Below are 72,089 nucleotides of genomic sequence, written 5' to 3'. Positions count from 1 at the left end.
CCAAGGTTTGCCAGTTGCGTGATTAATCCATTGAACATATTTAAATGGGACAAAAAATTTGTACCTTCACTCATATGGATGGCATAGAGTTGCTTTCTCAAAAACAACTTGTTTGTTAAAGATTTGGACATGTATAAACTTTCTAGTCTTTTCCAAATACCACATGCACTATTTTCATCCCCGACATTATTGAGTACTTCATCGGACAAGTGCAGTCTGATTGCACTAGCCGCCTTCTTATTCATGCCTGCCCATTCCTCGTCTTTCATGGTTTCCGGCTTTGCCTTTTTTCCATCTAGTGAAATATCTAACCCTTGTTGGATGAGAAGGTCCTTCATCCTTCTTTGCAATATGGAGAAACCGTCATTACCGTTGAATCTTGTTACTTCATACTTTACTCCTGACATTTCTTTTTGTCACAGAGTAAAATTGACTGTAAAATAATATTTCTGTGAATAAGCAGAACCTGTGCTCTGATACCGGTTATTGGGAAAATTAACCCCCACATAAATAATATTCATGGTATATGACAATAATAAATGCGGATTACTAAAATATTGTAACCAACAGTAATAATAAGAGAAACAATGACACCGAATGTCACGACCCAAAATCCCACCACAAGCGTCGTGATGGCACTTAGTCTCTTAAGACTAGGTAAGCCGATTATAATAACAATTAAAGCCTCTTTTTTTAAATAGATAATCGAATTCACGTGTCGAAACCAACAACAGAAATATTCAAACAACCTCCCAAGACTGGTAATACTGAGTCATGAACTCTAACTGAATACATGGAACGATCTCGAGGATCGAATGTACAATACTGTTCGAATAGGAAATTAACAGTACAATAAAAATGGAAAGACTCCAAGGGACTGCGACGACCAAGAAGCTCTATCTTGAATACTTTCGATCACACTTTCACTCTATCCGAGTCCGATATCTCCAATACCTGGTTCTGCACAAAACAATGTGCAGAAGTGTAGTATGAATACACCACAGTCGGTACCCAGTAAGTATCAAGACTAACCTTAGTGGAGTAGTGACGAAGTAAAGTCAAGACACTCGCTAGTCTAATAACCTGTGCAATATAGTATACAAAATATAATAGGAAACAAATAACACTGATGGCAACATTAATCAACCAGTGATATACACAGCATGACAACAAGAACAACATTAATGTTGCTCAACAAATAATGAATATAACTGCAACCAATTATTCAAGTCCTTCAAATATAAATCTTTCACCAATATGCTTTTCAAATAATACTTTCCAATAAATATATCTCTAATATACTCCCTTCAAATAAATATCTTTCAAATATAACTCTTTCAAATAAATCTCTTTCAAATATAATTCCTTCAAATAAATATCTTCAAATATAATTCTTTCAAATAAATCTCTTTCAAATATAATTCCTTCAAATAAATATCTTCAAGTATAATTCTTTCAAATAAATCTCTTTCAAATATAATTCCTTCAAATAAATATCTTCAAATATAATTCTTTCAAATAAATATCATCAAATATAATTTTTTCAAATAAAAGTCACCATGTGACACCTCATTTAACTTTCCTCGTGTGAAAATATATTCAATATATCACATCAAATGGAACGGAAATACATTCGAGCATTTGTCTCATTCTCACCCAATGTATATATGTAGATAAAATCAATTGGCACGACAACACCCTTCGTGCATTTGTCTCTTTCTCACAGTGCATACATATAACAGTACCAAATAGATGGAAGAAATGCCAATAACAATAAAAGAAATAAAGTGGGAAGCACACATGAAGCAACAACGATTACAAATCACATAGAAAATATAGTTGCACAATAACATCTCAAGATAAAGGACTGAATGAATACACAACAAAAAAATATCACAATATAATGTATGTCTCTTATCCTCGCCTGCACGGAAACACCCTTTGTGCCATGAACATATGATGATAATATAAAAATAATGGCACGGCACCACCCTCCGTACTTTTACTCTCAATTGGCATGGCATCACCCTTCGTGCTTTACACTCTCAATGGCACGACATCACCCTCCGTGCTTTACACTCTCAATTGGCACGACATCACCCTTCCTGCTTTACACTCTCAATGGCACGACATCACCCTTCGTGCTTTACACCTCAAATGGCATGGCATCACCCTTCGTGCTTTACACTCTTCCTTACCAAGCACATGTATATCGTTAACAAGCAAAGTAGGAAGCATAAATAACATCAAGGGGAGTGTTTAAACCACAACACAATGCAACAATTCATATCACAATTTGCCACTGACCACAAGCAAATTTCAAATATGTAGAAGAATCAATAAATTTCTCAACAAATAGCCCAAGGCTCCACACAATATATATATATATAATATCTAAAAAATAACCACAAGGATGAGAAAATAACTCATCACGGGACGACGCATTCTTTAATTCAACTTTTTGATAAAAAATATAAACGCCTCAATTTAATCTTATCTAATTAATTGTTTGATGATGAAAAATTCATAATATGATTATTTCCAAGAAATATCAAATCAACAACACACGAAATTCACATAAAAATCTAAGTGACAGTAACACCAAATTATCATATAAATACAAATTCGACAAACGAGGAATGAGGCATGACAAATCAAGGATTTACTAAGTTCCAATGATTTTCCAATTTAATACATAAGGGCGTCTACGAATTTCAACCGATATAATTTGCACATCTAAACCAAGTACGTACTCGTCACCTCGCGTACATGGTTTTCAATTACACAATTTCCACACAAGACTCAATGCCTAAGAGGTAATTCCCCCACTCAAGGTTAGACAAGATACTTACTTCGGCGAAACTAAACCAAGTCTTTAAATGATCTTCGTGAGTGATGCCACCTTCGGACAACTCAAATCTGAAATTCGACCCTTAATAATACTACTATGGTCCACCACACTAAACAAATTTCAATTCACAACAATGCAACACAATTGCACCAATATTAGTAAACAAATTTCTAGATTTTTGGTCATTTAGGCATTTTATCAAACACATAGAGTACATAGCATTTTACTACCTCTAGTAATGGTGTTTCTTCATCCAACAATCCCTCATTCCCACCAACAAGATATAATACAACATCCTTTGTACAATAACTACCTTCTTAGCATCGTTATAATTATCAATGAACTCACATCTACCAAATCTTACTAATTAACTCATTTCCAAATCTCTACAACACCCAATAATCTAGTTTAGTAATTATAGCTTCCAATCACCATCTTATAAGTGCTAGTACTTATTTATTTCTCATATATTCACTAACAATCCAAGCATGTAGGTTTAAGGGTGAAATATTACCCCTTGTAGACCAAATCTTGAAAGTCAACTTTTGGGGTGTTCTTGAGATTTTGAAGAAATCCTATGGAATCCAATACAAAACATTGTTGTAACTAGTGATTGAGAAGTGGAATAATCATAAAAACACACTTAGAAACTCACCTTAAGTGTGTATTGGAAGCCTTGACCGGATGTGTGATGGAGAGACAAGACCTAGTCTTGAAATCCCTTTATTCTTTTCTCTCCCCGCTCATGTATTAATAGGTCCATGTACAATATTTTTTCACTGGTGCTATCCCTGTGCTATAAGGCTTTAGCTTACTGTTTTGCTAAAATCGGATACAATATATTTTTCACTGGTGCTATCCCTGTGCTATAAGGCTTTAGCTCACTGTTTTGCTAAAATCGGATACAGTATTTTTCCACTGGTGCTATCCCTGTGCTATAAGGCTTTAGCTCACTGTTTTGCTAAAATTTTCTGCTTCCCTCCTATGCTATAGTTGCGCTATGGGGAAATAGCTCACTGTATTTTCTTTAGTCTTATTGCTTTTTAATTAACATCCAAGGGTTCCCCTTTACTACAAACTCAAAGATTAATAAAACAATTCTGAATAACTTATCCACTCCAGAAATTCTCATGTGGTGCGGGTCTAAATTAAATTGTATTCCTAAGCTCGAAATTGCTAGAATTAGAATTAGAAATTCACGGGGCCTTACACATTAGCCTACTTCGGCACCACAAATCGAACTCATAAAATTTCAAATCTTCCAACTTCCAAACTCGATCGCACACGCAAGTTATAATACATGTTACGAAGTTACTCGGGACCTTAAGTCACTGAACGGGGCGTTAATTCTTAATACGACAAGTCGGATCCTTACATTCTCCACCTTTTAAACATACGTTCATCCTAGAACGTGCCAAGAATCTTTCTAAGGACATTAAATTATTGAGTGTATTCTTACACACATACTCGTGGGTGATTCTATGTTCTGTAATTTAATATGGGTCCGACAACACCATCTCAGTTGAGATTATTTGCTTTATCCATACTTATAAACTTTAAAACCAATTTCTTACGCTCCAAACATTTTCAAAATGCCTGATTTTCCCATCAACACACGGTATTAGTCGCAACTAGCTATAGCAACTCGTGCCTACGCACACATCAACTTTCTTGATATTGTTAAAGTACTTCAAAAAAAATTCGGGGTGTTACATTCTACCCCACTTAGGATCATTCGCCCTTGAATGAGAAGTAGAGTCCGCCCTCAAACACATAACATAACTTATCTCTTCTTTCGCACATCTCAATCCCCCAAATTTTACTAACTCCCAAAATTTTTTAGAAATTTCAGCAGAGTCTCTCATGTAATTGGGCCTATCCACCTGCCAGAGCAACACCAAAACAACTCCTAATAACACATCCACAACCAAACAAAGCACCACAATATATATATCAATAACACTAATCTCAACATTACAAGCACTGCATTATCATAATGATATTTGGACATGAAACACATCATATGTATGCCCATAACCACATCTTTGGTCTTAATAGTTGTTCATAATCACTTACAACATCGCCAATTAACCTCATGTTTCCAACCCTCCACTTTACTAATAACGAGACACGAGGCATGAATACCTCATAGTTATTTACACAAATTAACGAGTCACATTTTTATGCCACCTGGGCACTCACCTCGTAAGCTAAAAATCCACAATTACAACACGAATTTGGCAAATTATGCATAGAGAAATTCATACAAGAATTTTTAAATAAGCCTAAAAGGTATGACTACCTATAAGTACTATAGTACAAGTTTAATTTCACAAGGGAGAATTTAAACACATTAATTTTCATCACAAGGATCTCGTCCTTATATAACATCCACCGTGGCTCGTAGCCCGGTTTAAACATATCCCATCATATTAAAATGCGAGGATCTCGTCCTCAGTTCTGAATCACAAGTAATATACACATCGTGCCAATCGAAACATTCCATTTTCTTCTTTTAAATAATTTCCGTTAAACAAAATCACAACACATAATGAACCCTCATACCGTTAGGGCATATAATTCACAATTGAAATCAATTATCCGGAAAATACATCAAACTCATCGAAATGATTAACAAAAGTCACTTTTAGCCTCACAACTATTTTTAGTGACCAACACATAATGATAGACATAATTATCTCCATATAATCTCCCAACAAGAGTATTCACATAAGTAGATTTCAGGATTACGAAGCTCACTCATGAGTGGAGCACATTAGGAGGACTTGCCTCAATACTCAGAACCGAATCAAGTTAAGGAAATTGTTACTTTATAATAACTCGAGATCGTACTTCTAATGACACTATCTGGTGTAGCGATCTCAACCATACCATAGTAAATATATCAATGGGTCGGGCCTCCACTTCTTGGGCGCCCTCTACCCGCCTGTCCTCCACCCCTAACTGGTAGTGTGGGTAGAGTAGTAACTATAATGGAGTCCGTGGCCTGAGTGTATTGATGAAATATGCCTCTCCCAAGTCTGGGACAATCTCTCATGATGTGCCTAGTATCACCACACTAATAACAAACCCTCTGCAGGTTCGGCTGCTCATACAGAGTCTATGCCAGATAACTGGAATAACCATTATAGGAACCCTGTGTCGGTGGTGCATTAAAAGAACTTACTGGAGCACTCCGAGTATCCTTAAATTGTTTCTGTGACCCCGTTGATACTGAAATGTAGAATTATTAAAGACGCGGGAATACCGCTAGTCCTAATATCATCCCGTACAAATATCGTCTCTTAATCATATACAAGTTTTGGAGAAGCTTTCAATACCACATATATACATCTCAGGCCAAAACTGATATAATACATGACCCTGCAATCTGATCATTTATAGTGGACTCCCTTCACTTGGCGCGAAGCCATAGGACACAATACGATGTTCCACAATACTAGCCTTCATCGCTCGTATGACACGAATCATAAGACAATTCACGCCCTTTATTTGGCGCATGCCATCCTCGTGACAGTTAAACTCGTTTCCTCCAGTGCCATGGCTGCTAGTATGTAACCTTCGCTAAATAGAAATCCCGTATGAACCATATAATCTCTAATACCACCAACTATCTCCAGATCTACATCCACCTCGTGACCCTACCACGATTATGATGATTAGGAAACTAATTAAACCTTCTTAAGATCGTACTTATCAACCAGGTATCAGAACCTGTTACACCCCAATGTGCACAACTGAATGATCTCTCAATACTTTTGCATCCTTGATCTGGACGACATGTTGTAACAATGGTTGAGCAACCCTAGCTCCCTTATAACCCCCTCTGTAGTATCACGAACCGTCGGTGCATAGTTAATACCGAGTGCGCAATTTCATATACGAGTAGATATAAAAGAACATAAGATATATGCTTCAAGCTGAATAAATGCCGCACGATAAGGAATGAATGAAATGAAATTTACTTTTTCTACTAGCTCTGTAGCCTCTCGAAGATAAGTATAGACGTCTCCGTACCGATCCGCAAGACTCTACTAAACTCGTTCATGACTCGTAGAACCTATGAACCTAGTGCTCTGATACCATCTTGTCACGACCCAAAATCCCACCACAGTCGTCGTGATGACACTTAGTCTCTTAAGACTAGGTAAGCCGATTATAATAACAATTCAAGCCATTTTTTTTTAAATAGATAATCAAATTCACGTGTCGAAACCAACAACGGAAATATTCAGACAACCTCCCAAGACTGGTAATACTGAGTCACGAACTCTAACTGAATACATAGAATTATCTCGAGGACCGAATGTATATTACTGTTTGAAAAGGAAATTAACAGTACAATAAAATGGAAAGACTCCAATAGACTGCGACGACCAAGCAGCTCTACCTTGAATACTTGCGATCACACTTTCACTCTATCCGAGTCCTATATCTCCAATACCTGGTTCTGCATAAAAGAATGTATAGAAGTATAGTATGAGTACACCACAGTCGGTACCCAGTAAGTATCAAGACTAACCTCAGTGGAGTAGTGACGAGGTAAAGTCAAGACACTCACTAGTCTAATAACCTGTGCAATATAGTATACAAAATATAATAGGAAACAAATAACACTGATGGCAACACTAATCAATCAGTGATATACACAGCATGGCAACAAGAACACCATTAATATTGCTCAATAAATAATGAATACAAGCGGAACCAATTAATCAAGTCCTTCAAATATAAATCTTTCACCTATATGCTTTTCAAATAATACTTTCCAATAAATATATCTCGAATATATTCCCTTCAAATAAATATCTTTCAAATATAACTCCTTCAAATAAATCTCTTTCAAATATAATTCCTTCAAATAAATATCTTCGAATATAATTTTTTCAAATAAATCTCTTTCAAATATAATTCCTTCAAATAAATATGTTCAAATATATTTCTTTCAAATAAATCTCTTTCAAATATTATTCCTTCAAATAAATATCTTCAAATATAATTCTTTCAAATAAATCTCTTTCAAATATAAATCCTTCAAATAAATATCTTCAAATATAATTCTTTCAAATAAATCTCTTTCAAATATAATTCCTTCAAATAAATATCTTCAAATATAATTTTTTCAAATAAATCCTTTTCAAATATAGTTCCCTCAAATAAATATCTTCAAATATAATTCTTTCAAATAAAAGTCACCATGTGACACCTCATTTAACTTTCCTGGTGTGAGAAATATATTCAATATATCACATCAAATGGCACGGAAATACCTTCGTGCACTTGTCTCATTCTCACCCAATGTATATATGTAGATCAAATCAATTGGCACGGCAACACCCTTCGTGCATTTGTCTCTTTCTCACCATGCATACATATAACAGTACCAACTAGATGGGAGAAATGCGAATAACAATAAAAGAAATAAAGTAGGAGGCACACATGAAGCAACAACGACTACAAATCACATAGAAAATATGGGTGCACAATAACATCTCAAGATAAAGAACTGAATGAATACAAAACAAAACGATATCACAATATAATGTATGTCTCTTGTCCTCGCCTGCACGGAAACACCCTTCGTACAATGAACATATGATGATAATATAAAAATAATGGCACGGCACCACCCTTCGTCCTTTTACTCTCAATTGGCACGGCATCACCCTTCGTGCTTTACACTCTCAATGACACGGCATCAGCCTTCGTACTTTACACTCTCAATTGGCATGGCATCACCCTTCCTGCTTTACACACTCAATGGCATAGCATCACCCTTCGTGCTTTACACTCTCAAATGGCACGGCATCACCCTTCGTGCTTTACACTCTTCCTTACCAAGCACATGTATATTATTAACAAGCAAGGTAGGAAGCATAAATAACATCAAGGAGAGTGTTTAAACCACAACACAATACAATAATTCATTTCACAATTTGCCACTGACCACAACCAAATTCCAAATATGTAGCAAAATCAATAAAGTTTTCAACAAATAGCCCAAGGCTCCACACAACATATAAAAGATCTAAAAAAACAACCACAAGGATGGGAAAATAACTCATCACATGACAACGCCTTCTTTAATTCAACTTTTTGATAAATATATAAACACCTCAATTTAATTTTATTTAATTAATTGTTTGCTGATGAAAAATCCATAATGTGATTATTTCCAAGAAATATCAAATCAACAACACACGTAATTCACATAAAAATCCAAGCGACAATTACACCAAATTATCATATAAATACAAATTCGACAAACGAGGAATGAGACATGACAAATCAAGGATTTACTAAGTTCCAACGATTTTCTAATTTTATACATAAGGGCGTCTACGAATTTCAACCGATATAATTTGCACATCTAAACCAAGTACGTACTCGTCACCTCGCTTACATGATTTTCAATTACATAATTTTCACACAAGACTCAATGCTTAAGGGGTAATTCCCCTACTCAAGGTTAGGCAAGATACTTACCTCGGCGAAACTAAACCAAGTCTTTAAATGATCTTCGTGAGTGAAGCCACCTTTGGACAGCTCAAATCTGAAGTTCGTCCCTTAATAATACTACGATGGTCCACCATACTAAACAAATTTCAATCTACAACAATGCAACACAATTGCACCAATATTAGTAAACAAATTTCTAGATTTTTGGTCATTTAGGCATTTTATCAAACACCTAGAGTACATCTTCGCTTCTTTCATTAGCTTTCTTGTTTTTGATGTTTCTTTCCTCCCGAGATGCATAGAAGTAGATAAACAGGAATTAGCATTTTACTACCTCTAGTAATGGTGTTACTTCATCCAACAATCCCTCATTCCCACTAACAAGATATAATACAACATCCTTTGTCCAATAACTACCTTCTTAGCATCGTTATAATCATCAATGAACTCACATCTACCAAATCTTACTACTCATTACCAAATCTCTACAACACCCTGAAATCTAGTTTAGTAATTATTGCTTCCAATCACCTTCTTATAATTGCTAGTGCTTATTTCTTGCTCATATATTCACTAAATCCAAGCATGCAGGTTTAAGAGTGAAAGATTACCTCTTGTAGACCAAATCTTGAAAGTCAACTTTTGGGGTGTTCTTGAGATTTTGAAGAAATCCTATGGAATCCAATACAAAACCTTGTTGTAACTAGTGATTGAGAAGTGGAATAATCATAAAAACACACTTAGAAACTCACCTCAAGTGTTTATTGGAAGCCTTGGCCGGATGTGTGATGGAGAGACAAGCCCTAGTCTTGAAATCCTTTTATTCTTCTCTCTCCCCGCTCATGTATTAATAGGTCCAGGTACAGTATTTTTTCACTGGTGCTATCCCTGTGCTATAAGGCTTTAGCTCACTGTTTTGCTAAAATCGGATACAGTATTTTTTTCCACCGGTGCTATCCCTATGCTATAAGGCTTTAGCTCACTGTTTTGCTAAAATCAGATACAATACTTTTCCACTGTTGCTATCCCTGTGCTATAAGGCTTTAGCTCATTGTTTTGCTAAAATTTTCTGCTTCCCTCCTATGCTATAGTTGCGCTATGGGGAGATAGCTCACTGTAGTTTCTTTTGTCTTATTTGTTTTTAAATTAACATCCAACGATTCCCCATTACTACAACACTCAAAGATTAATAAAATAATTATCCCCACGTATCTGAATAACTTATCCACTCCAGAAATTCTCATGTGGTTCGGGTCTAAATTAAATTATATTCTTAAGCTCGAAATTTCTTGAATTAGAATTAGAAATTTACGGGGCCTTATACATTAGCCTACCTCGGCACCACAAATCTAACTCATAAAATTTCAAATCTTCCAACTTCCAAACTTGATCGCGCACGCAAGTCATAAAACATGTTACAAAGTTGCTCGGGACCTTAAGTCACTGAACGGGGTGTTAATTCTTAATACGACAAGTTGGGTCATTACACCGAGATTTTTACCTGAAAAACCCTTATGAATAAAGGAAAAACCACGGCCCGAGAGAAGCAACTGAGTTCGCTATAGCGAGGATTTCACACTTTGTGGTACCAAGTATGTAACGATCCGACTTGTCATTTTGAGAATTAGCGTTCCATTCGGTAGCTTAAGGTCTCGAGCAGTTTTGAAATGTGTATTATGACTTGTGAGGGTGGTCAAGTTTGGTTTTTCGGATGATTCGAGATTTAATTGAAAGAACAATTCTTGTTTTGGAAGCTTAAGTTGAAATAATTGATCGGATGGTGAATTATATCAAAACTACCCCGAAATGGAGTTTTGATTACTCTAATAGCTCTATAGGGTGATATGGGACTTAGGAGCGTGTCCAAAACAATTTTGGAAGTTCGTAGTGGAATTTGGCTTGCAATGGCAAAATTTGAATTTTTGGGAAGTTTGACCGGGGAATTGACTTTATGATATCGGGGTCGGAATCCAGTTCTGAAAATTTTCATAGCTCTGTTATGTCATTTATGATTTGTGTGCAAAATTTGAGGTCAATCGAACGCGATTTGATATATTTTGGCATTTAATGTAGAAGTTAAAATTTCTTAATTTGATTAAGCTTGAATTGTGGTATGATTCGTGGTTCTAACATTGTTTGATTTAATTTGAAGTCTCTACTAAGTTCGTATGATATTTTAGGACTTGTTGGTATGAATTGATGGGTCCCGAGGGGCAGGGATAAATTTTAGGATCATTGGTTGAGAGACTAGTAAAGTTAAGAATTTTGGGGGTTTGACCATGGTCAATATCGGGTCAAGACGACCTCTTTTCAGTACTTTGAGTCCGCGAGCAGGTTCGTAGCATGTTTTATGATTGAAATTCATATATGGTTTGTGTCCAGGAGGTTCCGGATGAGTTTCGGGGTGGTTTCGGATCATTTCGGGGAAGTTTGAGTCTGCTGGTTTCTAGTGAGGTACTGTTCATTTGCAATTGCGAACCATTTATCGCAATTGTGAACCATTTATTAGAATTGCAAAAACACTGTTCATTCGCAATTGTGAAAACACTGTTCATTCGCAATTGCGAACCATTTATCGCAGTAGCGAAAACACCGTTCATAAGAGGTACTGTTCATTCATAAATGCGAACCTGAACAGAATGTTTAAGATCTGAAAATGGGACTTTTCCATTTTTGACGAATTGGAGCACGGGAAGAGGCGATTTTGGGATATTTTCAAGGAAAACTATGGGGTAAGTGTTCTTAACTCAATTTTGGTTAAAATACCTGAATCCATTGCTGTTTTTATCCCGAAATCAGTGAATTGGGTTGAAAATAGTAGAAATTTTATAGACTTTAACTGAGGTTTTGGAGGTCGAGTTGATGTCCGAATTTGGTAAAATTTGTATGGTTGGACTCGTGGTTGGACGAGCGTTCATATTTCATAACTTTTGTCGGGTTTCGAGATGTGGGCCCCACTGTCAATTTTTGGGTGAAATTTCAGATTTTTATGAAAAATTTGTATTTTCATATGGAATAATTCCTATAATTTTTATGGGCTGAAACGAATTAATTCTTACTAGATACGAGGCTTTCGGAGAACAATTCTTGAGGCAAGGGCATAGCGGAGTGAGAATTACATTGTTCGAGGTAAGTGACACTTCTAAACTTGGTTCTGAGGGTATGAATCCCCGAATTTGTGTTATATGAATTTCTTGGAGGTGACGTGCACGATAGTTGACGAGCGTGTGGATGTGCACCATTAAAACTGTGACTTGAATAAATTCTATGAAGTTGTAAAAATTAAAGAATCATGTTATTATCTGAACATTTCCCACGTGCTAGAGAAATTGAGTTGAGGCACTTATTAAAAATTACGTTTAGGCTACATGCCGATATTTTGGGACCCATGGGGTCGTGTTGCTGTTAAATTAATTGTTTTTAAATATACATTTCATACCCAGTCATGCTCATCCATTGTGAGGATATTTATGGGATCGGGCTGCCCGCCTGTAACAGACCTTATTGGCTTTATTATTATATAGATCGGGGCTGCCCGCCTTTAGCAGGCCTTGTTGGCTTTATTATTATATTGACCTGGGCTCCCCGCCTGTAGTAGATGTAACGGCTTGGCCGATCTTTTTGAGAATTCCAACCTCGCTTCCCCATTTACTGGTCAAATTGTACTTTATAGTTGTTGTGTGAATTATTGGGGTAATTGGTTTGGGTCCGGTGAGGTTTTGGAATGAATTGGAACACTTAGTTCCAAGGTTTGAAGCTTAAGTTAAAATAGTTACCGGATGTCAACTTATATGTAAATCACCCCGGAATGGAGTTTTGATGATTCCAATAGCTCCGTATGGTGATTTTGGACTTAGGAGCATGTCCGAAAAATATTTTGGAGGTACGTAGTGGAATTTGGCTTGAAATGCCGAAGGTTAAATTTTTGGGAAGTTTGGCCGGGGGGGTTGACTTTTTGATATCGGGGTCGGAATCCGATTCTGGAAATTTGAATAGGTCTGGAATGTGAAATGTGACTTGTGTGCAAAATATTGAGGTCAATCGGACTTGATTTGATAGGCTTCGGCGTCGTTTGTAGAATTTGGAAATTTTGAAATTTATTAGGCTTGAATCCGCGTGTAGTTCGTATTTTTGAGGCTGTTTGATGTGATTTGAGTCCTGGATTCTGGAAATTTGGTGTATTTGGTTGAGGTCCCGGGGGCCTTGGGTAAATTTTGGATGGCTAACGGATCAAATTCGGACTTAAGGAAATGCTGGAACTGCTGCCTACTGGTGTGATCGCACCTGCAAAGCTTTTGATCGCAGGTGCGAAGCCGCACGTGCGTGAGATCAGTCACAGAAGCGACCAAGAGTGGAACTGGGCAGTGCTCGCAGGTGCAAAAATTTGCTCGCATCTGCGAGGCCGCATGTGCGAAGAGTATTGCGCATTTGCGCGCCCGCAGATGCGAGAATGGCGCCGCAGATGCGAGATTTTGGAAGGCCGGCTATTTTCGCAGGCGCGCATTTTTAAGCGGATGCGCAGGTGCGAGCCCAGGCACCGCAGGTGCGGAAATACCTGGGCAGTGTAAAAAATGAGGGTTCCGAGATTTTTCTTATTTTGGACATTTTGGAGCTTAGTTTGGGCGACTTTGGAGAAGAAGTTTTCCACACAACTTGTGGTAAGTAGTTCTTGACTCCCTTGTGATAATATTCCATGAATCTATCTTCATTTTTAGCAATTGGTTGATGAATTTAAAGAGAAAATTGGGGGTGTTGGCCTAAAGTTCATAATACGAATTCGTAAGTTTTGAACATCGAATTGGAGTCGGAATTGAATGAAATTAGTATGGTTGAACTTGTAATGGGATGGGTTGTCTTATTTTGTGAGTTTCGTCGGATTTTGAGACGTGGGCCCCACGGGTGATTATTGGGTCATAATTTCGGATTTTTGTGGAAAATATTAGTATTTTGATATGGAATTAATTCCTATAAACTTTGTGGGCTGAATCAAATTAATTGTGATTAGATTCGAGCCGTTCAGAAGTTCATACGTGCATAATGGGATTTCTGGAGCATTGTTTGGCTTGCTCGGCATTGGATTTGGCTTGTTCGAGGTAAGTAACTCTTTTAATCTTGGAGCTGAGGGTTTAAACCCCGATTATACGTGTTATGTATTTTGTGTTGAGGTGACGCACATGCTAGGTGATGGACGTGTGGGCGTGCACCGTGTGAACTGTGTAGTTATTTGTACTTGTCTGAAATCTCTACATACTAGAGTTATCAAAATGTAATTCATGATATAAACGATGTTTAGACTACATGTCTATCCTGTTGGGACCCACTGAGGTCATTTCTGCTATTAAGTTATCTGTTTTCATTGCATGTCATACTAAGTCATATGCATTCATATGCATATCATATCTCAGTCTCTGTTGTTATTTATTGATACATTATATCATCATTTTCGGGTTGTTTTTATGACATTGTGACCCCATGAGAGAGAGACTGGAGAGGTTGATGACTGAGTGAGGCCAAGGGCCTGATTGATTCTGATATTGATACTATGGCACGTAAGTTGTCCGTGCGGTTATTAGCGCTTGGGCTGAAGGAGCCCCTCTGAAGTCTGTACATTCCCAGTGCGCATGGTTGATTATATTGAGGGATGGATCTTCCCTGGACATAGATCTTGTCCGAAGCAATTATATACCTGGAGATGGATCTTCTCCATGGGGCCTGATTGGCCTTCCTTGGTACTGAGTGACTGATGGTCAGTGATGTATATATTCCGGGATGGATATTCCCTGGGCCATATACAGTACCGAGTGGTTGAGCATGATGAGTGGAAAGTGTGAGGCAGTGAGATTGAGTACTTTGAGAGTGTGAGTACATGATTCATTTCTGGGATACATTGCATTGACATGCACACATGACATACATGCATTGAGATGTATTTCCCTCATGTTGTACGGTATTACATCACTCATGATTTATCACACATGTTGACAAATGGGCATAATGATGCATTTGTTTTACACTGGTTATCTGGAAATCAAATGAAACATCTTATTTATTATTATTGAAATGATTTTTGGGAAAAAATATTGTTTTCAAACTTATTCATATTTTTCGCAACTTCGGTAAACGATTTGGGTTTCACTGATGTACTTGAAAAGGCAGAACAATTTTCGAAAATCATGATTTTGCTGAGCATCTTATCTCTGAGATTACTTCTTGTATTATTTGCCTTACGTTATTATGAACTGTTGTTGGTATTTGGTGGTGGACCCGACCTTGGTAAAATCTCGTCACTACTTTCAACCTAAGGCTAGGTTTGTTACTTACTCAGTACATGGGGTCGGTTGTACTGATACTACACTTCTGCACATTGCGTGCAGATGTTAGCTGTTGTTGTTGCTGTGCTCGATGGTTGCGGGATTTGAAGATCTACGTGCGTTCATGTTGTAGCTGCCTCATATTCATGGTAGCCTTAGATTTATAAAATCTTTGTTTATGTACTATTCAAACAGACTATGTATTTATTTTATTTCTGCTTTGTAAACTCTATTCTTAGAAGCTCATGATTTGTACTACCAGTTCTTGGGGATTGTATAAGATTAAAAACGTTTATTTACTTAAATTGTTTTAATGATTATTATTGGAATTGGATAGTTGGTAATTGGCTTACCGAACGGGTTGGGTTAGGTGCCATTACGACTAGTTGGATTTTGGGTCATGACAAGGTGGTGTCAGAGCTCTAGGTTTATAGGTTCTACAAGTCATGAGAAAGTGTCTAATAGAGTCTTGCGGATCGGTATGATGACGTCCACACTTATCTTCGAGAGGCTACAGGGCATTTAGGATATATACTTCTCCTCTTTCTTTCCTTGTCATGAGAGATTAATTGAGCTTGAGACATAACTCTTTGAATTTCTTCCACGTATTCGTATGCGCACATGAGCGCTCGGTATCAGCTGTGCATCGTCGGCTTGTGATTCTATGAACGAGATTCGAGATGTGTATTTTGTGTTTTGGTGATGGGCTAGTCTGGAGGACTTGAGGCCATGGTTAGACCGTAGCTTGAGCTCGGTAGCTTCAGTTGTAACTTGTACAATTGGACTCATATATCCGGTAATGACCCTACAGTGGAATTTGTGGCTCGATGAGCAGTGGAATGGCTTTGTGATGAGTATGATGTGACCAAGGTATGTGTTAAGAATATTTGAACATAATGAGAAGTGTTTCCTTGAAATGTAAAGGAAAGACCATTGGGTGCTTGATTTTTTATTTGATGTGATGTAAAGTCTCGAGTATGAATGCTTTGAAGGATCTTTCACGTGTTTAAATTTTGGGACAAATTAAACTCTCGTGCCTGGTTGATGAGTTTGGACTCAGATAGACTAAGTGATTGCATAGTAATTATGATTGCAAAAGGGTATAACAAGATACCAGTTTGAGCCTAAGCATGAGGGTTATCCCCTACGGAGTAATCTACGTATGTGTATTCCTTATGACGTGAGTAGAGAGTTTCTTTTCTGCCTACGGGATGTATATGTGGAGATTTGAATTTGAATCTAGCTGAGAAGGTTGACTTGATTGTCAAGAAAATAAATGCGAGCTTAGCGGATGATTGGGGTATTTTTATGGTTGGCGTTGCATGAGTTGGAAAAGAAGTTTTGTTGAACTGACTGTGGCATTATGGCAAGAATATAGTATGGGTATTGTGAGTTATGGAATGTTTTAATCTATGGCTTTGAGCCAAGTGGGGGAGTCTGCTATTGACAATTTGATTTCATGATTATGTGTTAAATTTTAATTTTGGTCTGAGGCATACTTATGGGTTAGTTATGACTTGCAGAGGTGGAGTTCGAGAATGACTCGAGTAAGGGAATTTCTAGATACGGGTTATGGCACTTTAAGAGTACATGAAAATCATGGGATGAGTGCGTTGTTATTTCTGAAGAATGTAGTGCACAGAGTATGAATTTGATATGTGATGTTAAAGTAGAGTTACTTCTTTGAGTGTTGTTGTGCTAATGGGGCACGTGTCTTTTGGCCCATTTGGGCGGTGCAATTATATTTGAGCAAAGTGGGTGACTCCCGAGAAAATTCTAGTGGGGTTGAGAATTATATATAACAATTGAGAATGTTTTCGGACTTGCGTATGGATAAAATCTGAGATTTTCATATGATGGTGCCTGGACTTGAGGAAATTTTGTATGACTATGGATTCTACATTTTTGTATAAGGAAGATAAGAAGAAAAATTTTAAATTCACATAGGGTATTCTCCGAGTGAGTGTTACAATTGCGGTATTTTTGAAGGCTCTTAAGATGAATACAGTTGCTTATGGGCCGTAGGGCTTTGTGGTTCTATGCTAGGTTTGTGGGGTGAGTTGTGGTTAAAGATCGTGGTGTTTTAGCAAGGAGAAGTATCAATTTGAAGATAAATTCGGAAGAAACTCTGAGAAAATAAGACAACTGGGTAGTAGGTTGGATCAATATGTTAGGTAATGGATATGATCGGTTCTTTGGGTGCTTATGATGTGGGGGGTTTCTACAGGTGCTTTGTGGCAATACACCTGGGTTTGGCGACCTGCGTGGCTTGGTTGATCTAGATAGATTCACTCTGATGGCTTGATTATGTGCAAATGAGTTTCGAAGAGTTTTCAATAGTTACTACCATGGTTCGAGGTGTATATTTCCTACCGGTGTGTGGAACATGTTGCGAATAGGGATTTTCTCCTGGGTGAGATCAAATGGAAGGTTTCTAACTGATTGAGTATGTAGTTTACTGTGACTCGGAATAGATTATGAGATTTTTGTACTTTTCATACGATGGCATGGTATATACAATGTGTTTTGATTTATGAGTACTTCATCAGTATTGCGGCACTCTCATGGTTGATAGACTGCTGATATTAAAATTATTGCTATGTGGCACGAAAGAATTATAGGAGTATTTCTTGTGGAATGATCGTGCATGAAAGATGTGTTAGTCATTCGAAGGCTAGAATTGGGATCAGTTATGATGATTCACGTGTTCTATGAATTTGGAATTTTGGTGTTTCAGGAGCAAATTGTTCATGGTTACGGACTGTGAAGTCGTGGCCGAAGCTAGTCAGATGATAGGATGTATTATGAATCAGTCGCGGTGAATTTTTGGAGGGTTATTTGTCTATTTATGGTCGACCAGAGTTGATTTGGGGGTCCATTGGTAGGCCCAATTAAGATGTGTATTCTACACCGAGCCGGAATGGTTGGCTCCATACTGCTATTGTTGAAGGATATGTCATTCGGTTGATATTGAACTTATTCGTATTCTGAAATGATCTGGGAGTTACTCATTTATGCTACGAGGAGTTGTGATTCATTGGTTATGTGCACACATGGTGCGGTTCTATTTGAGCTTTATAGCGAAATTTGAGCGTGATGAGTATTTGGGTATTGCATGATCGATTGTGTAATGGTTATGTTCTTTCAGGTTTTATGTGGCATTTTTGTCATTTGCCTCTCAGTCGTTATTGATTTTTTGAGCAGGGTGACTCGGGGTAGATGATATGGACCAGCATTTGGATGGGGTCACGCATTGCAGCGGAGTTATGTTAAGATATGAACCTTGTGTTAGAATCGTGTGATGGTTCTACGGTGTGTGCTGGATTTTCAGCATTTCGTTGTGGCGGTACTTGTTAATCTTGTGGGGCAGTTCTCTCATTTGAGTCATTTTTTTTCATGACTGAGTACATTTGAATTGTTGCGTATTGGTGCACGGATGGCATGGTTTGTGGCTCTGAGTTATATTGGTGTGGCATGTCCGTGGAGTAGTTGTGTTTAGTAATATAAGGTCATTGGACCTAGAATAGGTACTATCAGGTTTGGTTACGGTATGTTCAGAAGGATAATATTGAAAGTCAGCTCAGAAAGTGATTATGGTTCTGGTTAGGGCGAGGGAGATCCGTGACTTGTTGATCTGGTAAGTGATCATGAAATTTCGCATGTTTCTTTTATTATCAACAGCGTACGAAGGTTTTGGGATAAGGTTTGGTTCGATATGGGTTTAATACTAGTATTTGGTTGGTTTTGGAGTAGTCATTGTGATCAGGAATGGTGCTACGAGCATGCGAGTTGTGTAATATGTTAGGTGATTATGTCTGTGGTTATGGTTATGGTTATGGCTTGATACAGCTGTTCAAACTCATACAGGGTGTAAATGTAAGATTCATATCGTGAAAGAAATTCTAAAGGTTGGAAATTAAATTCCAAGGTTTATGGGCTAAAGTTAAATCAATGATTTCAGTTGTATTGTATTGTCAAGCCTATATGGAATATGGTGACGTGGGTTCACCCCCGGGTACGTGTGTGGTAAAATGGAACATTGATTTGATGGATTGGAAACAACTCTTGGCACGTTCGAGGACGAACGTATGTTTAAGTGGGGAGAATGCAACGACCCGGCCGGTTGTTTTGAGTATTACAACCTCGCTTCTCCATTTACTGCTCAAATTGTATTTTACAATTGTTGTGTGAATTGCCGGGTTAATTGGTTCGGGTCTGGTGAGGTTTTGGAATGAATTGGAACACTTAGTTCCAAAGTTTCAAGCTTAAGTTAAAATTGTGACTGGATGTCAACTTATGTGTAAACGACCCCGGAATGGAGTTTTGATGATTCCAATAGCTCCATATGATGATTTTGGACTTAGGAGAGTGTCCGAAAAAGTTTTTGGAGGTACGTAGTGGAATTTGGCTTGAAATGCCGAAAGTTAAATTTTTGAAAAGTTTGACCGGGGGGTTGACTTTTTTATATCGGGGTTGGAATCCGATTCTGGAAATTTGAATAGGTCCGTAATGTGAAATGTGACTTGTGTGCAAAAGAATTAAGGTCAATCAGATGTGATTTGATAGGCTTTGGCGTCGTTTGTAGAATTTGGAAATTTTAAAATTTATTAGGCTTGAATCCGTGTGTATTTTGTATTTTTGAGGTTATTTGATGTGATTTGAGGCCTCGAGTAGGTCTGTGGTGTGTTTTAGGCTTTGTTAGTGTATTTTGTTGAGGTCCCAGGGGCCTCGGATGAGTTTCGGATGGTTAACAGATCAAATTCGGACTTAAGGAAATGCTGGAACTGCTGCCTACTGGTGTGATCGCACCTGCGAAGCTTTTGATCGTAGGTGCAAAGCCGCATGTGCGCGAGATCAGTCGCAGAAGCGACCAAGAGTGGAACTTGCCAATGCTCGCAAGTGCGAAAATTTGCTCGCATCTGCGCGCCCGCAGATGCGAGATTTTTGATGGTCGGATTTTTGATGGTCGGTTGTTTCCGCAGGAGCGCATTTTTGTCCCCAAAAGTGGATGCGCAGGTGCGAGCCCAGGCACTGCATGTGCGTAAATGCCTGGGCAGTGTTAAAAATGAGGGTTCCGAGAGTTTTTTCATTTTGGACATTTTGGAGCTCGGTCTTGGTGACTTTTGAGAGGAATTTTTCTACACAACTTGGGGTAAGTGTTCTTGACTTCCTTGTGATAATATTCCATGAATCTATCTTCATTTTTAGCAATTGGTTGATGAATTTAAAGAGAAAATTGGGGGTGTTGGCCTAAAGTTCATAATACGATTATTTGAGTTTTGAACATCGATTTGTAGTCAGAATTGAGTGAAATTAGTATGGTTGAACTTGTAATGGGATGGGTTGTCGTATTTTGTGAGTTTCATCGGATTTTGAGACGTGGACCCCACATGTATTTTTGGTGCGTAATTTCGGGTTTTTGTGGAAAATATTAGTATTTTGATATGGAATTAATTCCTATAAATTTTGTGGGCTGAATCAAATTAATTGTGATTAGATTCGAGCCATTCCGAAGTTGATACGCACATAATGGGATTTTCTGGAGCATTGTTTAGCTTGCTCGGCATTGAATTTGGCTTGTTCGAGGTAAGTAACTCTTCTAATCTTGGAGCTGAGGGTATGAACCCTGATTATACGTGTTATGTATTTTGTGTTGAGGTGACGCACATGCTAGGTGACAGGTGTGTATGCGTGCACTGTGTACTGTGTAGTTATTTGAACTTATCTGAAATCTCTACGTACTAGAGTTATCAAAATGTGATTCATGCTATAAACTATGTTTAGACTACATGTATATCCTGCTGGGACCCACCGAGGTCATTTCTGCTATTAAGTTATAGGTTTTCATTGCATTTCATACTCAGTCATACGCATTCATATGCATATCATATCTCAGTCTCTGTTGTTATTTATTGATATATTGTATCATCATTTTTGGGCTGTTTTCATGACATTGTGACCCCATGAGAGAGAGACTAGAGAGATTGATGACTGAGTGAGGCCGAGGGCCTGATCGATTATGATGTTGATACTATGGCACGTGAGTTGTTCGTGCGGTTATTAGCGCTTGGGCTGAAGGAGCCCCTCCTGAGTCTGTACACCCCCAGTGAGCGTGGTTGATTATATTGAGGGATGGATCTTCCCTGGACATGGATCTTGTCCGAAGCAATTATATACCTAGAGATGGATCTTCTCCATGGGGTCGGATTGGCCTTCCTTGGTACTGAGTGACTGATGGTCAGTGATGTATATATTCCGGGATGGATTTTCCCTGGGCCATATACAGTACCGAGTGGTTGAGCATGATGAGTGAAAAGTGTGAGACAGTGAGATTGAGTACTCTGAGAGTGTGAGTACATGATTCATTTCTGGGATACATTGCATTGACATGCACACATGACATACAGGCATTGAGATATATTTCCCTCATGTTGTACGGTATTACATCACTCATGATTTATCACATATGTTGACAGATGGGCATAATGATGCATTTGTTTTACACTGGTTATCTGGAAATTAAATGAAACATCTTATTTATTATTATTGAAAGGATTTTTGGGAAAAATTATTGTTTTCAAACTTATTCATATTTTTCGCAACTTCGGTAAACTATTTGGGTTTCACTGATGTACTTGAAAAGGGAGAACTATTTTCGGAAATTATGATTTTGCTGAGCATCTTATCTCTGAGATTACTTCTTATATTATTTGCCTTTCGTTGTTATGAACTGTTGTTGGTATTTTATGGTGGACCCGACCTTGGTAAAAGCTCGTCACTACTTTCAATCTAAGGCTAGGTTTGTTACTTACTCAGTACATGGGGTCAGTTGTACTGATATTACACTTCTGCACATTGCGTGCAGATGTTGGTTGATGTTGTTGTTGCGCTCGATGGTTGCGGGATTTGAAGATATAGTTGCGTTCCTGTTGTAGCTGCCTCTTGTTCATGGTAGCCTTAGATTTATAAAAGCTTTGTTTATGTATTATTCAAAAAGACTATGTATTTATTTTATTTCCACTTTGTAAACTTTATTCTTAGAAGCTCATGATTTGTACTACCAGTTCTTGGGGATTGTATAAGATTAAGACCTTTATTTACTTAAATTGCTTTAATTATTATTATTATTGGAATTGGATATTTGGTAATTGGCTTACCTAACAGGTTGGGTTAGGTGCCATCACGACTAGTTGGATTTTGTGTCATGACAGCAAGCCTTATTGGCTTTATTATTATATGGTTCGGGACTGCCCGCCTGCAACAGGACTTATTGGCTTTATTATTATATGGATCGGGGTTGCCCGCCTGCAGCAGGCCTTATTGGCTTTATTATTATATGGATCGGGGTTGCCCGCCTGCAGCAGGCCTTATAGGCTTTATTATTATACGGATCGGGACTGCCCATCTGCAGTAGGCCATATCGGCTTTATATTACGCTTGGGCTGAAGGATCCCCTCCGAATTCTGTACACACCCCTAGTGAGCGTAGATGATTATATATATTCATAGATTTTCCCAGGGCATGGACATGCCTTACTTATTTATATTGTGATGAATTTACCTGGACATGGATCTTGTCCGTATCTTTTACATTTGAGGATAAATTTCCCAGGGCTGGATTGACCTTATACGGTACTGAGAGACCGACTATTAGTCGATGTGTATATATATATATATACGGGATAGAATATCCCTGGGCCGGATTAGCCATAAACAGTACTGAGTGACCGAATGATTTGTGAATAGTATTACACGAGATCTTTTTACTAAGATGTCATATTCCTCATATCATGCAGTATTGATCTATTTCACTTGTATTGAGTTTAACTGTTGAACTTAAAAGCATGCCTACATTTCTGTACCATTATTTATACTGGACTGTACCTACGGAGTTCATCATTACTTTCAGCCTAGAGGTTAGTCTTGTTACTTATTGAGTTGGTTGTACTCATACTACACTGTGCACCTCGTGTACAGATCCAGGTGTGTTTGGACACGAAGACTGTTAGATTTTAGAGTACTATTAGTTGGAAACTATCAAGGTAGCTGCTTGGCGTCCGCTGACCTTGTCTCTCTTTCCTTCAGTTATTGTACTGTTCTATACTTTCAGACAGTGGTTTTTATCAGTCAGACATTGTATTCATATTAGATTCTCATGTACTCGGTGACACCGGGTTTTGGGAGTGTTATATTTGTATTTCTTTCCTTATCATGCAAAATTGATTCAGCTTGAAATATAACTCTTTGAATTCCTTCCACGCATTCGTATGCGCACATGAGCGCTCAGTATCAGTTGTGCATCGTCGGCTTATAATTCCATGAACGAGGTTAGAGATAAGTATTCTATTTTTTGGTGATAGGCCAGTCTGGAGGACTTGAGGCCAGGTTTAGACTATAGCTTAGGCTCGGTAGCTTCAGTTGTAACTTGTACATTTGGACTCATATGTCCGGTGATGTCCCGATGAGTGAAATGTATGGCTCGATGAGCGGTAGAATGGCTTTCTGATGAGTATGATGTGACTGCGGGATGTGATAAGACTATTTGAATGTGATGAGAAGTGTTTCCTTGAAATATAAAGGAAGGGCCATTGGGTGCTTGATTTTCGTTTTTTATGTGACGTACAGTCTCGAGTATGAATGTTTTGAAGGATCTTTCATTCTGTTAAATTATGGGACAGATTAAAGTCTCATGTCTTGTTAATAAGTTTGGACTCATAAAGATTAAGTGATTGCGTAGTAATTGTGGTTGCGAAAGTGTATAACAAGATACCAAATTGAGACTAATCTACGTGGATGTGTTTCTTATAATGTGAAAAGAGCGAGTTTCTTTTCTGCCAGCGGGGCGTATGTATTGAGACTTGAATTTGAATCTGGTTGAGAAAGTTGACTTGAGTGTTAAGAGAATGAATGTGAGCTTAGCGGGCGATTGAGGTATTTTTATGATTGATGTGGTATGAGCTTGAGAAGAATTCTCGTTGAACTGATCGCGGTGTTATGGAAGTAATAGAGTACGGGTACTGCGAATCATCGAGTGTTTTAATTTATGGCTTTAAGCCAAGTGCAGGAGCCTGCTATTGACAATTTAATTTCATGGTTATATGTTAAATTTTAGTTTTGGTCTGAGGCATATTTGTGGATTAGTATGACTTGCAGAGGTTGAGATCGAGGATGACTCGAATACTGAAATTCCTAGATACGGGATATATTGCACTTTATGAGTATATGAAAATCATGGGATAAGTGAGCTGTTATTTTTAAAGGATGTAGTGCGCACAGAGTATGAATTTGATTGGTGGTGTTAGGACAGGGTTACCTCTTTGAGTGTTGTTGTGCTAATGAGGCACGTTTCGTTCATCACATTTGGGTGGTACAATTTAGATTTAAGCAAAATGGACGACTCCCGAGAAGGTTCTAATGGGTTCGATAATTATATATAGCAATCGAGAAGATTCATGTATTGATAGAATATGGGATTTTCATTTGATGGTGCCAGGACTTGCGGTAATTCTATATGACTATACCACTCTTAAGGTACTTTCAGAGTGGGCGTTTCAGTTGTGGTACTTATGGGGGTGCTTAAGAAGAATACAAAGGTTTATGGTCATTAGGGCGGTGTGGTTTTATGTTAGGATATCTTGTAGTGAACTTTGGGTAAGGGTCATGAAGTTCTGACAGGGAGAAGTATTCTTGATGGTTTCTACCATGGTTTGAGTCGGTTATTTCCTACAGGTGTGGGGAACATGTTGTGTATTGTGATTTCCTCTTGGAAGGGAGCAGATGAAAGATTTCTAACTAATCGGGTATGTATTCTACCGGTGACTCAGAGTTGATATGAAATTCTCGTACTTTTTGTATGGTGGTCTAATAGAGGCAGTGTGTCCCGTGGGATTGAGAATTGCATGTACAAGGTGGAAGTTCAGTTTTGAAGGAAAGGTCATGAATTATAGATAACGTGGTCAGTTTCAGACATTTAGATGAATGTTATAACTGCTCAGTAATTCCTGAGAATGGTGCGCATTTCAAAAGGCGCATTGTGTTTTGACTTTCAGATATCATTGGTATTGCGATACTCACCTAGTTAATAGACTGCTGATATTCAAATTATTGATATGTGGCACGGAAGAATTATAAAAATATTCCTAGTGGGATGATCGCTCATGAAGGATGTTTTAGTCATTCGAGTACTGGAGTTATGATCAGTTACAGTGGTTCATGTGTTCTACGACTTTGGGGATTTGGAGTTCTCAGAAGCAAATTGTTTCGGGGCCACGGACTGTGAAGGTGTGGCCAAGTTAACTAAATAATAGTATGTGTTATGGTTAAGTCATTAGGGACTTTTTAGAGGGCTATTTATCCATGCTCATATTGCATTTGGGCTATAATAAGCCTGGAATCGACTGTTGAGCTTTAAGCTATGATGTTTCTCATATCTGTAACCTTGCGTAAGCTATTTAAGCCGTGATTGAGGCTACATAGGAGTTAAATCCCTGAATGAACTTGATAAATGCCTCAGTGATGAAAGATTTTTTATTTGAGCTACGATAGCACACTTTGTACATGCCTACACTTTAGTATGTCATTTATACCAGTCCAGGAACATGAAAATCTTATCATACTCATCATATACCTATATACCTATTTAAATGCTCCCATATGATATATTTGGACTGGAGGCCTGGGACTATACCGGGCGGGTTTTATCTGATTAATTGTTTCATTCCTCTACATGCTATGCTATCGCCTAATCAGGGCAATTTGAGAAGAAAAACAAATGTGCACATGCACACATATATGTTCTTTTCACAGAATTTGATGAGTTGGTTTTAAATAATGTTCTGTGCTGGAAAGGCAGGATTAGCCTGGAATAGCTAGAATAGTTATGTTTGATGATATAAGGTCATTGGACCTGGAATGGATACTATCAGGTTTGATTACAGTGTGTTGGAAGAATGATTTAGAATTCGTCTTAAATAAATGGCTATGGTACTTGTTGAACGAGGGAAAACTTTGTGACTTGTTGATCTGGTAAGTGGTCTTGAAATTTCGCGTGTTTCTTTCATTATCGGCAGTGTACGAAGGTTTTGGAATGAGGTGTTGTTTGATATGGGGTTTAATACCGGTATCGAGTTTGTTATATTTGCAGCTACAGTGAATAGAAACTATTGCGAGTATGCGGGTTGTGTGGTGTATCATGTGACTACATTTGGAGTTATCGCTAAGGCCTAATACAGCTTGTTAAGAATCATAGAGAGTGTAGATGTGAGATTCAGGTCTTGAAAAGAAATTTTTGAGAGTTGGAAATTGGATTCCAAGGTTTATGGCCTACTGCTAAATTAGTAATTTATGTGGTGTCGTCAGGCCTATATGGAATAGGGTGATGTGGGATCACCCCCGGGTACGTGCGTGATAAGGTGAAATAGTCATTTGAAGGTTTAGGAACAACTCTTGGCACATTCGAGGATGAACGTATGTTTAGGTGGGGAGAATGTAATGACCCGACTTGTCATTTTGAGAATTAGCGTGCCGTTCGGTGGCTTAAGGTCTCGAGTAACTTTGAAATATGTATTATGACTTGCGAGGGTGGTCAAGTTTGCTTTTTCGGATGATTCAGGATTTAATTGAAAGAACAATTCTTGTTTTGGAAGATTAAGTTGAAATAATTGACCGGATGGTGAATTATGTGAAAACAACCCCGAAATGGAGTTTTGATGATTCCAATAGCTTCGTATAGTGTTTTGGACTTAGGAGCGTGTCCGAAATTTGTTTTGGAAGTCCGTAGTGGAATTTGGCTTGAAATGACAAAATTTGAATTTTTGGAAAGTTTGTCCGGGGAGTTAACTTTTTGATATCGGGGTCGGAATCCAGTTCTGAAAATTTTCATAGCTCCGTTATGTTATTTATGACTTGTATGAAAAATTTGAGGTCAATCAAACATGATTTGATAGGTTTCGGCATTTAATGTAGAAGTTGGAATTTCTTAGTTTCATTAAGCTTGAATTGGGGTATGATTCGTGGTTCTAGAATTGTTTGATGTAATTTGAAGTTTTGACTAAGTTCGTATGATGTTTTAGGACTTGTTGGTATGAATTGACGGAACCCGAGGGGCTTGGTTGAACTTTTGGATCATTGATTGAGAGACTAGTAAAGTTAAGAAATTTGGGAGTTTGACCATGGTCAGTATCAGGGCAAGACGACCTCTTTTCAGTGTTTTGAATGCGCGAGCAGCTCCGTAGCATGTTTTATGATTGAAATTCATATATGGTTTGTGTCCGGGAGGTTCCGGATGAGTTTCAGGGTGGTTTCAGATTTTTTCGGAGAAGTTTGAGTTTGATGGTTTCTGGTGAGGTCCTGTTCATTCGCAATTGCGAACCATTTATCGCAATCCCGAAAACACTATTCATTCGCAATTGAGAACCATTTATCGCAATAGCGAAAACACTGTTCATTCGCAATTTTGCGAACCATTTATCGCAATTTGCGAAAATATTGCTCATTCGCAATTGCGAAACACTGTTCATGGGAGGTACTGTTCATTCGCAAATGCGAACCTGGACAGAATGTTTAAGATCTAAAAATGGGACTTCGTCCCAGAAGTCCCATTTTCCATTTTTGACGAATTGGAGCTCGGGAAGAGGCAATTTTTGGGAGATTTTAAAGGAAAACCACGAGTAAGTGTTCTTAACTCAATTTTGGTTAAAATACCTGAATCCATTGCTGTTTTTATCCCGAAATCAATGAATTGGGTTGAAAATGGTAGAAATTTTCATAGACTTAAACTGAGGATTCGGAGGTCGAGTTGATGTCGAAATTTGATAAAATTTATATGGTTGGACTCGTGGTTGGACGAGCGTTCATATTTCGTAACTTTTGTCGGGTTCCGAGACATGGGCCCCACTGTCGATTATTGGGTGAAAATTCGGATTTTTATGGAAACATTGTATTTTCATATGGAATAATTCCTATAATTTTTGTGGGCTGAAACAAATTAATTGTGACTAGATAGGAGGCTTTCGGAGACCAATTCTTGAGGCAAGGGCATAGCGGAGTGAGAATTATAGTGTTCGAGGTAAGTAACTCCTCTAAACTTGGTTCTGAGGGTATGAATTCCCGAATTGGTGTTATATGAATTGTTTGGAGGTGACGCACACGATACACGAGTGTGTAGACGTGCACCATTGAAACTGTGACTTGAATAAATTCTATAAAGTTGTAAAAATTAAAGAATCATGTTATTATCTGAACATTTCCCACATGTTAGAGAAATTGAGTTGAGGCTCTTATTAAAGATCATGTTTAGGCTACGTGCCGATATTTTGGGACCTATATGGTTTTGTTGCTATTAAATTAATTATTTTAAAATATACATTTCATACTCAGTCATGCTCGTCCATTGTGAGAATATTTATGGGATCGGGTTGCCCGCCTGCAACAGGCCTTATTGACTTTATTATTATTATATGGATCTGGGCTATGATGGGATCGGGTTGCCAGCCTGCAGCAAGCCTTATAGGCTTTATTATTATACGGATCGAGACTGCCCGCCTGCAGTAGGCCATATCGGCTTTATATTACGCTTGGGCTGAAGGAGCCCCTCCGGAGTCTACACACACCCCCAGTGAGCGTAGATGATTATATATATTCCGGATGGATTTTTTCAGGGCATGAACTTGCCTTACTTATTTATATTGTGATGAATTTACTTGGACATGGATGTTGTCCATATCATTTACATTTGGGGATAAATTGTTCAGGGCTGGATTGGCCTTATACGGTACTTAGTGTGTGTGTGTGTGTGTGTGTGTGTGTATATATATATATATATATATATATATATATATATATATATATATATATATATATATATATATATATATATATATATACACACACAATATCCCTGGGACGGATTGTCCATAAACAGTACCGAGTGACCGAATGATTTGTGACCAGTATTACATGAGATCTTTCCACTGAGATGTCATATTTCTCATATCATGCAGTATTGATTTATTTCACTTGTACTTAGTTTAACTGTTGAACTTGAAAGCATGCCTACATTTCTGTACCATTATTTATACTGGACTGTACCTGCAGAGTTCATCATTACTTTCAGCCTAGAGGTTAGTCTTGTTACTTATTGAGTTGGTTGTACTCATACTACACTCTGCACCTTGTGTGCAGATCTAGGTGCTTACGGACACGGAGACTGTTAGATTTCAGAGTACTATCAGTTGGAGACTATCAAGGTAGCTGCATGGCATCTGCTGACCTTGTCTCTCTTTCCTTCAGTTATTGTACTGTTCTATACTTTCAGACATTGGTTTTTATCAATCAGACATTTTATACATATTAGATGCTCATGTACTCAGTGACACCGGGTTTTGGGAGTGCTATACTTGTATTTGTATGATTTCTTCCGCTGAATTTAATTATTATATTTTCAAATTTTAAAAGATATGGCAGTTTATTGAGATTGTCGGCTTGCCTAGTATTGAGATAGGCGCCATCACGACATGTGAGATTTTGGATCGTGACAGAGTAAAATACTCCAAGACCACTAAACACTCAAAAGAAATAACCCTCTTTTGATTTTTTTCACCTCACTAAAATACCGTTCAAACTCTCTATATTTTTCCTCACACAATATTTTGCTTCTTACTCTGTAAATCACTCTCTTTCTCTTTGTTTTGGTGTGATTACAAATGAAGGTAGAGGCACCTATTTATAGTTGAAGAATGCCCATATTGATGTATGCAATGACATCAATATTCACTTCAAAAGCTAGTTTCCCAAATTGAACTTCTAACTTGGTTGGCTTGACAAAGCCAAAAGGAATCTTCATCTTCGGCCATGGGATGGATCCAATAGTACTACCGCAACAAACCTTCATCAACGTCTTACTAGTCTTGAATCCCAAGAGTGCATTGATTGCGAACAATAGCCATAAATGCCTTGTAATAATCCACATATATAATCTCAACTTCAGGGTACTTCAATCGCAACTCCTCCAACGCTTGCCACAGATGATCATTGTTACAATCAGATGACTGTTTTTGACATGATAATTTGCTTATAAACTTCCATTTTATTTCTGTTTCTATGTCAGGTTATACGTCATAACGCCTACGCTAATTACCCATATGCCAAGGAGTTTGGCATTAAGATTATTGACAAGTTGGCACAAGTTGAGGCTCCTCACTGCATTTTAAAAATTGATTCTTCTCATGGTTGAGGGGGGGATAGTCTTACTACCCCTGGGTATACCATTCAAGAATTTCAAAGGGTCCGATATACCTAGGGCTCAACTTGCCCTTCTTTCCTAACCTCATTACACCTTTTACAGGTGAAACCCGGAGCAATATTCGTTCTCCAACCATGACTGCAATATCACGAACTTTACGGTCGGTATAACTCTTTTGCCTAGACTGAGCTATGCGAAGTCGATCCTAAATAATCTTGACCTTATCCAAGGCATCATGTACAAAATCGGTACCCAACAACCGAGCCTCTCCCGGTTCAAACCAACCAACTGGCGATCGGCATCGCCTTCCATATAATGCCTCATATGGAGCCATCTGAATACTCGACTGGTAGCTATTATTATAAGCAAACTCCGCAAGTGGTAAGAAATGATCCCAAGAACCTCCAAAGTCTATAACACAAGAGCGAAGCATATCTTCCAATATCTGAATAGTGCGCTCTCACTGTTCGTCTGTCTGTGGATGAAATATTCTACTCAACTCCACTCGCGTGCCTAACTCACGCTGTAAAACCCTCCAGAAATGTGAGGTAAACTGCGTACCTCGATCTGAAATAATAGACATGGGCACACCGTGAAGGCGGACAATCTCACGAATGTAAATTTCAGCTAACCTCTCTGAAGAATAGGTAACTGCCACTGGAATAAAATGGGCTGACTTGGTCAACCTGTCCACAACGACCCAAACTGCGTCAAATTTTCTCTGAGTTCGTGGGAGCCCAACAACAAAATCCATTGTGATACGCTCCCACTTCCACTCAGGAATTTCTAACTTCTGAAGCGAACCACCAGGCCTCTGATGCTCGTACTTAACTTGTTGACAATTCAGACACCGAGCTACGTATGCAACTATATCCTTTTTCATTCTCCTCCACCAATAATGTTGCCGCAAATCTTGATACATTTTAGCGGTACTTGGATGAATAGAATACCTGGAACTGTGTGCTTCTTTAAGAATTAATTCACGAAGTCAATCCATATTTGGCACACAAATATGACCATGCATTCGTAGAACCCCGTCTTCCCCCACAGCAACCTGTTTGACATCACCGTGCCACACTGTGTCCTTAAGGACAAGTAAGTGAGGATCAGCATACTGCCTCTCTTTGATGCGCTCATATAAAGAAGACCGAGTGACTGTGCAAGCTAGAACCCGGCTGGGTTCTGAAACATCTAACCTCACGAACTGATTGGCCAAAGTCTGAACATCTACAGCTAGATACCTCTCACCAACCGGAATATATGCAAGACTGTCCATACTCACAGCCTTTCTACTCAAGGCATCGGCCACCATATTGGCCTTTCCGGGGTGATACAAAATGGTGATATCATATTCTTTCAATAACTCCATCCATCTTCTTTGCCTCAAATTAAGATCCTTTTGTTTGAACAAATACTGAAGGCTGTGATGATCAATAAATACCTCACATGAGACATAGTAGAGGTAATGCCTCCAAATTTTTAGCGCATGAACAATGGCTGCCAATTCTAAGTCATGAACAGGATAATTCTTCTCGTGAACTTTCAACTGCAGCGATGCATATGCAATTACTTTGCCATCTTGCATTAATACTGCACCAAGCCCAATGTGAGATGCATCACAATATACCGTATATGATCCTGAACCTGTGGGTAATACTAATACTGGCGCCGTAGTCAAAGCGGTCTTGAGCTTCTGAAAGCTCAACTCACACTCGTCTGACCATCAGAATGGAACACCATTCTGAGTTAGTCTGGTCAATGTGCTTGCTATAGGTGAAAACCCTTCCACGAACCGACGATAATAACCTGCCAAACCCAGGAAACTCCGAATCTCTATAACTGAAGTAGGTCTAGGCCAATTCTGAACAGCCTCAATCTTCTTGGGATCTACCTTTATGCCTTCTGCCGATACAACATGTCCCAAAAAGGCAACTGAGTCTAACCAAAACTCACATTTTGAAAATTTGGCATATAACTGATTATTCTTCAAGGTGTGAAGCACACTTCGAAGATGCTGCTCATGCTCCTCTCGACTGCTGGAGTAAATCAAGATATCATCAATGAATACAACCACAAAAGAATCCAAATAAGGCTTGAACACCCGATTCATCAAATCCATAAATGTTGCTGGAGCATTTGTCAACCCAAATGACATCACTAGGAACTCGTAATGCCCATACCGAGTCCGAAAAGCTGTCTTAGGGACATCAGATGCCCTAATCTTCAACTGATGGTAACCAGATCTCAAATCAATTTTCGAAAATACCTTGACACCCTGAAGCTGATCAAACAAGTCATCAATTCTTGGCAGCGGATATTCGTTTTTGATAGTGGCCTTGTTCAACTGCCGATAGTCTATACACATCCGCATCGAGCCATCTTTCTTCTTTACAAATAATACTAGTGCACCCTAGGGCGAGACACTAGGTCTAATGAATCCCTTATCAAGCAAGTCTTGTAACTGCTCTTTCAATTCTTTCAACTCCGGCGGGGCCATACGGTATGGTGGAATAGAAATGGGTTGAATGCCCGGAGCCAAATTAATACAGAAGTCAATATCTCTGTCGGGTGGCATCCCCGGCAAATCTGTAGGAAACACTTCTGGAAATTCACGAACAACTGGTACTGAGTCCATAGAAGGGACATCCGCACTGGGATCGCGAATATAAGCCAAATAGGGTAGACACCCTTTCTCTACCATACGTCGAGCTTTTATATAAGAAATAACTCTACTGGCAGAATGGCCAGAAGTTCCTTTCCACTCTAACCGAGGTAACCCCGCCATAGCTAGGGTCACTGTCTTGGCATGACAGTCCAATATAGCATAGTAAGGAGACAGCCAATCTATACCCAAGATGACATCAAAATCTACCATATCAAGAAGTAGAAGATCCACACTGGTTTCAAGATTACCAATAGTAACACACACTAATGATAGACATGATCTACTATAACAGAGTCTCCCACCGGTGTAGATACACACATAGAAGCACTCAGAGAATCACAAGGCATAACCAAATATGAAGCAAAATAGGAGGACACATAGGAATATGTAGATCCTGGATCAAATAGAACTGAAGCATCTCTATGGCAAACTGGAATAATACATGTGATCACAGCATCCGATGACTCGGCCTCCGATCACGAGCTAGCTGGAAAAGCATAAAATTGGGGCTGGGCCTCGCCACTCTGAACTGCATCTCTGGGACGGCCTCTAACTGGTTGGCCTCCAGCTCTAACGGTCTGACCTCTACCTCTAATGGCCTGACCTCCACCTATAATGGCTTGACCTCCACCTCTAACTGCCTGACCCCTACCTCTAGCTGGCTGAGCAGGCGGTGAAGCAACCGATGCCGGTATGATAGCACGAGAATATTGCCGAGATCTGTTACTCGCCAATCTAGGGAAATACCTCCTGATATGACCAATGTTCCCACACTCATAACACCCATCCTGATGCCGTGGCTGCTGAAGCTGAAGCTGACCCGGATGGGCCGGATAACCACTGTAGTAACTCTGGAGTGGTGGTGCACTGATAGGGGCTGAATGTGCACTGAATACTGGCTGCCCAGAGTAAGGCATAATAGGACCGTGACTCCCCGAAGCACTGGGAGATACATGAAGTGTTGAATGAAACGGTTTGGGAGGATGACCCCTACCAAAATTACCCTGGCCTCCAGACGAGGCACCACTGTAACCACCGAACTGACGAAGCCTCTTATCGGACCTTTGCCCTCTTTCCTATGCAAGAACCATCTCGATCCTCCTTGCGACATTAGCAGCCGCCTGAAAAGAAATCTCACTTCCAGTCTCCTTGGCCATCTGAAGTCTGATAGGGTGAATGAGTCCCTCAATGAACCTCCTCACTCTCTCTCCCTTCGTAGGTAGTAAAAGGAGAGCATGACGGGCCAAATCCACAAAACGGGAGTCATACTGAGTAACAGTCATATTGACCTGCTGTAGACGCTCGAATTGCTTGCGGAATTCCTCTCTCAATGTGATAGGGAGGAACTTCTCCAGAAATTGCTGAGAGAACTGCTCCCAGGTAAGTGCAGGCGATCCGACTGGTCGGGTCAATGTGTAATCTCTCCACCACCTCTTGGCGGAACCCGTCATCTGGAATACAGCAAAATCAACTCCATTGGTCTCAACTATACCCATATTTCGCAGCACCTCATGGCAGCGTTTAAGATAATCCTATAGGTCCTCAGAAGGTGTACCATTGAAGTGAACTGGAAAGAGCTTAGTTAACTTATCCAGTCTCAATAAGGCCTCCAAAGACATGGCGGACCTATCACCGGTTTATGCTGCAACAACTGGCTGAACTACCCCAACTGGCGGGGCTGCTGGAGCCTGATTCTGGGGAGCCATCTGCTCCGGGGCGGGAGTAGTGGGAGTTTGTGCTCCTCCCCCAGCCTGTGAGACGGCTGGTGCCACTGGAAATGTACCATTCTGGGCCACACCCTCCATAAGACTCACCAATCGGACTAGAGCATCTTGAAGCACTAGAGTGGCTATGAATCCTTCCGGGACATGAACTGGTCCAACTGGTACATTCTGAATTGGGACCTCCTCTTGAAGGTCTACCTGAGGTTCTACAACAGGTGCAACTGCTCGAGCTCTGGACTGAGCTCTACCTCGGCCTCGACCTCTGCCCCTGGCCATAGTTGCCACCGGGGGTTCTGGTCCCTGTCCATCGGTAGAGGTATTATGCGTTCTCACCATCTGCGAGAGAATAAGAGTAGAATGGTTCAATCACCTTTGATAGAATAAAATCGCACGACAGAATAATAAAGAAGTGATATTGTTCCTAAACTTCATAGCCTCTGAGAGATAAGTACAGATGTCTCCGTACCAATCCTTCAGACTCTACTAAGCTTGTTCGTGACTCGTGAGACCTATGTAACCTAGTGCTCTGATACCAACTTTCACGACCCGAAATTCCCACCTTCGGATCATGATGGCGACTAACATTTCACTTGCTAGGCAAGACAACGTTAGAATAACATTATCCATTTTTAAAACAATTTTAAATTTATTAATAACAAGGAAATAAATGCAGAAGCAAAGTTTGAAATATAGTGAAATAATCCATCAAACAACGGTGTCTAAATACCATCCCAGAATTGGTGTCACAAGTGCACGACTTCTAGAATAAATACAAATAAAGGTCTGAATAATATAAAGCTGTCTGAAAATAAACACACAGTTAAAATACAATAGACGGGGACTTCAGAACTGCGGACGCCATGCAGTTATACCTCAAGTCTCCTCTGATAGCTGACATCCGAGCAAGTATATGGTACGCTACTGGGACTAACTCCAAAAACTGCACAAGAAGTGCAGAGTGTAGTATCAGTACAACCGACCCCATGTACTGGTAAGTGCTGAGCCTAACCTCGGCGAAGTAGTGACGAGGCTAAGGCAGTTCACTTACATTAACGTGTACGCAATATTAGTAACAACAACAATAATAGGAATAAATCAGGTAATTCATTTATAATAATTGAAAGCAACTCAGCAGTCATAACCAATTATCATTTTCATTGTTTTTGTTGCAGCGTGCAACCCGCTCTCACAATATATCCACATTCAGTTCTGTTGCGGCGTGCAACCCGCTCCTCCAATATTGACTTTTAATAATTCTGTTGCGGCGTGCAACCCGATCCTCCAATATATTCATTATAACCAATCTTGTTGCGACGTGCAACCCGCTCCTCCAACATATTCATTTACCAATCAATTCTTATAGAAGAAATTCCCCAATAAACGCAACAATTAACATAAAATCAAAAGACAACAAGCATACAATAATTATGATTTAATTATGAAGCAAACAATGACAAATAGCAATTTATTATGGAAATCAGGGAGCAAATAGGCAGTTTAATATTTAATATGCTAAATGTCAAATAACAATTAAGGCACATAATTCAAATAACATGTAACAATTAATGCAGGAATTCAAGAATTAATATTTGACAAAGAATAAGAGAGAAACAATTATTATAATACTTAATTTATGATTAAAAACAATTTATGATTTTTCAGGAAAGCAGGCAAACAATTAATTTGACGACGTATAGACACTCGTCAACTCGCCTATACGTCGTTCACATGCAATTCACATAATAAATAATTTAAGGGTTCTATTTCCTCTAGTCAAGGTTAACCCCGACACTTACCTCGCTTTGCAAATTCCAATCAATTATTCAACCACAGCTTTGCCTTTTAAATTTGCCTCCGAAAGCTTCAAATTTATTCACAAATAATTCAATATATTCAATACTAATCATAGGAATTAATTCCATATGAATTTATAATTTTTCCGGATAAAAATCCGAAATTCATTAAAATATTCGGTAGTGGGACCCACGTCTCAAATCCCAGAAAAACTCACGAAATTCGAACATCCGTTCCGACACGAGTTCAACCATACCAAATTTGTCCAATTCCGATATCAAATGGACCTTCAAATCTTAATTTTTTGTTTTTGGAAAGTTTTACAAAAATTTCAATTTCTTCCATCTAAATCCGAAATAAATGATGAATATAGACATGGATTTGTGAAATACAATCACTATATGATAAAGAACACTTACCCAGTTCAAATTCATGAAAATTCCCCTTGAAATCGCCCAAATCCGAGACTCAAAACTCAAAAATGAGTAAAAATGGCTAAGACCCGATTTTATGTATTCTACCCAGCATTTTCGCATCTGCGGTGCCTGGGCTCGCACAAGCGAGCTCGCATCTGCGCAAAAGGGCTGCCAGGCAAGGTTTCGCATCTGCGGACAAAATGTCGCACCTGCGATGCCCGCTTCTGCGCAAATGGGCCGCACCTGCGAAGGCCGCATCTGCGATGGAAGTCTCGCTTCTGCGAGCTCGCACCTGCGGTCAAAATTCCACAGGTGCGATTATACCAGAACCCAAATTTCAGATTTGTTTTTGCTTAAGTCCAATTCTTGTTTTGATATCGATCCGTTTCACTTTCGGGGTATTAGGGACACCGTTCGAATATACCAACAAGTCCCGTAACCTAATAAGGACTAACTCGGGGTCTATAATCACGTCAAACAATACTGAAATTACAATTCACATCCCGATTCAAACTTTGAGTTTTAAACCTTCAATTTACAAATCTCGTGCCAAAACATATTAAATGAATCCGGAATGACTTCAAATTTGGCACACAAGTCATAAATGACATAACGGAGCTGTTCAAATTTCCAGAATCGGATGTCGGCTCCGATATCAAAAAGTCAACCCCGTGGTCAAACTTGGAATATTTAGCCTTTAAATTGCTAGTTCCGTTAAATGGTCATAACTTGAGCTAGGGACCTCCAGATTAAATTCCGGGCATATGCCCAAGTCCCAAATCACGATACGGAGCTACCGGAACTGTCAAAATACTAATCCGGGTTCGTTTGCTAAAAACGTTGATCAAAGTCAACTCACTTGAATTTTAAAGCTCTATTTCATATTTTAATTTATTTTCACATAAAAATATTCCAGAAAATTTTACGGACTATGCACACAAGTCGATGAAGGATAAATGGTATTTTTTGAGGTCTTAGAACATAGAATTACTTATTAAATTTAAGGATGATATTTTGGGTCATCACACGGAGTGAGAATTACACTGTTCGAGGTAAGTAACACTTCTAAACTTGGTTCTGAGGGTATGAATTCCCGAATTGGTATTAAATGAATTGTTTGAAGGTGACGCACACTATAGTTGATGAGCGTGTGGACGTGCACCATTGAAACTCTAACTTGAATAAATTCTATGAAGTTGTAAAAATTAAAGAATCATGTTATTATCTAAACATTTCCCACGTGTTAGAGAAATTGAGTTGAGGCTCTTATTAAAGATCATGTTTAGGTTACGTGCCGATATTTTGGGACCATGGGGTCGTGTTGCAGTTAAATTAATTGTTTTAAAATATAAATTTCATATGCAGCCATGCTCATCCATTGTGAGAATATTTATGGGATCGAGTTGCCCGTGTGCAGCAGACCTTATTGGCTTTATTATTATATGGATCTGGACTGCGCGTCTGTAGCAGGCCTTATAGGCTATATTATTTTACGGATCGGGACTGCCCGCCTGCAGTAGGCCATATCGGCTTTATATTACGCTTGTGCTGAAGGAGCCACTCCGGAGTCTGTACACACCCCTAGTAAGCGTAGATGATTATATATATTCGGGATGGATTTTCCCAAGGCATGGACTTGCCTTACTTATTTATATTGTGATGAATTTACCTGGACATGGATCTTGTCCATATCATTTACATTTGGGGAAATAATTTTCAGGGCTGGATTGGCCTTATACGGTACTGAGAGACTGACTATTAGTCGATGTATATATATATATATATATATATATATATATATATATATATATATATATATATATATATATATATATATATATATATATATATACGGGATGGAATATCCCTGGGCTGGATTGGCCATAAACAGTACCGAGTGACCTAATGATTTGTGACCAGTATTACATGAGATCTTTCCACTGAGATGTCATATTCCTTATATCATTCAGTATTGATCTATTTCACTTGTACTAAGTTTAACTGTTGAACTTGAAAGTATGCCTACATTTCTGTACCATTATTTATACTGGACTGTACCTGCGGAGTTCATCATTACTTTCAGCCTAGAGGTTAGTCTTGTTACTTATTGAGTTGGTTGTACTCATACTACACTCTGCACCTCGTGTGCAGATCCAGGTACTTTCGGACACGGAGACTGTTAGATTTCAGAGTACTATCAGTTGGAGACTATCAAGGTAGCTGCTTGGCATCCGCTGATCTTGTCTCTCTTTCCTTCGGTTATTGTACTGTTCTATACTTTCAGACGTTGGTTTTTATCCATCAGACATTGTATACATATTAGATGTTCATGTACTCAGTGACACCGACTTTTGAGAGTGTTATATTTGTATTTGTGAGATTTCTTCTGCTGAATTTAATTATTATGTTTTCAAATTTTAAACGATATGGTACTTTATTGAGAATGTCGGCTTGCCTAGTATTGAGATAGGCGTCATCACGACAGGTGAGATTTTGGGTCGTGACAGAGTAAAATACTCCAAGACCACTAAACACTCAAAAGAAACAACCCATCTTTTAATTTTTTCACCTCACTACAATACCGCTCAAACTCTCTATATTTTTCCTCACAGATTATTTTGCTTCTTACTCTGTAAATCACTCTCTTTATCTTTGTTTTGGTGTGATTGCAAATAAAGTTAGAGGCACCTATTTATAGTTGAAGAATGCTCATATTGATGTATGCAATGACATCAATATTCACTTCAAAAGCTAATTGCCCAAATTGAACTTCTAACTTGGTTGACTTGACAAAACCAAAAGGAAGCTTCATCTTCTTTCACATGGGTCATGGGATGGACCCAATAGTACTACTGCAACAAACCTTCATCAACGTCTTACTAGTCTTGAATCCCAAGAGTGCATTGATTGCGAAAAATAGCCATAAATGCCTTGTAATAATCCACATATATAATCTCAACTTCAAGGTACTTCAATCGCAACTCCTCCAATGCTTGCCACAGATGATCATTGTTACAATCAGATGACTGTTTTTGACATGATAATTTGTTTATAAACTTCAATTTTATTTCTGTTTCTATGTCAGGTTGTACGTCATAACACCTACGCTAATAACCCATATGCCAAGGAGTTTGGCATTAAGATTATTGACAAGTTGGCACAAGTTGAGGCTCCTCACTGCTTTTTAAAAATTGATTCTTCTCATGGTTGAGGGGGGATAGTCTTACTACCCCTGGGTATACCATTCTTGCTTAAATTTGATTTGTGCAGTGAAAATGTTTATGTTAGTTAGGATTTCAGTAATGAGTATGTATTTCTGCAGCCTATGTATCATGATAACGGCCGAGAAAAAGACTGCCTGCCACAAGTTGGCCAATGGAATATGAAGAATAAGGTATCTAGTGCTGTTGACATTGTTTAAATCTCGTCTCATCTGTTGTTTTTCATTTATGTTCATTTCGGCACCTACTGGTGTGTACCGGTAGAAAGTTTGCGTTGCTTTTTCCTTTCATTATTTTGATTCAATGAAAACCTTGGAGGTGCACTGTTACACAGCATCCTGGCATTTTTTGTGAGACTTTTTGTGTGGCTATTGTTCTTTTCTCGAAACGTGCAAGACAGTGTTGCACATGAATTTTGTTATGAGCATGGTAAATGAGCAGTTTCCAGTTTTCTTTTCTTGTCTATTCGGTCTTTCAACCCAATATTGACTTTACTGTCTTGTCTTTTTAGAACTTCATTCCAAATCCTGTTCTGCCACTTTCGAGTACACGCCCTGATCAGGTCGAAAGAGTCTTGAAAACTCGATTTCATGATGCTATGACAAAGTTGAAGATGCATGGGAGGGAGCTTTATCTCCTGGTTGTTATCTTGCCAGACAATAATGGCTCTCTTTATGGTATAAATGAAAATAAAACTTCTTATCTTCTTTAGCAGAAGTTTGCAATATGCTGTCTCTTTATGGTATAAATGAAAATAAAACTTCTTATCTTGCCACAAAAATGGCTAATCTTTTTTTATTTCTTGACCAGGTGATCTGAAGCGAATTTGCGAGACTGAACTAGGAGTTGTCTCACAGTGCTGTTTGACAAAACATGTATCTAGCCAATGTAGCGCCGAAACACTGTGCTTGTTGATGCAATATCGAGGCGAATTTCCCTTGTCAGCGACAGTCCTACCATTATTTTTTGGTGCAGATGTCACCCACTCTCACCCTGGGGAGGACTCAAAATAGGAAACTTAATGACAAGGCAACAACATGCCAACCAGCAAAAACCACATATATGTTCATTTGTGGATATTCAACGAGGTAACGAAAAATACAACATCCAGACTTTACAAAGTAGATGCACAAAAACCACCGAAAGCTTTAAAGCTTATCATTAAAACCAGGCTGATCCATAAAGACGATAGCTTTCTGAAGGACCTTGTTCCTGTCGCAGTCATGAAAAGAGAAGCAATCCTTATAGAAGAGTTTCATAAGGATAAGGATTACGAGTGTTGTTTTTAAACAGCTCCAATTCCAAATGTGCTTTCTAAGGAAGTTCTATCGGGTTGATGGAGACCGTTATTCAACTGAATATTTCATGTTTTTAGTTTGTAATCCAAATATCAAGTGGTAAGAACATTTAAAGTGACAGAAATCTAGATTGCGATGAACTTGAACATTTTGTGAATACATTGTAGGACGCCTATCTATTGTGGAGCTTTAAAATGTTTTCTTTATTTCCTTCTTTTCTGCTACTGTATCTTTTGAAAATTGAATTTTCTATCAGTATTTCATGTTCTTTCTTTCTTTTAACAATAAAATCACTAATTATCCTTCTTTCCTCCTAATTGATGATGTTGTCTAACTCTATAGTATTAGTAAATTAAATAAATACATTAGCGTTTCTGCTTTAGTATTAGTACTTAAAGGGAATGTTCTTCATGAAGTGCGGCAACGCTGTGGAAGAAAAAACCAAATAACAACCAGAATATGGCTAGTGCAATCACTTAAATAACGGTCTGCGGGTACGGTACGATATTTAGACATTTCGGTTCGGTATTTTCGGTATTCGATTTCTTAAAATCCTATACAAATACCGTACCTAATTAAATTCGGTATGATTCGTTTTTTCTCCTTTCAGTTTCGGTTTATTCGATTCGGTAACTTTGATTTATTCGGTTCAAATACTAACTAGTGCATAGTGCAATAGACTCTAATATTCTTAATTAAAATACTCAAAAATACAAAACTGAAAATGTTTGTTGACAATATTTTTGTCCAAAACCAGCAAATATCGACCCACAGAGAGAAAAATGTACATAAAAGAATAATTTTGATCATTAGAAATATCTTGTTACTTGTTTAGAGATAATTGATGAACTTAGAGAATAAAGGAAAGTAAAATTTTAGATTTTTTATATTTATGTTATAATTGATAATATGTGCTTTGTGTTATATAATATATATTTCGGTATGGTATCGATATTTCGGTAATTTGTTTTAAAATATCAAATACCATACCTAATACCATTTTTTTTTAAAATTAAACCAAATACCATACCAAATACCAAAATTGTCGGTTTCGGTACGGTAATTCGGTATTTACCAAATTATGTACATCCCTAAGATGCTAAGTCTACCCGGACATAAACATGATATAGCTACGTACGGACTTTCGTCACCTCGTGCATACGTAGCACCCACAACTAGTCGCACATAAATTGAAACGGAGGGAGTAATAATTATCATCTAGGGGTAGTTTTCCCCTCACAAGGTAATACATGAAACTTACCTCGCTCCGAAGTTCCAAAACCAGCTCCAATGCCTCTCCAACTATTCAATCCAAGCCAAACGACCCGTGACTAGTTAAACAATGTGCAACCAATCAAAATACACTCTAATACCCATAATTAATAAATTTAAACAAATTCTCATCTCCGCTCGAAAAGTCGTTAAAATCAACTCCCGGGCCCACGTGCCCGGATTCTGAATTTTTTTGAAGATAAACATTACCAACAGCACCACAAACTCAAATATATAATTTATTCCCAGTTCCAGGTGCAAATTTCGTGGTCAAAATTCAAAAACGCCAATTTCTAGATTTTTTCTTTAAAATCCCAAATTTCTACTAATTTCCATGTTTAAATCTATACATAACTATATATTTAACTCACAACGTGAAGCAATCACTTACCTAGTGATGGGTGACGAAGAATCTCCTCCAAAATCTCCCCAAGCTCGGCTCCCATGGAAGATTTGAGATAAAATGAGCCTAAAACCCGTTTTTGCTAACTTATACACTGCCCAAGTGATCGTCTTCGCGAACGCGGCAAGCCCCTCGCGTTCGTGAAGCAATACAAGCTCCAACTCAAAAACTGCCTTTCGCAAACACGAGTCACAGCTCGCGAACGCGATGCTTTACCAGGCGAACCTTTGCGAACGCGGTTCACCCTTCACGAACGCGAAGGCCAAAATTCTCACCAGCCCAGTTCCCTTTCGCAAACGCGATGCCCCAATCGCGAATGCGTAGCTTCACCTTCTTACCTTACGCGAGGCCCCAGTCGCGAACGTGATGCCCCAATCGCGAATGCGTAGCTTCACCTTCTTACCTTATGCGAGGCCCCAGTCGTGAACACGTAGCAGAAAAGTCAGTAACCAACAGATCCTTCTTCGCGAATGCGTGAACACCTTCGCGTTCGCGAAGAACAAAACCAGACCTCAGACATCAACAACATCAACTCACCCAAACTTGATCCGAAACCACCTCGAATCACACCCGAGGCCACCGAGACCTCGCCCAATCACACCAACCAGTCCCAATACATAACACAGACCTGCTCGAGGCCTCAAATCACATCAAACAATGCTAAAACCACGAATCATACCCAATTCAAGCTTAGTGAATTTAGAACTTCAAACTTCTACATTTGACGCCGAAACCTATCAAATCAAGTCCGATTGACCTCAAATTTTGCAAACAAGCAATAATTGACATCAGGGACCTACTCTCACTTCCGGAATCAAAATCCGATCCAATACAAAAAAGTCCACTCCTTGCCAAACTTTTCAAAAATTATCAAATTTCCAACTTTCCCCAATTGACGCCGAAATGACCTACAGACTTCCAAATCAACGTCCAGACACGCTCCTAAGACTAAAATCACCATACCGAACTATTCCCAAGCTCGGAATCCCAAACGGACATCGATAACATTAAAATCCACTTCAAGTCAAACTTAAAAAATTCTTAAGCTTTCAAAATGATGACTTTACATAATAGGAGCCCAAATACGCCGGAACAATCCGATACTCAACCCGAACATACGCCCAAGTCCGAAATCATCATACGAACTTATTGGAACCTTCGAATCTCAATTCCCAGGTCGTTTACTCAAAAGTCCAATCTTAGTCAATTCTTCCAACTTAAAGCTTTCGAAATTAGAATTTTCTTTCCAAATCCAACCCGAACTTTTCGAAATTCAATTCAGACCACACGTACAAGTCATAGCACCTGAAGTGAAGCTATTCAAGGCCTAAAATCGCCAAACGACATACTAGAGATCAAAATAATCGGTCGGGTCATTACAAATACCGCTCAAACTCTCTATAGTTTTTCTCATAGATTATTTTGCTTCTTACTCTATAAATCACTCTCTTTCTCTTTGTTTTGGTGTGATTACAAATGAAAGTAGAGGCACCTATTTATAGTTGCAGAATGCCCATGATGATGTATGTAATGACATCAACACAAAAGTCAGCCCAAATATTTTCTAGTATTAATTGGTTGGCTGAAGTTTTCAAAGCAAAAGAAAACTTTCCTTCTTTCAAATGCCCATGATGATGTATGAAATGACATCAACACTACTGCAAAAGTTTTCCCAAATATTTTCTAGTATTAATTGGTTGGTTTGAAGTTTTCAAAGCAAAAGAAAACTTCCCTTCTTTCAAATGCCCATGATGATGTATGTAATGATATCACTACTGCAAAAGTCTTCCCAAATATTTTGTAGTATTAATTGGTTGGTTTGAAGTTTTCAAAGCAAAAGAAAACTTCCCTTCTTTCACATATGGGATGGACCCAATATTTTTTTGTTTTCATTTTCATTTAGGCAATAATATAATCACGAACTTTGGGTGTTACTTTCACTTCCTCGTTCTATAGTTAAACTGATATCAAGTTGTAGGCATATTTTCACTCCTTGTGTTTGGTGTTTCAATTCTCTAGTAATTTCTTTAGTTCACCTTGTTCTAATTTCGTTCTTAAAAAATGAGGCAAGGCAAGGTATATAGTTTGCACGTGAAAGCACTGCAATCAAAGCCATAAGATGCAACGTCACTATCAAATCCATATGAAGCAACAGTTTAGACAAGACCGGTACACTATTATTTCATATATATATATATATATATATATATATATATATATATATATATATATATATATACGCGTATATACATAATACATATCGGTGACTTTATGAAACTAGGCACATAAAGAGACAAAATCAAAGTGAACTGACTCTGATGTTTATATGATGCAACTTTCATATAAATACATAAATTACCCCCTAAACTATGGACCAAATCCCCGTTACACATTTTTTGCGGATGAAAATTATTTTTACACACTCAACCTTTCCAAAGTGCAACTAAGACATACCACTTTTGTTACGTCACACGCGCGTGTTGACCAAAAAAAATGTAAGCGCGTAGAATTGTGAATTTTCTGTCTCAATCATTATTTAAATGACATAGTGCCAAACTTTCAATATTTTCTTTTTTTAAACACTATTTGGTTCCTTAACTTTGACCCCATCCCTTCCCCGGTTTATCTTATCAAGAGCCCCTCCCCTTTGTGTTAGTCCACTAAAACTCCCCCTCCCCTATTTCCGTCTTCTTTCACACTCTTTTTTTCTATCTTCTCTCTCTCGATAATTTTAAGATAAACAATAATGTAAAAGGATTTGGAAGGAATTGATAAAGAAAATTAAGTGGACTCTATAACTAAGAAAATTCTGTAGATCTGGGTTTGATTGCTTATTTTTCCTAATTTTTGAAGTGTATATTAGGATCGTTTTCTTTGACCTCTCGTCAGGTTGAGCAAAATAATGTCCTCTACTCTATTTTAGGAAATACATGAGACCTTCCTCTGCTTGATATGTTATGAAAGATCTCTGTTGTGAAATGATCTCTTACACAGTCAACATTCATTAAGAGAATTTAGAGAAAAGTTAAAATTGATGAAAACTCCGACAACGAATTTCTTTAATGTTGATTGGAGTTTTGGCTCATAATTTGTGTTAGATTCGAATTCCGACTCCAAAACTTGGGATTAATCTGCTTGGGCATCTAATTTTGATTTGTCATTGGAAGGTGATAATTATGGTTTTTTTATGGTGGTCGGCGTCAATGGAGATGAGGCGGAGAAGAGAGATTGAAAAGGAAGGTTGAGGGGTATATTTGTAATTTTAAATTGTTTTATTCTTAAAAAATTAATGACACATGGCATAATATTATTGGTGTGTGATATTACATATGTTTTGAAAAATTGGTCAAAAAGAAAGTGGTGTGTCTTAGCTACACTTTCGAAAGGTTGAGTGTATAAGGTGATTTTTGTTCGCAAAAAGTGTGTAACAGAGATTTGGTTCATAGTTAGGATATAACTTATGTATTTTGTCTATTGTCTCGAGGAGAATAGTATGAAGGTATGTGAACAAAGAAAGTGTTCCAATTTCCAAAAGTTCTCTAAAAGCATTCTTTTTTTACAGTAGTAAAACAACTCTAACTTTTTAAGACCACTGCTTGATGCTGACTGTGTAAAGGTAAACTTCTTGCTTGAAATACCCTGTTGTTGTTGTTAAAGGTTCAATCTCTTATCTCAAGTCTTTGTTTCACGTATCTGTTGGTGTTTTGCTTAGATGTGGGTTTGCGTTTATTATGGCAAAATTCTTGCTTGAAATACCCTGCTGCATATTTGCTCAAATTAACTATGTATTGCTTGGATGGTGATTCCGTTGGTTTATGCTTTAATCTATTAGTTTAGGTTTGAAGCACTTACTTAAGAATTCACTGTTTGAGCTCAAATATGATTGTTTTTTTAACCTTTCCAATAATGACATGAATTTTTTATTGTTTAATGAATTTAAGTGACCAAGGATCTAGTCAGTGATGGTATGGAATAACTAAAGGGTTATTCCGCTCTCAATAACAAAAGCGGAAAGGAAGCAAAGATCTAGTCAGTTGCAATTCTTCTCACGTTAATATAATTAAAAAAAATATTTTAAAATATTGAATTTTGAGAAGCGAAAAACGACATAATTTGGGACGGATGAAGTATATCATACAATAATTTTCTTCATACATGGGTGATGTTTGGCCATAATTCATTATTTACCTTAGATTTTGGTGTTTTACTATTAAATTGTGCGACACTTGAGCTTAATTGAGTTGTTTTTATGTGCAGTGTGGGGTCCATTCCATGAATGTGAAAGGAAGGCAAACTTCCTTTGACATAAAGTACCATGCTGCCAAATCTACAGGAAATGTGATTTGGGTTGGCAGATTTTTCATTGCTTTCTCAAGGTGAAAGTTTGACATTTATATTATGATAATGTCATCCATGATGCAAGCAAGGAGAATTAGACGTCTGTAAATAGATAGTTGAAGATACACAAAACAAAGAGAGAAAGAAAGAGTGAGGTTTCATAGACAAGGTATAAGAAAATAGTCTGTGAGAAAAATAGAGAGTGAGCGATATTATAGTAAGGTGGGAATATCAAAAGAGTTATATCTTTTGAGTGTTGTAGTGGTCTTTGGAGTATTTTACTCGGACCTACAAATAGTTAAATTCCTAGCTATAGTGATATCAGTTACTCATCTCGGGGTCATAGTTTTTTCCTTATCAAAAGGGTTTTCCACGTAAATATCTTAGTGTCGTTATCACTCTTTTATTCTTGCTAATTACCGTATCTCGGTGCTACATTATTATTTCTCTTTTATTACCGTGAATATTATTTCTGTAGGGAGTTTATTCCCAACAACTGGTAACAGAGCACAGGTTCTACTCGTTCAATGAAATACTATTCACTGTCAGTAGTACTATACTCGGTGAAAAACAAAAATGTCCGAGTAAAGTACGAGGTTGCAAAATTTAACCGAGATAGCGGTTTCTCAACATGGCAAATAAGGATGAGAGGTCTCCTCATCCAACAAGGATTACACAAGGTACTAGATGTTGATGCCAAAATGCCTGATACCATGATAGCTGAGGATTGGGCTGACTTGGATGAAATGGCTGCTAGTGTAATCAGGTTGCACTTATGAGATGATGTGGTAAATAACATCATTGATGAAGATACCGCACGTGGCATTTAGACAAGGTTGGAAAGCCTATACATGTCCAAAACTCTAACAAATAAATTGTACATGAAGAATCAGCTATACGCCCTACACATGGGTGAAGGTAAGAACTTTTTGTCACATTTAAATGTGTTTAACGGACTAATCACACAACTCGCTAATCTCAGAGTGAAAATCGAGGAAGAATATAAAGCCATCTTGCTATTGAACTTGTTGTCATCTTTGTACGATAATCTGGCAACAAAGATCTAGCACGGTAATACTATCATTGAGTTGAAAGATGTCACATCGGTTCTTCTACTCAATGAGAAGATAAGAAAAAAGCCTGAAAATAAAGGACATACTCTCATCACAGAAGGTAGAGGCAGGAGTTATCAAAGGAGTTTGAGCAACTATGGTAGATCCGGAGCTCGTGGAAAGTCTAAGAACCGATCCAAATCAAGAGCGAGAAATTTCTACAATTGTGATCAACCAGGTCACTTAAAAAGCGATTGCCCAAATCCAAGGAAGGGCAAAGGTGAAACTAGTGGCCAGAAGAATGACGACAACATAATCGCCATGGTGCAAACCAATGATAATGTTGTCCTCTTTATAAACAAGGAAGAGGAATGCATACACTTATCAGGTCCAGAGTCGGAATAGGTTGTTGATACAACAACATCTTACCATGCCACACCGGTAAGAGATCTTTTTTGCAGATATGTAGCAGGTGATTTCGGCCTTGTGAGAATGGGTAACACAAGTTACTCAAAGATTACAGGGATTGGTGACATTTGTATCAAGACAAATGTCGGATGTACATTGGTTTTGAAGGACGTGCAATATGTACCTGATTTGCGGATGAACTTGATCTCGAGAATTGCTTTAGACCGAGATGGATACAATAACTATTTTGCAAATCAATAGTGGAGACTCACCAAGGGATCATTGGTGATTGCAAAGGGAGTTGCACATAGTACATTGTACGGGACAAATGCAGATATATGCCAAGGTGAATTGAACGCGGCACAAGATGAGATTTCTACAGATTTGTGGCACAAAAGAATGGGTCATATGAGCGAGAAGGGATTGCACATTCTTTCCAAGAAATCACTCATTTCTTACGCCAAATGTACAACGGTAAAACCTTGTGACTATTGTTTATTTGGTAAGCAGCATATAGTCTCATTTCGGACATCGTCTGAAAGAAAATTGAATATACTTGATTTGGTATATTCTGATGTTTGTGGTCCAATGGAAAATAAATCGATGGGCGGTAGCAAATATTTTGTTACTTTTATTGATGATGCTTCACGAAAATTATGAGTTTATATTTTTAATACCAAAGATCAGATGTTTCAAGTTTTCTAGAAGTTTCATGCTATGGTGATAAGGGAGACATGCCAAAAGCTAAAGCGTCTCCGAAGTGACAATGGAAGTGAGTACACTTCAAGGGAATTTTAAGAGTATTGTTCGAGCCATGGGATCAGATATGAAAAGACAGTTCCTGGAACCCCACAATACAATGGCGTAGCCGAAAGGATGAACCGCACCATTGTGGAGAAGGTGAGAAGCATGCTCAGAATGGTTAAACTGCCTAAGTCATTCTGGGGTGAAGCATTTTAGATAGCATGTTACCTGATCAATAGGAGTTTATCATTTTCGTTGGCGTTTGACATCCCAGAGAGAGTTTGAACCAACAAGGAAGTGTCCTACTTGCATCTGAATGTGTTCGGTTGCAGAGCTTTTGCACATGTACTAAAGGAGCAGAGAACAAAGCTTGATGATAAATCTGTTCCTTGCATATTTTTTTGTCTCGAGGAGAATAGTATGAAGGTATGTGAACAAAGAAAGTGTTCCAATTTCCAAAAGTTCTCTAAAAGCATTCTTTTTTTACAGTAGTAAAACAACTCTAACTTTTTAAGACCACTGCTTGATGCTGACTGTGTAAAGGTAAACTTCTGACTTTTTAAGGATCTTATTCTTAAGTTCTAGTCATTGTTTAGATGTTTGTAGTCCTATATCTAGTTAGCGTGGGAGATTGTACTTTCTTGATATGTTGTCTTACTTCGGCAACTTGCTTCTTTATGAATGTTGTTTCTCTGACTCTGTAACTGGTGATTTTTGAGTTGCAGATCAAAAGAGCACTGAGAGGTGTGAAGGTGGAGGTTACTCATAGCGGAAATATGTGGAGGAAGTATTGCATTTCGTGTTTATTAACATCTCAAGCAACAAGAGAGTTGAGGTATGTAGGCTTTTGTATTAGGTCATACCATGTCTAGCTGCAAGTAGTGGTGTTCCTACATGCTGGCCTTCCGTTTCCTGTCAAAAATTAATTTAAATAAAATTTTCTGTTTTCTTCATTTATGGTGAGGGAACGTCTGTCCTGCTTTGCCACGGGCTATATTGGTGAACGATAGCCATTTTTGAGTCCCGTGTTATGATCCCTCTTCCATCTTTAACACATTTCGAAAATAATGTTAGATCGTTAAGGCTAAGCATTTGCTATGATCACTGACAGAGGATTGTTCTTTTTGTCTAGATTTCTTTTAAGGCTAGACAGTAGTCATTTTTGACATGTTGAGACACGGAAAAGAAATCATCGTTGCTGTGTTTTACTTCTTCACAATATTTATTAGCAGTGAGCCAGTCACTGTTTATGACATGGTAATTTACTTATAAATTCACTTCCATTTTATTTCCATTTCTATATCAGACTGTGGGGCTGTTGTTCGTTGTTCAGCTAAGATTAACTCTGTATCTCTTATTGACTGAATGGTAAATGGAGGAACAGTTAACAATTGGATCTGAATACACTTTTCTGGCAAGGAGCAAGACAGTGTTGCACATGAGTTTTGTTCTGAGCTTGCACAAATGTGCCAGATATCTGGCATGGTAAATAAGCAGTTTGCAGTGTTCTTTTCTAGTCTGTTTGGTGTTTCAACCCAATATTGACTTTACTATTTTGTTTCTCAATCCAAATCCTGTTCTGCCACCTTCGAGTGCACGCCCTGATCAGGTCGAAAGAGTCTTGAAAACTCGATTATTTTTGGTGCAGATGTCACCCACTCTCACCCTGGGGAGGACTCTAGCCCATCTATTGCCGCAGTAGGAAACTTAACCAGCAAAATGAACTCCCCGCAGCAAAACTACTGGGGTGAAAACTGAAGTGGCTCCAGTTCAAAGCTTTTCCAAGAGAACATGCAGAGTAATCCAGCTCCAATACATTACAATCAACCATCTCAATATGTTAGAGAACAGAAAGCAGAAGATGGCTACAATTGGAGGAAATATGGGCAGAAGCAATTGAAAGGAAGTGTGAATCCTCAGGATTTCGCAAACCATACCAAGATTCTTTTCTAGACTTTGAAGACAAGTACATTAAAAACATCACTTTCTGTGCCAGTAGCTAAATACATCAGTTAAGCTTTGTCCTTCATGTGCATCTGAGTTGGCTACTTTACAAAAACACTAACGTCAAACATTTCCATGTGCATTTGTTATACAAAAACAGCCAGCTTTAAGGCCACAACATCCACATATAGTCATCTGCGTCATATTTGCGCTAATCCGAGCTGTATAACTCAAATGCTGAGGATCCAAGGATAGAAAAGATCTTACCACGAATATCAGATAGGTCACGCTCCCCTAACTTGTCAATTAAAGAACCCATTCCCCTTAATTTATGTACTCAATTTTCAAATTTTCAGTGTCAGAAATTAAGCATAGAAAAACAAAAACAAGAGACACTGCATCATTCGAGACAAATCAAAGAATTGCTTATTGATTAGTAAACACGAAAGGTATACAGTGAGAAGAGGAAATCAGCCTCTGTACATACAAAACAATATTTGAGGGCCTACCCAATATATATCAAAGTACAAAACTCTTTGTTTGTTCGAACCTCATCAGCAAAATTAAAGCGACTCAGATTGGACAGAGCAAAACAAATACTAGTATTTCAGTAGTCCACTACGTTATTAGCATGCAACTCCAATAAATGCCTTAGACCATCTCTAAATCGTCCATAAACCTTGGAACGGTGCCTTTCTGCTGCAGCTGTATGATGATTTGTTGAGAACTTAAACTCTGGAAATACAAAACCGTTTTTGCTGAAGAGAGTATCAATCATATTCTTTGAAGCCTCAGGTGTTAATCGATATCCATCCCAATGTATATGCGAAGCCCTATCTGAACATGCTACAGCTCCTTTCTCTCCACATTGCCTCAGAGGATCAAAGTTAAAAGGACCGCTTCCAGTACTTCCGCAACAAACCTTCATCAACGTCTTAGTCTTGAATCCCAAGAACGCATGATTGTGTAGAACCGCCATAAACCCCTTGAAATAATCTGTATATATGATCTCAACTTCAGGGTACTTCAATCGCAGCTCCTCCAACGCTTGCCATAGATGATCATTGTGCAATGTTGCGAACAAATTTAGTCCTTTGTGACATTGAATTTTCCTGCTATTATCGGGAAACATCGTTCGAAAACCTGGAAGGCAACCAATTGGAATAATTCCAGAAACCACAAAGTGTTTGGCCTCTGCATCTTTGATCAGTTGTTCGATAGAACTTTTGATTGTCTCCACAACATCAGGGACAAGTTTGGACACTTCGGAAATAGATTTTGTATGCAAAAGAGAGTGCTTGTAATCATTAAAACCAGGCTGATCCATAAAGACGATAGCTTTCTGAAGAACCTTGTTCCTGCCGCAGTCATGAAAAGAGAAGCAATCCTTATAGAAGAGTTTCATAAAGGCGGAAATCTGCGAGTGATGAGACTGCTGAGGCGCTGGGATGCCATTCTTTATGAAGGAAAAGGGACTCATAACTGTTGCTCCAGGCGTCATGAAACTAATACCGGACTCAAACTCAACGCCTTCTTTGGTGTAATGTTGTAGAGAAGGCAGACCAAGCACAGCGGCTAAATGATCAGAAGTAGAAGCAGAATCACTGTCTCCGAAGCTGTAAATGGAATAAAACGGGGAAGTTTCAGCCTGCGCGAAAAAGAAAGAGGAGATCACTAATAGAAAGATGAAGAAACAATGGTTGGTAAGGGAAGCCATTGAAAGAGAAGAAACAACGATCAGGGAATTAAAGAAGGCAGGGGAAAACTTAGTTTAGGTTAGTGGTAGTATTTATAGAGGTCCCTCATCCGTGGAGTTTAAGTATCACATTTTTAAATAATAGTATATACAGAATCCTAGCATCATTATGTATAGACACCTAAATGTCCGAGAATGTCGCAATTTCATCCCAAAAATCTCTCCTAAAAAATTAGGACTTCACTTTTATCTCCTTAATTCTTGCCATCATCTCCTAAATACATTCATTGCTAACACATCATTCCCCTCCCGCCCATAAATCATGTTTAACTTCTCCTATATTCTTTTCCAATAGCCTCTTAATAAAATGTACAAAATATATTAAGTATATTATACATACATATCCGTCTATTATATGTTCATATATGCTTCCATATCTTCCATTTTCACACCCAAACTCGACAATAAAATATTATACCTAACCCAAGTAAATGTTAATCAAGTTGCAGATAAAGTGCATACCATTTTTATATCTTCCATTTTCACACCCAATCTCGACACCCAAGTATTATACCTAACTCAAGTAAATGTTAATCAAGAGGCAGATAAAGTGCATACCATTTGTATACCTAAACACAATTAAGTAAACAAAATATCCATGTATTTTTAAGATGAAGTACATACCATTTTTATACCTAAACACAATTAAAATCCATGGTATATTTTGGTTATCTAATTGTGTTTAGGTATAAAACTTTTATGCACTTTATCTTCAAAATATCCATTAGTATAATTTTAGTATGATTCGATTCACTCTTCATAGAACCATAGATAACTTCCACGAGTTTTACAATATAATTCAGTATAATTTATTATATTCACAGTATACCTTCAATATAATTTATTATATTCACAATATAATTTTTATAAAATTTATGATCCATAGTAAAATTTTAATATATTTTTTATAGCCAGTGTACAATTTCAAATATGATTCACTTAAATAAACTCCCCAAAGATTTCAATTGTATAATTTCAGTGTAATTTAATTATATTCTCAATATAATATTAATACAATTTATTATATCACATTAATTATTACGAGCATCAGAGACCGGGCGGATTGCTTCGGAGACTTGAAATTCAGGAGTGGAAGTGGGACCGTATTACCATGGACTTCGTAGTTGGGTTCCCACGGACTTTGAGGAAGTTTGATGCTGTTTGGGTGATTGTAGATTGGTTGACCAAGTCCGCGCATTTTATTCCAGTTGGTACTACTTATTCTTCGGAGCGGTTGGCTAAGACTTATATCCGCGAGATTGTTCGCCTACACGGTGTGCCAGTGTCAATCATTTCAGATCGGGGCACGCAGTTTATATCACAGTTTTGGAAAGCAGTGCAGCGAGGTCTGGGTACACAAGTTTAGTTGAGTACAACATTTCACCCTCAAATGGACGGACAGTCTGAGCACACTATTCAGATATTGGAAGATATATTGCGCGCCTGTGTTATAGATTTGGGGGGTTCTTGGGATCAATTTCTGCCACTCGCGGAGTTTGCCTACAACAATAGTTACTAGTCGAGCATTCAGATGGCTCCGTATGAGGCTTTATATGGGAGACGGTGTCTGTCTTTGGTGGGTTAGTTTGAGCTTGGTGAGGCTAGGCTATTGGGTACTGATTTGGTTCAGGATGGTTTGGAGAAGGTTAAATTAATTCAAGAGCGGCTTTGTATGACGCAGTCTAGACAGAAGAGTTATGCCGACAAAAAGGTCCGTGATGTCGCTTACATGGGTGGGGAGAAGGTTCTGCTCAAGGTTTCACCCACAAAGGGTGTGTTGAGGTTTGGGAAGAAGGGCAAGTTGAGCCCTCAGTATATTGGGCCGTTTGAGGTGCTTAAAAAGATTGGAGAGGTGGCTTATGAACTTGCTTTGCCTCCTAGTTTATCGAGTGTCTATCCAGTGTTTCATGTATCTATGCTCCGGAAGTATGTCGGGGAACTGTATCATGTTTTGGATTTCAGCACAGTGCAGTTGGATGGTAATTTGACTTATGATATGGAGCTAGTGGCCATTTTAGACCTGCAGATTCAAAAGTTGAGATCAAAGAACATAACTTCAGTGAAAGTGCAGTGGAAAGGCCAGCCAGTTGGAGAAGCAACTTGGGAGAATGAGCGGAAGATGCGGAGCAAATATCTACACTTATTTGAGGCTCCATGTATAATTCTAAACCTGTTTGAGGACGAACGTTTGTTTAAGAGAGGGAAAATGTAACGACCCGGCCGGTCATTTTGAGTATTACAACCATGTTCCCCTATTTACTGCTCAATTTATGTTTTACAGTTGTTATGAGACTTGCCGGGGTAATTGGTTCGGGTCCAGTGAGGTTTTGAAATGAATTGAGACACTTAGTCTTCAAAATAAAAACTTAAGTTAAAAAGGTTGACAAGATATTGGCTTATGTGTAAACGACCCCGAAATAGAATTTTGATGGTTCCAATAGCTCTGTATGTTGATTTTGGACGTAGGAGCATGTTCGAAAAATTATTTGGAAGTTCGTAGTTAAATTAGGCTTGAAATAGCTAAAATAGAAATTTAAGTTTGGAAGTTTGAGCGGGGAGTTGACTTTTTGATATCGGGGCCGGAATCCGATTCTAAAAATTGGAATACCTCTGTTATGTTATTTATGACTTGTGTGCAAAATTTGAGGTCAATCGTACTTGATTTGATAGGTTTCGGCGTCGAATGTAAAATTTAAAATTTACTAATTTCATTAGGTTTGAATTGGGGTGTGATTCATATTTTTAGTGTTATTTGATGTGATTTGAGACTTCGACTAAGTTCGTATGATGTTTTGGGACTTGTTGGTATATTTGGTTGAGGTCTCGGGGGCCTCGGGTGTGTTTCGGGGTAGTTTCGGACCAAGTTTGGCTGGGTTGTTGCTGCTGGGTTGCTGGCACTGATGTTGTTCTTCACGAACGCGAAGGGGAAATTTGGACTGGCCCATTTTGTGCTTCGCGTTCGCGACTGAGGGCACGCATTTGCGAAGGTTCGGGGGGGGGGGGGGTATGGGGCAAAGCTACGCGTTCGCTAAGGGGAAAGCCGGCCTGGGGGAAATTGGTCTTCGCATTTGCGATGGAGAGGACGCATTCGCGATTGAGCAGCCCGGTGAAGCATCACGTTCGCGAGGCAAGGCTCGCGTTCGCGAAGAAGGAATCGTTGGGCAGAGAGTTTAAGTTCTGAAAATGGGACTTCGTCCCATTTTTCATTTTTGACGAATTGGAGCTCGGGAAGAGACGATTTTCGGTAGATTTTCAAGGAAAATAACGGGGTAAGTGTTCTTAACTCAATATTGGTCAAATTACCCGAATTCATGGTTGTTTTTAACTTTTAATCGGTGATTTAAGTTGGAAAATTTTAAAAACCCTCTTGGTTTAATTTGAAGATTTGAGGGTGGAGTGGATGTCGGAATTTGGTAAAAATTTATATGGTTGGACTCATGGTTGAATGAGATTTCGAATTTTGTAACTTTTGTCGGGTTCCGTGTCGTGGACCCCACGAATGATTTTTAAGTGCAATTTTGGATTTTTGTTGGAAATTTAATATTTTCATATGGAATTAATTCCTATAATTTGTATTGACTTAACCGAATTATTTGTGACTAGATTCGAGGCATTTGAAGGACGATTCGCGAGGCAAAGGCATTGCAGAATAAAGAATTTTACGATTTGAGTTAAGTAACAGTTCTAAATTTGGTCCTAAGGGTATGAAACCCCAAATTTTGTGATATGTGATTGTTTTGAGGTGACGCACATGCTAGGCGACGGGCGTTTGGGCGTGTACCATAGGAATTGTGGCTTGATAAATTTCATGTAACTATGTGATTGAATAATCTGTTGATATCCGTACATTTTCGATGTATTAGAGAAATCGAACTATAAATCACGTTTAAACCATGTGTTGACACTGTAGGGACCCACAGAGGTCGTGTACATGTTGAGTTATCTGCTAACTTGCTATTTTATACTCAGTCACAGTTTTACTTGCACATTACATCTCAGTCTCTATTGTTCAATTATTGATGCACCATATCATTGTTGTTTGGGCTGTTTAGCATGATTTCTGAGAGCCCGAGAGACTAGAGAGATTGATGACTAAGTGAAGCTGAGGGCCTAATTGTAAGAATATTTATGGGATCGGACTGCATGTCGCAACATATTTCAATGATTTATGCCATGATTGGCTTGTTATAGCGCTTGGGCTGAAGGAGCCCCTCCGGAGTCTATACATACCCCAAGTGAGCACAGGTACTTACTTAGTACGAGTGTCGAGTGCTGAGTGATTGAGAGGAATGAGTGACTGTGAGGAAAGGGTGATTGTGAGGTTGGAGTGAATGAGAGGACTGAGTGACTGTTGCTCTGAGAGGATGCATTGATACATTATTGTTGCACTTCAGTTGTCATATATCACTATTTTGGAAACTTCTGAAAGACATTATCTTCTATTTCAGTAGAATTTGATATGAAATTACTATTTGAGTTGTAAATGTTGAACTTGAAAGCATGCCTACCTTTTTATGTTGGAAATTACTGTAATTGGACTTAGTTGTGAAGCTCGTCACTATCTTCATTTCTTTATTTAGTATTTTTACTTGCTGAGTTGGTTGTACTCATACTACACCTTGCACCTCGTGTGGAGACCCAGGTACCTCCGGACACGGCAGTTGCTAGTTTTTCGGAGCTTTATCTGTTGGAGACTATTGAGGTAGCTGCTTGACGTCCGCAAACCTTGACCCTCCTCCTTTCAGTTTTTGTACTGTTTTATATTTTCAGACAGTGTTTTTATCAGTCAGTCTTTGTTACCCTTTAGATGCTCATGTACTCAGTGACACTGAGTTTTGGGAGTGCATTTATATCCAGTATTTGTGGGATTTTCTCTTAAACTTAATTATTATATTTTCAGTATTTAAAAAAAATTATGGGTTATTGATGTTGTCGGCTTGCCTAGTATTGAGATAGGCGCCATCACGATATGTGTGATTTTTGGGTCGTGACAAGTAATGGCAGCGGGATTATCATTCAACAGAGCCATATCAAGATCCATTACACCTAAGTGGAACTTGACTTGTTCATGCCATTCAGAGAAGTTCAATCTGTTGAACACAGTAACAGAAGAAGCATGCGAATGAAGAGGAATTGCTGCAAAATAGATAATACATGCTCACAAATCAATATGGATTCAGTTAAACAATTAAAGCATATTGTAATTATCCTTGGGGTAAATACTACGACACACTATCATAATTTAAATGTCATTTAGTCATTAATAGGCAATTAAATATTTTTAACCAAACACATATGACATCTTTGGACAGACAATATACATTTGACTAAGAATATTAATTTACCTCATTATTTTCACTATTCATAGAATGATTGATCCACCTTTGGGTAAATCCTTAGGTTCTAGCAATAGTGAAAATTAATTTATCCATTTATTTTCAATTATAGACATTTCATTAATTTCATGGATAAACTATAATTTTATGTATGCATATTTTTCATGAACATACTAGTTTGGACACTTTTGTTTTTGGTAACTAACTTTATATTAATCACCAGGAATCAACATTATAATACCATAGCCAGTTTAACACAACTAGCTATCTAAAGAAAAACACCAAAAGTCTAAGCTGAACTAGCAAACCAGTAATCACCTCTAGCTAGCCAAGCTAGAACAACATGCTATGTAACAAGTTTTGGACACCATGAGATGCTCTAACATTGGACAAGTAGGCAATCTCTCTAGCTATAATCTCCCAGTTCCTTGATTTCTTTTCGAAGATCCTCTGATTTCTCTCCATCCAAATGGCATAGACACATTCTGCATAGACACTTTTGAAGATGTGTGCTTGTTGAGTCCTCCCTTTTACATTCTGGATTATCCAAGCTACATGTTGATCCCATCCAGTGGTTGGCCGTTCCTGCTTCTGAAGCCATAGGAGAATCCTATTCCACACTGCTCTGGTGAAATCACAGTCCATGAATAAATGATTTCTACTTTCAGGTTGAGTATGGAACATGACACATTCTAAGTCAAGAGCTATGACCCATTTTGCTAGCCTATCAGTAGTGAGAAGCTTGTCTTGTAGCTGCAGCCACATGATGAATTTGGCCTTGGGTCTAGCATCATTCTTATACATCACACATTTCCAGGGTACTTTAAGGTAACTAGGTAGCAGCTGCTCATAAATTTGTTTGTCAGGCTGCCTGGACCCTTTCTTATCTGCACTTGCAACAAAGTCTGTCGAGCTTCCAAGATTTTCCTCTTGATCCAACAAGCTTGTTGGGGAACTCTAGCTATGCTAAGAGGCTGGCCTTTGAGGTAGAACTCATGGATCCATTTGATCCATAATTTGTCATCTTTATGAGAAAGGTCCCAATGTGTCTTAGCTAGAGCAGCTCTATTCCAAATCCTTATGTTAAGGAGGTTTAATCCTCCAAAGGTTCTGGGAAAACACATTTTTTCCCAAGAGACAAGGGCCTTTTTTGTAATAGTTTCAGTGCCCGACCACACAAAAATTCTACAATATGCATCAATCAGTTTAAGGATCTTAACTGGAATTTGAAATAGCTTAGACCAATATGATTGGACTCCAAAAAGAACAGATTGCACCAGTTGAACTCTTCCAGCATAAGAGAGTTTCTTAGCTGTCCAGGAGGTAATTCTGGCCACTATATTCTCTATTAGAGGTTTCCATTGAGTATAGGAGATCTTTTTAGTGGATAGGAGAACTCCCAGATACCTAATAGGTAACTCACCAGCAGGAATGCCAAGCTTATGTACAATTCTATCTCTTTCCACCTGATCAACTCCACCAAAATAGATAGAGCTTTTCTGTAGATTAGCTTGTAACCCTAAAGCTTATGAGAACTGTTTGAAAGCTTGGTGAAGTGCATTAACTGACTTCAGGTCATCTCTAGAAAATAACAATAAGTCATCTGCAAAGCTCAGATGGGTGATCTTCAATTTGGCACATCTGGGTTGGAAGTTAAAGGATTTGTCGTCCCTAAGTTCATGTAGCTTCCTGCTCAAATATTCCATAGCCATTGTGAATAGATAAGGAGAAATGGGGTCTCCCTATCTCAATCCTTTAGCAGCATCAAATGGCTTTGTAGTTTCCCCATTTACCATCTCAGTATAATTCACAGTTTGTACACATTCCATTATCCAAGAGACAAATCTGTCGCGGAACCCCAATTCACTTATAACCTGCTTCAAATAGGGCCATTCTACTGAATCATAGGCTTTCTGCAAATCAATCTTCACCATACATCTGGGAGATGCATTTTTCCTTCCATAATCTTTGACTAATTCATGGGCCAAGATAATATTATCTGAGATTTTCCTTCTAGGAATAAAACCTACCTGAGCATCACAGATGATACTAGGTATAACTTTCTGAATCCTAGCAGCCAAGATTTTTTCTATGATCTTATACAATATGGTGCAGCAAGCAATTGGTCTATACTCCTTTACTGTCAGAGGACTAGAATTCTTTGGAACTAAAGTGATCGTAGTGCAGTTAATAACTTTAAACATTTTCCCCGATGCAAAGAACTGTTTAACTGCCAGAGTCACCTCATCCTTCTGTATTGGCCAAGCTTGTTTAATGAAATGAGAGTTATACACATCAATACCTGGAGCTTTGTCATTCTCTATGGCCTATAATCCATACCATACATCTTGGTCAGTAATATCATCACATAACTCCCTTATTTATTGTTGAGAGAGGGTTGGACCTTTCATCATTGTGAGTCTGTTAACTGCTGGAATTGAAGGGGAAGCTGTACCCATAAGGGATTTATAGAAAGCAATAATTTCCTCCTTTATAGCTAGAGGATCAGTCAGTTATGCACCAGTAAGGGATGTAAGATGTAATATCTGCTTCTTTTGTGTTTTTTCCTTAACCAAAGCTGAAAAATACTTGGTATTGGCATCCCCAAGTTTTAACCATTTTGCACGAGCTTTCTGCCTAAGAGCACTTTCTTCCACAAGTGACCATTTCTCCAAATCAAGCAAGATTTGTTTCCCTTTTTGCCAAGAGATGGTCAGTACATTGAGCATTTATCATCTCCTAAGTTAACTGCAGCTCCTCTCGAGCTAGGACAATTTTCTGAGAAATACTCTTGAATTTTGCATTGTTCAGCTGTTTCAACAAAGGTTTAAGCAACTTAAGCTTTAACCATATATCCTTCATAAGCCACATATCTAGTTTCTGCTCCCAACTTTATTGCACCATAGGCAGGAAATCCTGATGACCAGTCCATACATTGATGTTTCTAGCCTTAGTCTTGAGGGACAAGATCATAGGAGAATGATCAGAGATTAAAGGAAGTTCATACGGAGTTACTACATGCCCCCATTGCAACATCCATTCATGATTACCAAATGCTCTATCTATTATGCTACAGACCCTATCTGCACCACTCTGCTTATTTGACCATGTATAATACTCCCCTTTCAATCCTTGCCACATAGCCTCTCTATGTTCAATTGCATTAAAGCCATATATTACTGTAATTATACAATCTAAAGGCCCTTGTCTCTCCTTGACATGACCGTGTAAAAATTGAGCATCCACCTTCATACAGATACCTCATATAGATTTTTGTCCCATAGTTTGGCCACTTTGGTGACTAACAAACTATATAAACATAATCCACACATAAATTAAATATCTGAAGATTTTATGCATGTGAATAGTTTAAACAATCTAGTTTGATCACTTTAGTGACTAACAAACTATATAAACATTGATCACATACATAAAATAAATAATAAATGGATTCACATCTTAATAATCCAAAATATTATAAGAGATGAGAACCTAAATTAAATATCTCCACAACAGCTACATAATAAAGTTATCAATTTTTGTTTTAATAAATTAATAATTAGGTGGAAGATATTTCATAACCTAATTCCTTTAAACATGCAAGAATCGTACAAGCCATGCATTCGATCTTTATCATCGGCGCCACCTTCAAGGCTAAAGCTTCTCCATTCATCCTTATTTTATTATTAACAATAATATAGGACCTTTAAGATTTTGAAGCCCAAAGCGGCATAAAAGATTTTCATACTAGCAGTACCAATCCTCATAATTTGCAGATAAAAGAACGTGATTCATGATTAGTAATTGAATGTACAAGGCTATACTATTCTTATTACTTAAAGCTATTGACACATTCAAAAGCATTCTTAATTCTCAGAACATACAACGAGAATGAGAGAAAAAGGATTTTTTTCCCCTTCCTTTTAGGATAGTCCAGGATAAAGAATGAATATTCCATTATTTTTGTAATGACCCGACCGGTCGTTTTGAGCATTTACACTTCGCTCGGTTGTTTGAGGGCATGAGTAGCTCCGTATGATGTATTATGACTTATATGAATCGTCGGTTTTGGTTTCCAGTTTATTCGTAATTCATTTAAAAGAATGATTCTCAGCTAGAAGCTTTAAATTTAAAAGAGTTTACCAAGTTTGATTTTTTTGTAAATTTGAATCCGGAATGGAGTTTTATGGTTTTGTTAGCTCCGTTGGGTTATTTTGGACTTAGGAGCGCGTCCGGATTGTGATTTGGAGGTCCGTAGTGGAATTTGACCAGAAATGGCGGAAGTTAAATTTTTGGAAAGTTTGACCGGGAGTGAAATTTTTGATATCGGATTGTGATTCCGGGAATTGGAATAGTTTTGTTATGTTATTTGGGACTTGTGCGCAAAATTTGAGGTCAATCGGACGTGATTTGATAGGTTTCGGCATCGGTTGTGGAAGTTTGAAGTTTCAAAGTTTATAGATTTTGATTTGAGGTGTGATTCATCGTTTTGATGTTGTTATGTGTGATTTGAGGCCTCAAGTAGGTCCGTATTATGTTATGAAACTTGTTGGTATGTTTGGACGGGGTCCCGAGGGGCTCGGGTGTGTTTCGTATTGATTTCGGATCATTTTCTTCATTGTTGCTATTGCTGGCTCTGGTGTGATTGCACCTGCGGCTGGTTTGCGCAGGTGCGATGGTCGCAGAAGCGGCGAAGGAGTCGCAGGAGCGGAAATATTACTGGGAGCAGGGTTCCACAGAAGCGGAGATTGCTTTGCATTTGCGAAGGCACATATGCGGTGAGTTGAGCGCAAAAAGCGATATTTGAGCGCGCACCTGCAAGTGCACAAATGCGGGTATTTACCGCAGGTGCGAAGGCAGGCCTCCAGTGCTTCTCCGAAGAAGCGTGATTTTTGGTCGCAAAAGCGACGCCGCATAAGCGGCTAATGTGTCGCAGGTGCAAAAGTGCTAGGCAGAATGATAACTACAAGGGTTCGTGATTTTGGCTTCATTTTAACATTTTCAAGCTCGGATTGAGGCGATATTTCAAGAAAATGTCACCATATGAGGTAAGTGTTCTCTACTCGGTTTTGGTTATATTTCATGAATCTACCTTCGTTTTGGTAATTGGATTGTGAATTTAAAGAGGAAATTTGGGGGTTTTGGCCTAAATTTCATAATATGAACTTTTGAGTTTTGAATATCGAATTGGAGTCGGATTTGAGTGAAAATAGTATGGTTGGACTCGTAATTGAATGGGTTGTTGAATTTTGTAAATTTTGTCGGGTTTCAAGGTACGGGCCCGGGTTGGGCATTTGGCCGATTTTGGGCTTTTGATTCAAAATTTGATCTTTTTCGATCGGGATTGGTTCCTTTAGCATTATTTGATGTATTTGAATTGTTTTTGGCTAGTTTTGAGCCGTTTGGAGGTCACTACGCGCGTGATGGAATCTTTGGAGCACCGCTTGGCTTGCTCGGCATTGGTATTTGCTTGTTCGAGGTAAGTAACTCTTCTAATCTTAGAGCTGAAGGTATGAACCCTAAATATACGCATTATGTGAATTGTTTGGAGGTGACGCACATGCTAGGTGACGGGCGTGTGGGCGTGCACCGTAAAAATTATGACATAATTATTCCGTAGAATTTTGTAGTCAAATAATCTTGGCATTATTTATGCAGGTTTATGTGTTAAAGAAATTGAGTTGAGAATCATATTAGAAATCATGTTGAGGCTATGTGCCAGTATTATTGGGACCCACAGAGGTCATATTGCTCTGAAGTATTTGTTTTAAATTGAAAATTTATACTCAGTCATATTCATTTCATTGCATATTATATCTCAGTCTCTGTTATTATTTATTGATACATCATATCATCATTTTCGGGCTATTTTTATGACATTGTGAGCCCATAAGAGAGAGACCGGAGAGATTGATGACTGGGGGAGGCCGAGAGCCTGACTATAGGGGATATTATTATGTGGATCGGGGCTGCCCGCCTGTAGCATCCCATATATATATATATATATATATATATATATATATATATATATATATATATATATATATATATATATATATATATATATTATGTGGATTGGGGCTGCCTGCCTGCAGCATGCCTTATAGGCTTTATATAGCGCTTGGGCTGAAGGAACCCTTCCGGAGTCTGCACACACCGCCAGTGAGCGCGGTTGATATTATTGAGGGATGGATCGTCCCTGGACATGGATCTTGTCCGAAGTATTATATACCTGGAGATGGATCTTCTCCACTGGCTGGATTGGCCCTACTCGGTACTGAGTGACTGATGATCAGTTGATATGTATATTTTGGGATGGATCTTTCCTGGGCCGGATTGGCCATATACAACACCGAGTGATTGGGCATGATGAGTGGAATGTGTGAGAAAGGGAGATTGAGTACTCTGAGAGTGTGAGTACATGAGTTCATCTCTGAGATATATTGCATTGACATGCACACATGACATACAGGCATATAGATGTATTTTTCTCATGCTGTACGGTATCACATCATTCATGATTTCTCACACATGTTGACAGATGGGCATAATGATGTATTTGTTTTACACTAGTTATCTGGAAAGAAAATGAAACATCTTATTTATTATTGAAAGGATTTTGGGAAAATTATGGTTTTCAAACTTATTCATATTTTGGTAACTCCAGTAAACGATTTGGGTTTTCATTGATGTACTTGAAAGTCATAATTATTTTCAGAGATCATGTTTTTGTTGAGCATTTGATTATTGAGTTACTTCTGGTATTACTTGTTTTATGTTGTTATGAACTATTGTTGGTTATTGAAGTTGGGACCCAACCTTGGTACAAGCTCGTCACTACTTTCAACCTAAGGTTAGGTTTATTACTTATTGAGTACATGAGGTCGTGACAGGTGGTATCAGACCTCTAGGTTCATAGGTTCTACAAGTCATGAGCAAATGTCTAGTAGAGTCTTGCGGATCGGTATGATGACGTCCATACTTATCTTCGAGAGGCTACAGGCTAAGTTACTCGGACTCGGGTGCAGGTGTCTGACATGGGTGCGGATCCAAAGGACGGATCCTTCATGGTCTAAATTTTAGGATTCGAGGATACGGATCTAGGTACGGGTACGGGTGCGGAGATTCGGCAAAAATAAATTAAAAATCTAGAAATATAGTTATAGAGATATGCATAATTATGAGAGATTATATGGAAAACTTACGTGTAACTTTTGCCTTGTAGAGTGTAGTAACTGAGTCATTTAGTTTTCAAGTTGTAGGCAGGCACGTAGACACTCTCCAAAATGGCATGATTCATTAATTTTCCTACAACTCGCACAACAAAGTATTAAAATAAGTTATTATAAACTTGTTGAAATATAACAAATAAAAGTTATAAAGAGATTTAGAGATACAAAAGAAATGAAACATACCTTTGGAAGTTAGAACTTAGAACTAAATAGACTAACATATATTCAAGAGTCACTAGTCAAAAGTTTTAAATAATTAGCTATTCAAATTAAGTTACTCAAATAACTACCAAAAAGTCTTACAGAAATTGTAAGTTCACAAGTTCATAGACAAAAAATAAGTACATAGCATACATATTTAAACTACTAGACTTGTCACTTGAAACATTGTGCATGAGTACATTCTATTCAAAGGTCATCTTCCTCAATCTCTTCAATGTCAACTTCTTACAAATCTTGAACTTCCTCTTCAAAGAAGACTCCTTCTAGTTGAGGTTCGTCTATTGACAATTCAACTAGATCATTGATACTTTTATCAATATTAAAATAATCCCCACCTAAAACAACACCAATTGTTTTTTAGAAGATTGTGAAAGGAACTTATCGTGCTAAAGAAATTACTCAAGAAATATCAAATCATGGATATGTATGTATACGGATATACCTAAATCCCAATATTTGCTTGGACCACTTGTATACTTTTCCTTTCTTCGAGAGAGCAAGCGAAGATTATAATGGATAAAAACTAAATCTTCGGCTCTAGAAGTAGCTAGCTTGTTTCTCTTGATGCTATGAATCAATGAAAAAGTACTCAAATTTCTCTCGCAACAAGATGAAGAAGCTGGTTGGGAAAGCAATTTGTAAGCCAGACTTTGTAAAAGTGGAGCATTTATACCATGGTTAGCCCACCAAGATAAAGGTTCCTCATACCCCATAGCATCAATCACATGAGGCTCACCAAAGTAACCATTCCCACAACAAAATGCCCCATACTCCAAAGAAGCTTTCTTTAAATCATTTGGATCCTTGAAATATCTTTGAAAGCATTTGAGCCTATTTTGTGAAATCTTTATATCTTCATTAGGAGCAAGTCTTCTTAACCCGTTGCTTTCACCTTTAAGCCACGACTCATAATAATATTTCGGAACCAATGAATGTGCCATGCAATGCAATGGAGTATTACTCTTATTCCACCTTGCCACAAGAATTCCTTGAATTGTAGCAAAAAAATTCGATTGGCCGGTAATAAGATCTTTCCCCTCATGCTCAAATACAATCACCTTCACCTTTTCAATCATTGTATCCCACATGTCATAAATAAGGTGCAATTTTGGACAATCAAGGTCGGCACTTCTAAGCATGGATACAATTGGCTCCGTACACCTCAACAAGTATTCAATAGTATCCCACCATTCATCATCCATTACAAGAGATTTTATTTCGCGCGCTTTAGCTTCAATTACTTTATATCCTTTATAATTCGTCCATTCGTCATCCATCACCATTTTTTCCAATGATGATTTAACTCTATGAATACGAGAAGTCATAATAATATGGGAAGCAAATCTTGTTTCCGCAACTTTCAACAAAGATAACTCCGAATACTTTTGGAAAATGGCAAGCGCCATGTCGTGATTCACTGCAAAATTCTTTAAGCTACTCACTTGACCATTCAACTTTAATATCCATTCGCAATTTTTAAAGTGAGTTGATTTTTCTGAAGGTTGACACATACTTTTTAAAGCAAGATTCAAACAATGAACAACACATGGTGTCCAAAATATGTGCGAAAAAGTTTGCTCAACAATAGAACCGGCAAGCTTCATATTACCTGCATTATCAGTGATAACTTGGACAACTTTCTTTGCATCGACATCTTCTATGGCTTTAATAAATAACTTAGCAATATATTCACCATCCTTAATAATCCCACTTAAATTGATTGATTTTAAAAATATTGGTCCGCCACTAGATGCTCCCATTATATTTATCAATGGCCGCCTTTTAATATCTGACCATCCATCCGAACAAATCGACAATCCTTTTCTTTTCCATGTATCAACACTTTTTGTTGGTCTTGATATGCCTTTTCCTTTTTGTTTCACAGCTGTTGATGAAGCCATTTAAAGGGATATTGGGTGAAGAAAAATTCTAAAATTTTTCGGCTATGGATTCAAAGAAAGTCGAGATGAAACAGAGAGAGTGAGAATGACTTGTTTGTCTATGTTCTTGGACAAGAAAATTCATTCAATGAGAAAAAAGATATTCTGATGGGGAGATGGGGAGTTTACGATGACAATAGACTTATTGGACAAATAATTCATTAAATAAACAAAAAGGTATTATGATGGGTGGAGTTTATGATGATAATTCACTTTTTGGACAAGATAATTCACGTCACTTTTCATGGGATAGTAAAATAATGCATTAAATGATATTTGTACCATTTAGTTTTATCATTTTAATTTGGAAATATTTTTTAATTTAAATAAAAATATAATTATTAATCAAACTCCAAACTCTAAACTCCAAAACTAAAACCTCAAACCCCAAAATCATATAACCTTAAACATTATTTAATTACATATGATATTGTGTATATTTTATTATTGATTAAATTAGTCGATTAATGTGATTTGTCTGAAAGCTATATAACCTTAATCATGAATAATTAATTATATTTCAAGTATTTCAATAGATCAATATTAATTAGCTCGAAATTCTAGAACTTGTATTGATAGAAAGAATCAAACAATCTAACAAGACGGGATCCCTAATATGATAGTGGATATATCTTGTTATCGGTCAAATTAGTCAAACAAAGTCAATAGTTATTTTCAATCAAACATATATTTAGATTTTAAGTATTTCGATAGTTTATAACTTGTATTGATAGGAAGACTCAAATGATCTAACAAGAAGAGTTTCCTACTCTAGTCGATTAATGTGATTTGTCTGAAAGCTATATAACCTTAATCATGAATAATTAGTTATATTTCAAGTATTTCAATTGCTCAATATTAATTAGCTCGATATTCTAGAACTTGTATTGATAGAAAGAATCAAACAATCTAACAAGACGGGATCCCTAAAATGATAGTGGATATATCTTGTTATCGGTCAAATTAGTCAGACAAAGTCAATCGTTATTTCCAATCAAACATATATTTAGATTTCAAGTATTTCGATAGTTCATAACTTGTATCGATAGGAAGACTCAAATGATCTAACAAGAAGAGTTTCCTACTCTAGTCGATTAATGTGATTTGTCTGAAAGCTATATAACCTTAATCATGAATAATTAATTATATTTCAAGCATTTCAATAGCTCAATATTAATTGTATAAATTAAGTGTTATTAAGTTCTCTCATTCTTTGTTTATTTTCTAAAATTCGCTAATATTCTTCTTTGTCATATTTCTAAAATATTTCGATATTCTAGAACTTGTATTGATAGAAAGAATCAAACAATCTAACAAGACGGGATCCCTAATACGATAGTGGATATATCTTGTTATCGGTCAAATTAGTGAGATAAAGTCAATCGGTATTTCCAATCAAACATCTATTTAGATTTCAAGTATTTCGATAGTTCATAACTTGTATTTGATAGGAAGAATCAAATGATCTAACAAGAAGAGTTCCCTAGTCAATTAATGTGATTTGTTTGAAAGCTATATAACATTAACCATGAATAATTAATTATATTTCAAGTATTTCGATAACTCAATATTTATTGGTGGTGCTAATCAAATATAATATAAGAATACTCTTCTTTGTCATTTTTTAAAATTATTTTAGCTCATTCACAAATCATGTAATTTATAATTAGTCTTAAAATATGTGTCACAACATAGCATATAGTGGAGAACTGAAGGGTCAATTCTATTATGTACAATTTATAAATTTTTCATGATCTTCGCGAGAACGTAATTTTTCAAAATATTTACATGCTAATAATTAATTTAGAAATTATCCCCCGTTTCTTTGAGAAAGAAAATATTTATAAATAGTATAATTAGGTAAATTAATAAAATTTGTTTATTTAGAGCATATACTTATTTAATATATATGAAGTTTACTCAGATAAAAATATATGTCTTTAAAGCATATACAATTATATTTAGTTTACAATTAAATAATTATTTATTATTTTGATTAAAACTATAACTATTTTTGGTACAATTAAAACTGTAATTTTTATAAACAAAAAACTATTGAAGACATAGTATATGTAATGTCTATCTCGGCAGAATATTAGCAAACATATCAACTAGTAATAAAGTAGTCAATTCCTAATTAGTCTAAAGTCTTCTTTTTCCTTATTCTCTGCATTCCTGTCTTATTCTTTGTCTGGTCTAAGTCTTCTTCTTCCTTATTCTCTGCATCGCTGTCTTCTTCTTCTTTCCCAACAAATTTTTTTCCATGTTTCTGCTTTTTTCCAGTAGAACAAGACCCGGGCCCTTCCAAATAAGCCTCAGTCCAGTAGTCCACCACTCATCTTCAACTTCTCTGCCCTAAAAAAATATTATAGCTCTTGATTTTAGAAACCTGCAGCATGAACAAGAAGATTGATCAAGACAAAAAGCTTCAAAAGGACTAGTATAAATTACTACATAGCAGTGTAATGGAAGGTATTTCGTTTCCCATCTCTTCAAATCTTTACTTAGGGAAATCAATTCTCAAAATTTTCCCCAAATTTTTGGTCAACACATCCGATCTCGTTTGACCGGATCTGACCCAGATCCCACACCCTTACCCGTGTCAGTGTCGTGTCGACACGAGTATGGCACCCAAATTGCCGAGTCCGAGTAACTTAGGCTACAGGTCATTTAGGATATACTTCCCATCTTTCTTTCCTTATCGTGCGGCATTGATTCAGCTTGAAGCGTAACTCTTTGAATTCCTTCCATGCATTCGTATGCGCATGTGAGCGCTTGGTATCGGCTGTGCGCCGGCAGCTTGTGATTCCATGGTTGAGGTGCGAGGTGTGTTTTTGGCGTGCTGATGGTGGGCCAGCCTGGAGGACTTGAGTCCGGGTTTTGACGGTAGCTTGAGCACGGAGATTTTGATTGTGTGAGCACGTGCTTTTGGGACTTATAGGTCCGTTGGTGTCCCTATTAGTGGAGTTTGTGATTGGATGACTATGTGGTGAGTATGATGTAACTGTGAGATGTGTTCAGATTATACGAATGTGACGAGACGAGTTTTCTTGAGATGTAGCAAGGACTATGGAGTGTTTGATTTCTGTCTTGATTTGGCGTATGGCCTCGAGTTATGGATGTGTTGAGGGATCTCTTATGTTGTTTAGTTGTGGAGTAAAGTAGATTCTCATGTCTTGTTGATGAGTTCAGAATCGAGAAGATTAAGTGATTGCGTTGTAGTCGTGACTGCGGAAGGGTATAGGGAGATGTCAGTTTGAGGCAAAGCAGGTGGGTTATTCCCTGCGAGGTGTCCTGAGGTTGTGTGGTCCCTAAGATGTTTTGTAGAGAGTTCTCTTTTACCAATGAATATATGCTGCAATTTGAGTTTGGATCGCCTGTGGAAGTTGGCTTAACCATCACGAGGATGATCGCGAGATTTGCAGATGACTTGAGGTACTAG

The 72,089-nt window shown here is 37.9% G+C and overlaps 4 protein-coding genes and 1 long non-coding RNA gene across 5 annotated transcripts; 2 read left to right on the top strand and 3 right to left on the bottom strand.

Moving 5' to 3' along the window:
- Positions 1–40,249: 40,249 nt before the first annotated feature.
- Positions 40,250–42,268, top strand: LOC107772849 (protein argonaute 1C-like). Its single transcript, XM_075229283.1, has 5 exons — positions 40,250–40,447; positions 40,567–40,644; positions 40,804–40,875; positions 41,214–41,379; positions 41,513–42,268. The coding sequence occupies exons 1-5, from the start codon at positions 40,304–40,306 to the stop codon at positions 41,713–41,715; spliced, it is 663 nt and encodes a 220-aa protein (XP_075085384.1). The 5' UTR covers positions 40,250–40,303; the 3' UTR covers positions 41,716–42,268.
- Positions 42,269–50,820: 8,552 nt separating this feature from the next.
- Positions 50,821–52,434, top strand: LOC142172729 (uncharacterized). Its single transcript, XR_012701760.1, has 2 exons — positions 50,821–51,052; positions 51,350–52,434. It is a non-coding gene; the product is annotated as an uncharacterized LOC142172729 (long non-coding RNA).
- Positions 52,435–52,575: 141 nt separating this feature from the next.
- On the bottom strand, positions 52,576–53,975 carry LOC107777762 (GDSL esterase/lipase At5g45910-like). Its single transcript, XM_016597891.2, has one exon. It carries the CDS (start codon positions 53,876–53,878, stop codon positions 52,769–52,771), a length of 1,110 nt encoding a protein of 369 aa, XP_016453377.2. The 5' UTR covers positions 53,879–53,975; the 3' UTR covers positions 52,576–52,768.
- A 5,611-nt stretch (positions 53,976–59,586) lies between these two features.
- LOC107828551 (uncharacterized) lies at positions 59,587–60,057 on the bottom strand. Its single transcript, XM_016655889.2, has one exon. The coding sequence runs from the start codon at positions 60,055–60,057 to the stop codon at positions 59,587–59,589; it is 471 nt and encodes a 156-aa protein (XP_016511375.2).
- Positions 60,058–66,932: 6,875 nt separating this feature from the next.
- On the bottom strand, positions 66,933–68,608 carry LOC107814535 (uncharacterized). The gene is made up of 3 exons (XM_075227588.1): positions 68,317–68,608; positions 67,150–68,202; positions 66,933–67,042 (listed from the first exon to the last, which is right to left on the bottom strand). Exons 1-3 carry the CDS (start codon positions 68,606–68,608, stop codon positions 66,933–66,935), a joined length of 1,455 nt encoding a protein of 484 aa, XP_075083689.1.
- Between the last annotated feature and the right edge of the window lie 3,481 nt (positions 68,609–72,089).

Source organism: Nicotiana tabacum, chromosome 2 (genome assembly GCF_000715075.1).
Source record: "Nicotiana tabacum cultivar K326 chromosome 2, ASM71507v2, whole genome shotgun sequence".
NCBI lineage: Eukaryota > Viridiplantae > Streptophyta > Magnoliopsida > Solanales > Solanaceae > Nicotiana > Nicotiana tabacum.
Note: the sequence above shows the minus strand (reverse complement) of the source record. Positions and strands in the feature narration are given on the sequence as shown.

Coding starts and splice junctions, on each gene's coding strand:
- LOC107772849 (XM_075229283.1), top strand. CDS start 40,304: ATGGGTCATGGGATGGACCCAATAGTACTACTGCAACAAACCTTCATC. Junction 40,645..40,803: donor TTATTGACAAGTTGGCACAA/GTTGAGGCTCCT, acceptor GTATTTCTGCAG/CCTATGTATCATGATAACGG. Junction 41,380..41,512: donor CAATAATGGCTCTCTTTATG/GTATAAATGAAA, acceptor TTTCTTGACCAG/GTGATCTGAAGCGAATTTGC.
- LOC107777762 (XM_016597891.2), bottom strand. CDS start 53,878: ATGGCTTCCCTTACCAACCATTGTTTCTTCATCTTTCTATTAGTGATC.
- LOC107828551 (XM_016655889.2), bottom strand. CDS start 60,057: ATGTATAAGAATGATGCTAGACCCAAGGCCAAATTCATCATGTGGCTG.
- LOC107814535 (XM_075227588.1), bottom strand. CDS start 68,608: ATGGCTTCATCAACAGCTGTGAAACAAAAAGGAAAAGGCATATCAAGA. Junction 68,203..68,316: donor AGTTATCACTGATAATGCAG/GTAATATGAAGC, acceptor GTCAACCTTCAG/AAAAATCAACTCACTTTAAA. Junction 67,043..67,149: donor AAGCAAATATTGGGATTTAG/GTATATCCGTAT, acceptor GTGTTGTTTTAG/GTGGGGATTATTTTAATATT.